We start from the raw sequence: 72,089 nt of genomic DNA on the forward strand, positions 1-72,089 counted from the left end.
CTTTGTTGATCCACTGAAGGCAAACAAAATCCTGATGCAGATGTCAACTGCCCCACTGTAAAGGGGGTTTCCAGGAATAATTAACTATAAACTGAAAACCCCTAGCCTGCACTGCAATTCATACTTACCTGTTCCCCACCACTCTGGTCCTGCGTGCTGGCTCTCATTCCAAGGCATGGTGTTTTACAGCCAGGGCATGGACATGGCCACCTGCACTTCTGGAGCCAATGACTGGCTTCAGCAATGACGTGTCACCAATCGATTTACTAGAAGATTAAACTGTATGGACCGTTCCAATCAGACTCTTCCCAGGGAAAAGGACACAAAAGTCTATGAAATTTACTGACGATTAGACAGACTCATCAGTTATATAGAGGGCAGTTCAGCTTCCCCAACTGTATACTTAAAATTGGTGGTCTGGGGTGGAATATTTTAATTTAACAAGGGCTAGGACAGATTAAAAATAATAAAATAAGCATTACTCACCTGACAGGTCCTCACTGGTCTCTACTTCTTGGTCCAGTCTCAACACACAAAAAATGCCTGTAAATTCACACTTATCTGCAGCTAGTGCCCATGCAAGCTACTGTATCATGCCGAGCCATTTCCTATGTGTCTAGACAGGAAAGTGGAGAGCACCCGTGCAGCACAACTGCAGTCAGATTTAACCCATTCTGCCCAGTTCAGCCTGTTATCCTGCAAAGTTGATCCACCCTAATGAGGTAGAAGCCAATTTTCCTCACTTTAGGGGAAAAAAATTATTTCCCGACTACATTTAGAATAACTCCCTGGATCAACGACCCCTCTCTAGTAGCTATATCCTGTAATATTATTACACTCCAGAAATACATCCAGGCCCCTCTTGAACTCTTTTAGTGAGTTCACCATCACCACCTCCTTAGGCCTATTGTGCCGTGCTGTGGCCCGCAATACACCCACCGTGGGGCAGCCGCAGCGGATCGCGGACCCATTCACTTTAATGGGTCCGCGATCTGGCCGTTCCGCAAAAAGATAGGACATTCTATCGTTTTTGCGGAACGGAAGTAAGTGATGAAACCCCATGGAAGCACTCCGTAGTGCTTCCGTAGGGTTCTATTCCGCATCTCCAGATTTGTGGACCAATCAAAGTGAATGGGTCCGCATCCGTAATGCAGAATGCACACGGAACGGTGCCCGTGTATTGCGGATCCACAAATGCGGTCCGCAATACGGCCACAGAGCGCACACATTAGTGTGCAAGAGGCCTTAGTCAGAGAGTTCCATAGTCTCACTGCTCTTACCGTAAAGAATCCTCTTCTATGTTTGTGTACAAACCTTCTTTCCTCCAGACGCAGAGGATGTCCCCTTGTCACAGTCACAGTCCTGGGGATAAATAGATGATGGGAGAGATCTCTGTACTGACCCCTGATATAGTTATACATAGTTATTAGATCGCCCCTTAGTCGTCTGAATAACCCTAATTTTGATAATCTTTCAGGGTACTGTAGTCCACCTATTCCAGTTATTACTTTAGTTGCCCACCACTGGACCCTCTCCAGCTCTGCTATGTCTGCCTTGTTTACAGGAGCCCAGAACTGTACACAGTACTCCATGTGTGGTCTGACTATGATTTGTAAAGTGGTAGGACTATGTTCTCATCACAGGCATCTTTGCCCCTTTTGACGCAACCCATTATCTTGTTGGCCTTGGCAGCAGCTGCCTGACACTTGTTTCTTAGTTTGCTGTTCACTAAAATTCCTAGGTCCTTTTCTATGTCAGTGTTAGGCTACATGCACACGACCGTTGTGTGTTTTGCGGTCCGCAAATTGCGGATCCGCAAAACACTGATGGCGTCAGTGTGCATTTCGCAATTTGCAGACCGGCACGGACAGCCATTAATATAACTGCCTATTCTTGTCTGCAAAAAGGACAAGAATAGGACAGGTTATATTTATTTTGCGGACCACGGAACGGAGCAACGGATGCGGACAGCACAGGAAGTGCTGTCTGCATCGTTTGCGGCCCCTTTGAAGTAAATGGGTCCGCATCCGAGCCACAAAAACTGCAGCTCGGATGCGGACCAAAACAACGGTCGTGTGCATGTAGCCTAACCCAATGTTTTACCATTTAGTATGTACGGGTGACTTGCATTATTCCTTCCCATGTGCATAACCTTACACTTGTCAGTGTTAAACCTCATCTGACACTTCTCTGCCCAAGCCTCCAATCTATCCAGATCCATCTGCAGCCATATACTGTCCTCTTCTATGTTAATTACTTTACACAGTTTAGTGTCATCTGCAAAAATTTATATTTTGCTGTGCAAGCCTTCTACAAAATCATTAATAAATATATTTTTGAGAATAGGGCCCAATACTGACCCCTGTGCTAACCCACTGGTGATGGTGACCCAATTGAGTGTATACCGTTAATACCCACCCTCTGTTTTCTGTCACTGAACCAGACATTTTTCCCCTTTTATGTGGCACAGCATCAAATGCATTGGAGAAGTCAAGATATACACTACTCACAAAAAGTTTGGGATATTTGGCTTGTGGGTGAAATTTCAGGATGAACCTAAAATGCACTCTAACCTTTACAGGTGAACTTAATGTGACCTTCTCTAAACCTTTGAATGCACACGTCCAACTGGTCAATGTTTCAGTACTTTTTGCACAACTTGCTGTTCTCTAACAAGCAGCTTAACAGCAAAATTCACAACAGCGGTTTGATCCATTAATCGCCCAATTAATTTTCTGGTTCAGTTAGAATTGGTATTTAAACAGTCCTCCTCATCATGCTGTTCACATTTTGACATCATGAGACCAAGACAACACTAATAATTGATCAACAGTACCTTGCCATTGTGAGGCTTCAAGCAGGATGGTCTCAGACGGAAGTGGCCACTGAGCTTAGAGTGTCATCAGCAGGTTGCAACAGAGATACAGAGAGGCTGGAAGAGTCACAGAAAGGCATAGAAGTGGACGTCCTTTGGCCACATCCCACACTAATGACCGCTTCATTATGAACAATGCCCTGTGGAACCAGATGATGAATGCCACACAACTCCAGGCACATTTAAGTGTCATGTCAGACCATTTGAAACCGTTTACATCAGCGCAATCTGCGTGCTAGACGACCTGCACGCGTACCTGACCACACCACCAGGCACAGGCATAGTCTTGAATGGGCCAGGGAGCATCTATGCTGGACGAGGGACCAGTGGGCCTCAGTGCTGTTCACTGATGAAAGTAGATTCATGCTGAGCAGAAATGATGGCCACCAACTACGTTGGAGACGTCAAGGAGAGAGCTATGCATCAGTCACTGTTGTCACCAGATGAGCCTTTGGTGGTGGTAGTGTTATAGTGTGGGCAGGTGTGTCTAGTCAATACAGAAATGCCCTACACTTTGTGAATGGTACAGTGGCAAGCCCTTACTACTTAAATAACATCATTAATCCAGTCATTGGGCCTCTGCATGAACAACAAGGGCCTAATGTCATCTTCATGGACAACAATGCGCAAGCTCATCGAGGTCACATCATTAGGGAACGGCTGCTGGAGACTGGTACCTGAAATGGAGTGACCTACACATTCTCCAGAGCTGAATTCCATTGAAAACCTATGGGATTAGCTGAGTGGGATGCCATGCCTCAGCAGACAATAAGTCAAATTGTGAACAGCATGAGACGGTGTTGTCAAGCTGTAAGGCGGTTGACAAGTTATTGAGATGTTGACATTTTTGTGGGGGTATACCCACCACTGTTGTTGGATTTTGTTTCAATACATTGAGATGAGACTATAGCTGCTTCTACTTAAATGCCCTACTTTCATGATATAATATCACTGTAGCATGAACATTTTACATTTTCTATTCTACTTTCACACGCTTTTTGGCTTTGTTTGTGAGATCCGTTCAGGGCTCTCACAAGCGGTCCAAAACGGATCCGTTTGCATCCTAAATGGAAAAGGATCCGCTCAGTTTGCATCAGTTCAGTCTCCATTCCGCTTTGGAGATGGACATCAAAACGCTGTTTGCAGTCTGATGAAGCTGAGCCAAACAGATCTGTCCTGACACACAATGTAAGTCAATGGGGACGGATCCGTTTTCACTGACAATAGAAAACGGATCCGTCCTCTATTGACTTTCAATGGTGTTCAAGACGGATCCGTCTTGGCTATGTTACAGATAATACAAACGGATCCATTCTGAACGGATGCAGACGGTTGTATTACCTGAACGGATCCCCACAAAACGAGAGTGTGAAAGTGGCCTAAATTTCACCCGAAAACCAAATATCCATAACTTTTTTTTTTGAGTAGTGTATGACATCCATTGACTTGCCCTGGTCAAGTCTGGAGCTTTCCCCCTCATAGAAAGTGTTTTTTTGTTTTTCTAAATGACTGAACATTTCTTTCCCCTATGTCAAAATGGCATAAAAAACCTAAAGGCTTCAGGGTGTTTTTTTTTTTGGGGTGGATCCATAGTATTGAATGTGTCCGTGTGCAATCAATCACAAATGCTGCCAAAATGAAGCCACGGACCAAAAATACTGTCCTGTGCCTGAGGACAAAATACCCTATGTCGTTGGCAAGGACAAGGTTCCATTTCCACATACACATTTTGATGTAATACTTGGCAACCAACCCGTCATTAAAGACAGCAAGGACATGAGGATGAAAATGACGAGTTCGGGAAATGTTTTTTTTACAGTATGAATCAATTTCTGAAGTTATGAGAAGTCCCGCGAGACTTCGCGAAGTAATAACTTTGGCTCAACGGAGCCAATACATTCTAATACTGTACGGAGCGCTCGCTCTGTCCAGTATTAAAACGAAGTTTTATGCAAATCGACTTCGGATGTTTCATCCGAAGTCAATTCGCTCATCCCTAATAACAATACATTAGTAAGTGCCTTGTATTAACTTTCTCTACATGATAAATGCAACTTACTAATTTAGCATGCCGTCAGGCTGACCCTGCTAGTTTACAGTTAGAGATGATTTCAGAGCCCATTTAATCACTAAACACGAACCTTCAAAGGCATTTTGGGAAGATTGAAATTAGGACACTTGCTATCATGCATTTCTGACACTACCAAACCATATATGCCCCTCCAGCAATAATAATGCTGTCTAATGAGGCATCTGTAAGGTAAATTCCTTTAGAGCTGCAGTACAATAGCTTGGCGTGGGCAACACCCTCCGAATACAATAGAAAGAGGTGGACTGGAATGGCTCAAGGGTGTTACCAACGAATACAAAGCCCTGTCCTCGGAAGAAACATGGGAAAAGTTAATTGTTACACACTGAGGTTACTGTCATTTCTGTCATCTTTCCAGCATCACTTGGAAGAAGAAACAGGAATAACCAATACTTTGCCGTTTGTTTTTCAGTTGGTCATAGAAACAAAGTGAGGCAGGACCAGCATACTGTGTTATTACATATAAATAGGCCACTTTAGTTTCAAGAATGAGCTGCGTGCAGTGCAGGAACAATGTGGCTCCATCATTGACAGCTCTGCAGACTATCCCTGTGAGGTATTAACATCTCTGCTTTAATAAAACAAACAAACATTCTAAAAAACACAAGGCAGGCTACTTTCACATTAGGGTTCTTTGCGGATCTGTCATGGATCTGCAAAAACGCTTCCATTACCATAATACAACCGCATGCATCCGTCATGAACGGATCCAGCTGAATTATGTCTTCTATAGCCATGACGGATCCGTCATGAACTCCATTGAAAGTCAACGGGGGACGGATCAGTTTTCTATTGTGTCGAGAGTAAACTGATCCGTCCCCATTGACTTACATTGTGTGCCAGGACGGATCAGTCTTGCTCTGCACCACATCGCAGACAGAAAAACGCTGCTTGCAGCTTATTCTGTCCGCGTTGGGAGTGCAACCAAACGGAACGGAATGCATTCTGGTGCACTCCATTCTGTTCAGTTTTGTCCCCAATGACATGAATGGGGACAAAACTGAAACGTTTTCATCAGCTATTGAGATCCCATGACTGATGTCAATAGCGGAATTGAAAATGCTTGTGTGAAAGTAGCCGAAAATGAATAGCTCAGATACATGCAGACACTACTTAACACTAATACTATAAGAGTATGAAGCCTGTCTGCATGTGGAACCATAAACTTCCTTCCAAATACAGTCCTGATCAAAAGTTTAAGACCACTTGAAAAATGACAAAAAATCATATTTAGCATGGCTGGATCTTAACAAGGTTCCAAGTAGAGCTTCAACATGCAACAAGAAGAAATGGGAGTGAGACAAAACATTTTTTGAGCATTTAATTTATTGAAAACAACGAATAAACCGAAACAGGCTGTTTTTCAGCTGATCAAAAGTTTAGGACCACACCTCCAAAAGAACCCTAAACCCCCCCAAAAACAGAAATCCAACTTCCAAACATGAACTCAGTAATGAGTAGCTCCGCCGTTATTGTTTATCACTTAAAAAATTTGTTTCGGCATGCTTGATGCAAGCGTTTCCATGAGGTGAGTGGGAACATTTCTCCAAGTGGTGAAGACGGCCGCACGAAGGCCATCTACTGTCTGGAACTGTTGTCCATTTTTGTAAACTTCCCTTGCCATCCATCTCCAAAGGTTCTCAATTGGATTTAGATCAGGGGAACACGCAGGATGGGCCAAAAGAGTGATGTTATTCTCCTGGAAGAAGTCTCTTGTCCTGCGGGCATTGTGTACTGTAGTGTTGTCCTGTTGAAAAACCCAGTCGTTACCACACAGACGAGGGCCCTCAGTCATGAGGAATGCTCTCTGCAACATCTGGACATAGCCAGTGGCCGTTTGACGCCGCTGCACTTCCTGAAGCTCCATTGTTCCAGGAAAAAGAACCCCAGAGCATTATGGCGCCCCCTCCACTGTGGCGCGTAGAAAACATCTCAGGTGGGATCTGCTCAGTAACGTTGGGAACCATCAAGGTAAAAAAAAATTCTCATCAGAGAATAAAACTTTCTTCCACCTTTGAATGTCCTATGTTTGGTGCTCTCTTGCAAAGTCCAAACGAGCAGTTCTGTGGCGTTCAAGGAGACGAGGTCTTTGAAGACGTTTTTTGTTTTTGAAGCCCTTCAGTCTCAGATGCCGTCTGATGGTTATGGGGCTGCAGTCAGCACCAGTAAGGGCCTTAATTTGGGTCGAGGATCGTCCAGTGTCTTGACGGACAGCCAATTGGATTCTCCGGCTCCGTGCTGATGAAATTTTTTTGGGTCTTCCACTTGACTTTTTTGTTCCATAACCCTCAGGATCATTTAAGAAATTCCAAATGTCTTACTGCGTCCCACCTCAGCAGCGATGGCACGCTGTGAGAGACCCTGCTTATGCAGTTCAACAACCCGACCACGTTCAAAAAGGGAGAATTTTTTGGCCTTTGCCATCACGTGTGACTACCTGACAGAAAATGACAATAAATCCACATCTTTGCACAGATTTGGCCTTTTAAAGGCATGTGGTCCTAAAATTTAGATCAGCTGTTTCAGTTTAATCATTATTTTCTAATAATTGAATGCTCAAAATTTTTTTTGTCTCACTCTCATTTCTTCTTGTTGCATGTTGAAGCTCTACTTGGAACCTTGTTAAGATCCAACAATGTAAAATATGATTTTTTGCCATTTTTCAAGTGGTCTTAAACTTTTGATCAGGACTGTATCTTGCAGCTTAGGCTACTTTTACACTCGCGTTTTGGCTTTCCGTTTGTGAGATCCGTTCAGGGCTCTCACAAGCGGTCCAAAACGGATCAGTTTTGCCCTAATGCATTCTGAATGGAAAAGGATCTGCTCAGAATGCATCAGTTTGCCTCCGTTAAGTCTCCATTCTGCTTTGGAGGTGGACAGCAAAACACTGCTTGCAGCGTTTTGGTGTCCGTCTGACGAAACTGAGCCAAACGGATCCGTTTTGACACACAATATAAGTCAATGGAGACGGATCCGTTTTCTCTGGCATAATAGAAAACAGATCCGTCCTCCGTTGACTTTCAGTGGTGTTCAAGACGGATCCGTCTTGGCTATGTTAAAGGGATTCTGTCATCAGATTTTACCCCTATAACTTAAAGATATCCTCATGTCCGGACTAATAAGAAGAATCCTAAGCTGGCCTTATTAAACCTCACTGTAGCTTTATTTGTCCAAAAAACTGTTTTTTATAACCTGCCAATCACTTACTTAAGGTGCCCAAGGGGAGGTCCGTTAATACAGGGTGCCCGGCCGCACCCCTCGCTGTCCGGTGCCCAGCGCCGCCTTCTACAGCTCAGCGCCGCCTCTGCAATCCTCCCGTCCCTTTGCCAGATCCCGCGCCTGCGCACTAGGCTCGGCCTGATGCGCCCGTGCGGACTCCTGGCAGCGGCTTCATTGAGCGATGTGCGCATGCGCCGGCCTGATGCGCACTTCGCTCAACCCTAATATGACCTGCCGATTGGCTGAGCTTAGTGCGCAGGATCTGGCAGAGGGACGGGAGGATTGCGGAGGCGGTGCTGAGCTGTAGAAGGCAGCGCTGAAGACAGGGAAGGCGGCGCTGGGCACCGGACGGCGAGGGGTGCGGCCGGGCACCCTGTATTAACGGACCTTCCCTTGGGCACCTTAAGTAAGTGATTGGCAGGTTATAAAAACCTGTTTTTTGGACAAATAGAGCTACAGTGAGGTTTAATAAGGCCAGCTTAGGATTTTTCTTATTAGTCCGGACATGAGGATATCTTTAGGTTATAGGGGTAAAATCTGATGACAGAATCCCTTTAAAGATAATACAAACGGATCTGCACCAAACACGAGTATGAAAGTAGCCTTAAAGGGGTTTTCCAGTAATTCCTTTTACTCTAATGCCTGCTGCCTAAAACAGAAAATGTATACTTCTGCCGCTCCATCCACTCCCCACAGTAGTGCACTTCTCAGTGTTACTTTTTTTTCCATTGACCCGTGGTTAACAGACGTTAAAAATCAATGGGTACGTGTGATGTGAAAAACGGAAATGTGAACAAGGCCTTAGGCTACAACTATATGGCACGGCCAAGTAGACTACACCAGGATAATATAAACGGATTACAGTCAAACTGTTTATTTGGCATCAATTTCTGTGAGATTCTTCTCTCTGACACATTTGCAGTGGTACTGCATTTCAGATGTGGTGGGGGGGAACCTCATGCAGTTTTTTTCAACAACATTCCCACCTTAGTGCGGTATTGTCTTCCAGTAAAGGAAAGAGCAAGTCACAAACAGCAAAATAGTTACATTAATGTATTTTAGGTTTGCTGCGTTCTCTCTTGCTGGAAGGTATCAGCATAAACGGAGACGTGTGGCTTTTCGGCATCAGAAAATGACCTGGTATCTGCTCGGCCAATATGAATGGACACCAAACTATTTGATCCTAATCAGCTAATATGCTCCGGCTTGTAGGGCCATGTCTCAACCACGGCACCGGACCCTTTTACAACCTATAGCAGTGGCTATACCTTCTCAATAGCCCTCCCTTACACTGCTACAATTGAGGGGATGACGTGAGTATAACACATCATTGCTCCATAATATGAATGGGTTACTAGCAATGTTTGCTGGAGCTTGCTCCAGTAAACGTGCTTCTTCCACACTGAAGGTTCCTGCAGCATGTGGATGAGATTTATAGTGCCATCCACCCTGGTGTTTTCCTGCACACATTTGCAGCAGATCCACCACATCTGAATTTACTATAGGACTGCCATGGACCCTGGTACATAAAGCCACCCTCCAGCCAAAATATTTTCACACACTATGCTAGGGAGGCTTGACCCCCATCCCAAGATGTTTTGATCCGCACAATAGGGAGATGTAGCGGTGGCCATCCGGGGGGTAATTACAACCTATATTAGATGCCTCTAGATAGATCAGCATCTGATCAGAAGATCCCAGGACCCCTGCTGATCAGCTGATTGAGAAGGCAGCAGCAGCACCACTGCCTTCTCGCAGCTTCCTGCAAGCCAGTGGCATCACGACTATTTCACTGGCCTGGATAACTTCATTTCAATAGCCATGTGACATAGCTGTGGCTAGGAGGACAGGGTTTGGCACCGTAACCATTTTGAATGATTTAGGAGGAGCCAGCTCCACTGTGTACAGGAGCAGCAGGGCAGATACACAAGGGTGGCCAACCCCATCAAAGCACTTTTTTATTTTACATATATTACTAGCTTACCACCAGTACACCTAGCAGTGTAAATGTTACACCCTTACTGAATTGCATCCAGATTTTGAAACCTTTCCATATAGGAACATAATCATGTGACCAAGTCTGACTCCTTGCTTTAATGTGTAAATAGGAACTCTGGGGGAGATTTATCAAAACCACTGCAGAGTTTCCAAACCAATCAAATTCCATCTTTTATTTTGCAGAGCTCCTTTGGAAAATGAAAGGTTAAATCTCATTGGTTGCAATGGCCAACTAAGCCAGTTTTCATAAATATCCTGCAGTCTCTCCCATGTTGCTGACGTCATGTGAACTACAAGATGACATCACCAAACAAATCCCTCCGGGCAGATCTCGAACCCCTCCCCATCTTCCTCTGTATATCCCTGTATTCTGTTGACGATCTGTCTAATGGACCAGGAGCACAGATATATAGTAGGAGAGTGTATACAGTGATTAGCCGGTTCTAAGTGTAGATCTCTGAAATGTAGCTTCATACTGCTCCCCCTGCATATAAGGAGTTGACAAAGGTGAGATGACAGGACAGAGGTGGAGAACGTGGAGACCCTGCAGTACTTTGTCACCGTTCTGTCATGGCGGCCCTTATACAGTTCCGTGTGCTGAAACTCCACCCCCTCTGTCACTGCAAAGCCAGGCATGATGGCAAATGTAGCATCATTTGGAAAAACATCGGGGGGGGGGGGAGGAGAGAGAGGGAATCAAAATGGCAGATAAAACCGGTATACACAACAGCATCTATCTTATTCTTTAATAAAGGCCCATCCTACACTATATAGCAGGGATGGCCAACCTGAGGCTCTCCAGCGGTTGCAAAACTACAACAGCTGGAGAGCCACAGGTTGGCCATGCCTGCTATATAGCAAAGAAAAAAAAAAAAAAAACTGAGTGCTTGATTAACAGTCATTTTCAACCATTTAAAAAGAAAGGACTTTTTTTGCAACTTATATTGATGGCCTAACCTGATGATACATCAACATTGGAATGGTGGGGATGCCACACAGCTGTTCTGCACTGGAAACACTCACTGGAGTTACACAGCCCCATCCATCGGGTGGTGGCCAGAGTTGGTTACTGCAGCGCTGCTCCCACTAAAGAAACTGGGAGCAATGCTGTAGTAATCAGCCCTGACCACTACACAGTGGACAGAGCAGTGGTGTTCAGCTGCTTGTTTCCATCCCACCCCTCGATCTGATGACCCATCCTAACAGTAGTCCCATCAATACAAAAATCCTATCGAACCCTTTTAAAGGGGTTTAGTGGGATTTTACTATTGATGTGCTATCCTCAGAGCTGGTTCTCGTCATTGTTGTTGACTGCAAGCAGGTGTAATTACAAGCGTCCAATTCACTTCTATGGGATGGCTTCTTCCTATTCAACTGAAGTGAATGGGATGGCTTCTTGTAATTACACCTGCTCACCACTGCGATGTCGACAGAGCAGGTAAACAATGAAGAGAAGGCAGCACTCGCACCCCCGCCAATCAGCTAGTTGAAGAGGTGTCGGATCCCCACCGTTCTGATATTGATGACCTATCCTGAGGATAGGACACCACTATTAAAAGCTGGACAACCGCTTTAACATAAAGTGCGAGACAAGAAGCTTTAAATAAAGGTCTTCACTACTAGAAACGGGTCCATTTTTTTAGTTTTTAATGAACTTGTAAACAAACAAAAATGTTGGAAATAAAAACATATCCCAGATCAGGTTTACAGTGATTACATTTCCTAAGCCACTCATAAGCTTTTAGTCAAAAGATGTTAACTAAGATTGTGACAGAAATGCTGCAGTTTGCTTTGTTATTTCCCATTCTCTATAGACTAGAACTGCCAAGTCGTGTTTTTAGGTCTGCACAGTCCTTTTTCTTAAAAACACAGAAAAGCTCAGTTAGATTATCTGCTTAAAATTGTAATCTTTGGTTACGTCAGGGACATTTATTGGTTTCAGATTATCAAGAAATGGCAGACTGCTGTGCATGTACATTAAGGAAGAGAAGCTGCTATGCCAGTCGATCCTAATAACCTGGAGCCACGCGGTCACCAGAATAACCATACAAAGGTGACAGACGAGATCAAAAGAAAGTTCTAGTTGCTCATTCACTGTAGGAACGCCTGCCTGGACAGCAAATAGGCCTTACAATGCAACAGTTAAGAATGTTTTAAGTGTACAACTTAAAAAACAGAGGTGAAGAAAAAGAAAAATCCGAAGAAACAATGGAGTATTCTCTTTAGACTTGGGTCGTCACAACTGTCTCTGGGGAACCAATTCGTGTTGGTCTTTTGAAGTAGAAGTCGTGAGCAGTGTAAGGTTCAAGAGGTTAACCATAGGAACAAAAATAAATTGGCATATGCACAATTTCTTCCACCACTCTGCTGAACGCCAGATAACTGAACCACCCAGTCCCACACTTTCTGGGGGAAGGGAATTGCAATCAAAGAACTGGACACCATGTTTCACTAATCTTAGTGATATTCACAATAATTAACAGCAGCTACAAGTCGGCACCTCGACGCCGCAGGTAGCCAGTTTAGACTGAAATTAAGTTCCTTTTACACCAAGTAAATGGTCTCCCACAACAGCTGGCAAGTGTACATATGAACTAAAAATCTCTAGGCTTTAAGGGAGTGACGGTCCAGCTCGTGCCAGGAACTGCAATGTCTGCTCCTTGCGTATTCAAAATCCTGAGGGAGAGAGGGAAAGAGACAAGATTTACCAACTCATACGGAGTGAAATGCAAAATGACATCGTTGATGACCACAAGCAAGACCAGAAATGACAGTAAGATAAAAAGAGGGAGGAAGTAGACCAATCATTGTACTTGACCACACCGGAAACAAGATGGTGGCTAAAAGGAACCCATTAGAGCCTTTTTTGTTCCTCCCTGAAACAGTTACCACTTGCTGACCATTTTACCAATGTAGTGTCCTTCAGTGACCAGGCAAATATAAGAATGAAATGCCTCTTGTGAGACCAACATGGGCTGCCTGCTCACTGAAGGATAAGATTACATCATGCTATTGAAAGTGGATTAGTCACGTCTCACATGCTACCCAACCTGCGGATGTTCACATGTCTTCAGAGACCTCTGCCGATTATAGGAAGCTGCAGTCTAATGACAGCACTGTGCTCACTAAATGGATGCAGCAGTCCTTTCACAGTCATGTCTTTCAGGCCTCTGGAGACATAAAAAAGCAAGCATGTCTGTACTGAGAGATGGGAGCTACAGAAAACAAGACTGTGGACCCCAGGTTGTGCACCCCATGCTGCAGAAAACAGGGCTACTTTTTTCGCACTATATTACAATCAGCAGTGTGTGGCAGGACTCAGTATCTTCATGCAAAAAGCGGTTTAAAGACTTGCATCACTGTATATGTCCCTTTCATCTTAAACTACTCAGAGATGCATAGGAGACATGACAGCTCTGCTAGGTTATCTATGCTACTCGAGGTGAAAGCACAGTATGATAGGCCCTGGGAAAGTTGAGCTTAGGAATAATGTGGAGTACAAAGCTGAAGAAATCATGAGCAATCTACCAGTTCTCTCCCTCACACAAGGGAAGCAGACAGTCTGGGGTGGGAAGAATACAGCCATGAAAAGGATTCACCAGTTTTTAATGGATCGTCAGCTGTCGTTGTGGCCGTAACAGCTGACACTATTGCTCTAGCTAAAATGCTTTGTGACCCACAGGCGTTAATATGATTTTCAGCAATCTAGAAGGCCTCAAGTGCAGAACCATGCACTGCTAGAAGTTCATAGTGCTGCATTATTACAAGGATACTAGAAGCAAGCGTCTTGTCCCATCAATAATACAAGGGAGGCATTGTGTGCACCCATGGACACAAGTGCCAATAAAACACTGTAGCTAGGAAACCCTGACCAGCAATGGAAGACCAACTCCATATGGTGCAACCAAAGGTGGAATTAAGGCAAACATCTTGGAAGGCTTCAAGTCTGCTTTTTCCTATGATGAAATGTTACTTCAGACACCAGTCACAACAAAACAGCTTCCTAGGAACAGCAGACATTACTGCTGTTATCACTACCACCAACAGGTCTGGTCAGCGTTACACGTAACCACAAACACACGCTGTTTGCATTGTTCTGTTGCCGAGTAGACCGATATACAGATTTATAGGAAACTATTCATTTTGAGCTCAGTAGAGACTAAAATAGAAAATTCTCTTTTCCTATAAAACTATATATCAGTCTGCTCAGCTCCTCCTGCTCTAGAACGTGTGATAAGTGCCCTTAACATTAATGCAAATGATAAAAATGTACGTTGTGGAAGCAATGACAGGCTACAAGCCAGTATCGTTTTTTAAACTTTCTGAATGTAACTAGAAATGGCTGGAAAAAAAACGAAGAGGTAACAGCTTAAAGCAAACCTTTCACCTGGATTTCACTTAGAGGATAACTGTCACATTTAGACCCTAATTTCAATTTTCATATATGTAGTTACTAATAACATGATATTCCAGAATCAGTTACTATTAGACTGACTTACCCCATATTTAATAAGATGCAGCCCTTAGCAACAAGTCTACATAAAACTGCAATTTCACTATTCAGTTAAGATGGCCGCCACTGCCCTCACCCTGAGGCTAATCCCGCCTGCCCTCACTAGCCAGTAACAATAGCCCCCAAAAGTGTCAGTAACCTCCCCCCTAAAGGGTTCATCTCCTGCAGCACAGAGGGGTCCTCTTACCACATGTTGCTTTCATTTATACACTGAGCTGATGGCAGATCTCCCTTCCCTGTTGTGCGCTGCTTCAACTCTGCATTCTCCAGCTCTGCTGAGTGAGGGAGCGTCTGCCAAGCGCAGGGACAGGGAGAAGTGCACACAGCCCAGGCACTGTTATCAGCTGCTGGGGAGGACCTGGCTTTAATCATTTACTTACAGGCCCTGGCTGTCAGTAATGTGACCTTGCACGCAGCCTGCTTCTGCCTCCTTCAACACAGAGGACGGACCTGCATAGCAACCTGATTTTAAGCACACGTAAAAGTAGGCAGTAGAGGGAACTAAACTGTTGAATTAAGGGGTAATTAAATACACAGTGAAAAGTTTAAATAGGGCAACCAAGGAGATATTAATCACCACAATCCAATACTCCAAAAAAAAAAAAAAAAAAAAAAAGAAAGACAGTTATCCTTTAATAAACTATCAAAAGTACCTAATAGATCATCCTCATTGTGTTAGCACACGGTCTTGTCACGCTTTTCTGGCATGTATATGCATGGGGAAAAAAAAAATAAAAAAAATAAAAAAAAAAGAATCGCCTTATAAAGTACTCTTCTCCAGCGCCACAAGTCACGGTAGAAGTCAAGGGGGTAGCCCTTCCCTCACTCCAGGCTGTAACTCCCCTGCCCTAACCCCGCCTCTAAGCAGTGTAATTGACACCCGGCTCAGTCGCCGGGAACGCGCTTGTACAGGCGGCACATGCGCCGTCAGACTCTAGCGCGATCCTGTAACTGAATCGCGCATGCGCCGTCCGATGCCTGTCTTCTCTTCCTCACGCGCGATTCAGTTACAAGATCACGCTCGAGTCCAACGGCGCATGCGCCGCCTGTACAAGCGTGGTCCCGGCGACTGAGCCGGGTGTCAATTACACTGCTTAGAGGCGGGCAGGCTCGGACTGGCTCACCGGGAAGCCGGTGAAATGCCCGGTGGGCCCCTTGCCTGTCTGCTTATACTGCAGCCAGAGCCACCAGCAGGGGCAGGGCAGTTGCTATACTTTCAGTTTCAGGCGCCTGGCTGTTATCAGGTGCTGGACTGCAGCACTGGCACACATATCATTTTACTTTGGTGAAAGGGACAGCACAATACCCTGCAGCGCTTGTCCCTTTCTCCAAAGTAAACTTCACCGACCCGACATGAGCAGACAGCTCCCCCCCTCCTCTCTGCAGTGTGATATTCCATCATGTGTGAGGAGGGGGCGGAGCCAGAGGAGCCGACAGCCGAGGCAGCAGGAGATAATGGAGACACTGCTGCTCTCTCTGAGTCACTGTGCCTCCCTCCAGTATAAAGTTCTCTTCTCTCACTGGTCCCACTACTCCACACAGCAGCACTGGGGTAAGTTACTGTGGGAGGGAAGTGGGAAGAGAGTCCTGAAGCTGCTGCCCCTGCACATCTTGTGTCCCTGTCCCAGCCCCTCACAGACCTTTCCCACCAACTATCTCACCTATACTTTATACAGGGCAAGAAGTTATGTCTCCCAGTGTCCCCCTCTTCCCTCTCATCAGTGGCATTTCACACTTTCCCAGCCCCTCACCCCCACATAATATGTAATGTCTCTGGAGCAGTGGCGTGCACACAATCCATGGGGCCCCGGTGCAAAACTGAACCATGGGGCCCCCCTTCCCGTCACCGCCCCCCCCCCCCCCCCCCCCCCCAACCTCCCTCCACCAGCAGCAGAGTTAGGCTCCATTCACACGTCCGCAAAATGGGTCCGCATCCTTTCCGCAATTTTGCGGAATGGGTGCGGACCCATTCATTCTCTAAGGGGACGGAATGGATGCGGACAGCACACAGTGTGCTGTCTGCAGCCGCAATTGCGGAGTGCGGCCCTGATTTTGGGTCCGCAGCTCCGCAAGAAGATAGAGCATGTCCTATTCTTGTCCGCAGCTTGCGGACAAGAATAGGCATTTCTATGGGGGCGCCGGGCTGGTGTGTTGCGGACCCGCAATTTGCGGGTCCGCAACACACCACAGACGTGTGAATGCAGCCTTAGGCTACTTTCACACCTGCGTTAGGTGCGGATCCGTCTTGTATCTGCACAGACGGATCAGCACCGATAATGCAAACGCTTGTATCCGTTCAGAACGGATCCGTTTGCATTACCACGAAAAAAAAAAAAAGATAATGCAAACATTACACTGAAAGTCAATGGGGACGGATCCGTTTTCAATTGCACCATATTGTGTCAGTGAAAACGGATCCGTCCTCATTGACTTACATTGTAAGACAGGACGGATCCGTTTGGCTCCGCATTGTCAGGCGGACACCAAAACGAATCTGCACAGACGGATCCGCACCTATAATGCAAACGCTGGTATCCGTTCAGAACAGATCCGTTTGGCTGCAAGCAGCGTTTTGGTGTCCGCCTCCAGAGCGGAATGGAGGCTGAACGGAGGCAAACTGATGCATTCAGAGCGGATCCTTATCCATTCAGAATGCATTGGGGCTGAACTGATCCGTTTTGGGGCCGCTTGTGAGAGCCCTGAAAAAGATCTCACAGGCGGACCCAGAAACACCGGTGTGAAAGTAGCCTAACTCTGCTATATTTCTGTAGCCTGCAACCTCTGACTGCCCAGTTGGGCTGAAACTACTACACCCAGCATGTTCTGGCAGTAATAGTAAATGGATATTGGTGCAATTCTGAGCTACTAGTCTATATAATACATAATATTATATTGTATTATATAGACTAGTAGCTCAGAATTGCACCAATATCCATTTACTATTACTGCCAGAACATGCTGGGTGTAGTAGTTTCAGCCCAACTGGGCAGTCAGAGGCTACAGAAATATAGCAGAGCTAGTTATAAAGCCAGACCCCATCAGACCCTACTCTGAGTCTACTCTGAACTCACTGACCATAAATGTGGTGAGCAATTATAAGGACCTTTTTTTTTTTTTTTACAAATCTTCACTTCCGAACCGGCACCAGCTTCTTCACGCTCTCCGGTGCCTTCTTCCTGCTGCGTCTCGGTGTTGTTGTGCGCCTGCGCAGCCTAGGGAAACGTTGTGTCCGGTGCTGCCGCCCAACAGGAAATGACTAGGCACGCTACACCCGCACGGGGAGGAGAATCGGGGGGGGGGAAACTCTCACTCAAGGAGGGTAGGGCTGGCCTGGCCTGGCACTACAGCGCAGAAACGCAACACTGGGTGGCGGGCCCCGGGTCGGCCGCCCGGATTAAGGCTGTTTCACACGTGCGAGTCCATTGCGGGAATCGCGCTCCGTGTGTGAGTGTGATCCTCCGCTCTAGACTTGCAGGAGCGCACGGCATTATCATGATTTATAATGCTATGTGCCTCTGCTTGGCCTTTTTTCCACAGAATCATACTGACCGCTTTATGTCACTATGTCCAGAGCGGAGGTTCACACTCACACACGGAGCGTGATTCCCGCAATCGACTCGCTCGTGTGAAACAGCCCTTATACAGGCAGGCACAGCACTACTGCAGGGCGGGGCCAGGGGTCCACAGGCGGCCGGGCCCCCTGGAGTGCCGGGCCCAGCCGCGACCCCTGTATGTACGCCCCTGCTCTGGAGGTTATATCAGTACTGGAGCGATATAAGAGGAGCGGCTGATATCAGTCACATAGGATGTAATGTCTCTGGAGGTTATATCAGAGCTGGAGCGTTATAAGAGGAGCGGCTGATATCAGTCACATATGATGTAATGTCTCTGGAGGTTACCGTATTTTTCGCCCTATAAAACGCACTTTTTTCCCCAAAAAAATGGGAAAATGCCCCTGCGTCTTATGGGGTGAATGCTGACATTTTTACAGGCTGCGATGTATACGAGAGCGGGGAGGGACTGGGTGCGGTCACTGTACTCCGGCCCCGCCGCTCCGGTGCTGCAATATTCAAATATAAAATGTCTCATTCAATTAAAAGTGATTAAACATGCCCCCCCCACACACACTTTTAATATTACCATACACCCTAACAGCCGGGCGGGCGGCAGCATAACTCCCTGATGTCACGTGCCTGCGCCGCCTACTTTATGAATCAAGCAGGCGGCGCAGGCAGTGACGTCAGTGAGTGACGCGCTGGCCGCCCGGCCTGCCTGCGTTGTACAGAAGCTGTTAGGGTGTACAGTAATATTAGGAGTGAGGGGGCATGTGTAATAACTTTTAATTGAATCAGACATTTTATATTTGCATACTGGAGCGGTGGGGGGGGGGATCTGTGGATGACAGTTTTATGGGGGACATCTGTGGATGGCACTGTTAAGGGGTGGGGGGGGTCTGTGGATGGCACTGTTATGGGGTGGGGGGTCTGTGATGGCACATATATAACAGTGCCACCCACAGGTCCCCCTCCATAACAGTGCCACCCGCAGGTCCCCCTCCATAACAGTGCCACCCGCAGATCCCCCTCCATAACAGTGCCACCCGCAGATCCCCCTCCATAACAGTGCCACCCGCAGATCCCCCTCCATAACAGTGCCACCCGCAGATCCCCCTCCATAACAGTGCCACCCGCAGATCCCCCTCCATAACAGTGCCACCCGCAGATCCCCCTCCATAACAGTGCCACCCGCAGATCCCCCTCCATAACAGTGCCACCCGCAGGTCCCCCTCCATAACAGTGCCACCCGCAGATCCCCCTCCATAACAGTGCCACCCGCAGATCCCCCTCCATAACAGTGCCACCCGCAGATCCCCCTCCATAACAGTGCCACCTGCAGATCCCCCTCCATAACAGTGCCACCCGCAGATCCCCCATCATAACAGTGCCACCCGCAGATCCCCCTCCATAACAGTGCCACCCGCAGATCCCCCTCCATAACAGTGCCATCCACAGATACCCCCCAATAACAGTGTCCGTCACAGATACCCCCATAACAGTGCGTCATCCACAGATCCCCCCCATAACAGTGCGTCATCCACAGATCCCCCTCCATAACAGTGCGTCATCCACAGATCCCCCCCATAACAGTGCATCATCCACAGATCCCCCATAAGGCCTCATGCACACGACCGTTGTTGTGTTCCGTTCCGCAAAATGGGGTTCTATTGTTCCGTGATCCGTTTCCGTTTTTGTTTCCGTGTGTCTTCATTTATTTTTGGTGGATCACCAGACATGAAGGAAAGTAAAAAAAAAAAAAATCAAGTTTGCCATGCAAATGATAGGGAAAAAACAGACGCGGACGCGGATGACAATCTTGTGTGCCTCCGCGTTTTTTCACGGTCCCATTGACTTGAATGGATCCGCAAACCGTTTTCCGTGGAAAAAATAGGACAGGTTATATTTTTTTGACGGACTGGAACCAGGGATCACGGACGCGGATGACAAACGGTGCATTAGCCGAGTTTTCAACAAACCCATTGAAAGTCAATGGGTCCGCAGAAAATCACGAAAGCGGAACAACGGACACAGAATAAAACAACGGTCGTGTGCATGAGGCCTAACAGTGCGTCATCCACAGATCCCCCATAACAGTGCGCCATCCCCAGATCCCCCCCCATAACAGTGCCATCCCCAGATCCCCCCCATAACAGTGTCCTTCACAGATCCCCCCCCATAACAGTGTCCTTCACAGATCCCCAGTAATAGTGCCATCCACAGACCACCATTAGTTCCAAACCCACCAAAAGCACACCTTTTGGTTAAAAATTTTTTTTTCTTATTTTCCTCCCCAAAAACCTAGGTGCGTCTTATGGGCCGGTGCATCTTATAGGGCGAAAAATACGGTATATCAGTACTAGAGTGTTATAAGAGGAGCGGCTGATATCAGTCACATGTGATGTAATGTCTCTGGAGGTTATATCAGTGCTGGAGCGTTATAAGAGGAGCGGCTGATATCAGTCACATATGACTGTGGATAGGTCATCAGTATCTGATTGGTGGGGGTCTGATACCCGGGACTAGGGATCGACCGATATTGATTTTTTTAGAGCTGATAACCTGTGAACTTTCAGGCCGATAGCCGATAATTTATACCAATATTTTGTGCATTTTCATTTTTGAAAAAAAATAAAAAAATTCCTACACAAATCTGTTGTTAAACGAAGAGATGCCATTATATATCTAAGATTAAATATTTATACTTAATATTTTGGTGTTTTTTTTAATTTAATAACTATTTCCCCCTTAGGGGCTAGAACCTAGATCCCTTGTCCTATTCACCCTAATAGAGCTCTATCAGGGTGAATAGGATGTCACACTCTCCCTGCTGCCCTGTGCATAGTACACATGGCAGCAGGGAGCTGACTATGGCAGCCAGGGCGTCAGTAGCATCCTGGCTGCCATGGTAACCGATCAGAGCCCCGCAATTACACTGCTTGGGCTCTGATCAGAAGCTGCCACTGCCACCAATGAAGATAACTTGCCCATTAATTCAAATATAGCGACACCTGACCTCTATGAGGGGTAGCTGCGATCCGCAACAGTTAACCCCTCAGGTGCAGCTATATGATTCACCCGCCTCCTATATTTGAATTAATAACTGAGTTAACATCATTGGTGGCGCAATGGCCACAGCCCCTCCCCTCCTCCTCCCCTCTTGCCTCTCACTGGTGTGCTGCTGAGGGAACATTGATCGCGTTGATAGCAGTGCGATCCATGTTCGCGATTCGTTATCGGCATATCAGCAAGGTTAGATGCTGATACCGATAACTTTGAAAATCCTGAATATCGGCCGATAATATCGGTAAATCCGATAATCGGTCGATCCCTACCTGGGACCACTGCCGATCAGCTGTTTGACAAGGCACCGGGGCTCCTGTGAGCCCTGTGTCCTTCTCTGTGATTTTTCTGGGCCATGTGACATCACGTTCATTGATCAAGTGGCCTAGGAGCAGCTCAGCCCCATAGAAGTGAAAGGGGTTGAGCGCGATACCAAGCACAGCCGCTATACAATGTACGGCGCTGAGCTTGGTGAGCTGTGAGGAGGCCGGGGCACTACTGCCAGCACTTCAATAAACTTATCCTTTTGAATATGCAGGAAACATTTCCTTCACTTTGGATATTGTTTAGGCTGGGGGACTGGGTGGTTCATCTAGGTCATGGAATGTCCACGTGTGACCGCTGTCCAAACTACTGTAAATAACAGATACAGTTATCAACTAAATGAGTTGCTTAAAGGGAGTCTGTCATCACAGTTTCACCTTTTTAACCCTTCCCATAGCTTTTGAGCAGCATTACAGTTGATAAAAACGTTACCTTTATAAGCAATCGTGGACTTATAAAACTGGCAAAAATCATCTTAGTAGGATATGCAAATGAGGGCTCGCAAGTGCCCAGGGGCGGCGTCAACCTCGTAGGTGCCCAGGCAGCTCTGCCTTATCGTCGCTTCCCCCCGCCCATCCTTTCCCTCTGCCTTATCGTCGCTTCCCCCTGCCCATCTTCTTACTTCTTCTTTCGCCGAGATCCCGCGCCTGCGCACTGAGTCCATCGGCCGGCGCATTCCATTCCTGGTATGGCATCACAGTAATTAATGCGCATGCGCCGGCTAACGGACTCAGTGCGCAGGATCTCGGCGAAAGAAGAAGTAAGAAGATGGGCTGGCAGAGGGAAAGACTGGGCGGGGGGAAGCGACGATAAGGCAGAGCTGCCTGGGCAACTACGAGGTTGACGCTGCCCCTGGGCACTTGCGAGCCCTCATTTGCACATCCTACTAAGATGATTTTTGCCAGTTTTATAAGTCCACGATTGCTTATAAAGGTAACGTTTTTATCAACTGTAATGCTGCTAGAAAGCTATGGGAAGGGTTAAAAAGGTGAAACTGTGATGACAGACTCCCTTTAAAGAGAAACTATTTGATATAGTGCAGTGCACAATACTGTTCTGTTTAGCATACTGTTACTGTATTGTGTGCTAAAATGCATACATTCATGTGTGCGAGACTGAAAAATGAACAAGTTATATCTCCAGCTCTAGGGTGGGCCCCCAAAATCAATTCCACTGGTGGGCCCTAGGCACCCCAGTCCAACACTGGAGGCGGGGTTACGGCAGGGGAGTTACAGCCTGGAGTGAGGGAAGGGCTACCCCCTTGACTTCTACCGTGACTTGTAGAGCTGGATAAGAGTACTTTATAAAGCGATTTTTCCATGCATATACATGCCAGAAAAGCGGGACAAGACCGTGTGCTAACACAATGAGGATGATCTATAAGGTACTTTTGATAATTTATTAAGTGAAATCCAGGTGAAAGGTTCGCTTTAAGGCTCCATTCACACATCCGTAATAATGGCTCCACATCCGTTCTGCAAATAGCGTAACGGGTGCGGACCCATTCATTCTCTATGGGGATGGAATGGATGCAGAGAGCACACTATGTGCTCTCCGCATCCGCGTTTCCAGAGCGCGCCGATCTTCCGGTCCCGAAAAAAATAGAACATGTTCTATTCTTGTCCGCAATTGCGGACAAGGTTAGGCATTTTCCATTAAAATGCCGGCGATGTGTGGTCCACAAAATGTGGAACGCACATTGCCAGTTTCCGTGTTTTGCGGATCCGCAAAACACATACGGATGTATGAATAGACCCTAAAAGGGGTATTCAGATTTTTATTTTATTTTTTATTTGTTCATACAATAGGAAATTATAGAATAGAAGTTCTACTTGCATACCATTCTTATAACAGGTATGGTATAGTGAGTCCTGTGTAATGCATCCATGGCATCAGTCATGTGACACCGTGCTGAGACTTGGTAGCAAGCGTTACATGACATACATGTGCTGGGTTAGCACACTGAACACTTCCTTGGGATAACTACATAGGACTAATTGTAGAAACCACTGTGGCTATTACAACAAACTACTTCACTGTGTGTTTACATGGCGGCCTGTTTCAGGTGATGTGTAAAATGGCCGGCTGTCTATGTGAAGTGATGTCGTTCATAAAGTTAAAACAAAAAAAAGAAAACAAAAAAAAAAAAAAAAAACCTTGATAAATTTTTTTTTGCCTTGCATCGCCATTTTGTGACAGCCAGAACTTTTTAAATTTGGGTCCATAGAGCTGTGTGAGGGCTTGTTTTTTACGGGACGAACTCTAGTTGTTATTGGTATCATTTTGTGGTACGTACGACTTTTTAATCACTGTTAAATTTTTTTGGGTGGTAAAATGACAAGAAAAAAAAAAGGGAATCATGTGGTTATCATTTTTCCCGGTTACGATGTTCAAACAGGATTTTTATATATAAAATTAATAGTTGACATTTTTTGGACATGTGATACCTGATGTTTATTTTTTTATTAATATATTTTTATGTAAAACTGGAAAAGGAGCGATTTAACTTTAACTCCCTTAGGGGGTTAGGACCTAGGATCTTTTGATCCCTTGTCCCATTCACCCTAACAGAGATCTATTAGGGTGTATGGCATTATACCGCACTCCCTGCTGAGCTGTAACTTGTGCACAGTTCAGCAGGGGCCTTACCATGGGAGTCCTGGAAAGCTTCAGAAGCAACTGGAACCCTGCGATTTAACTGCATGTATATTACAAAATTGTACACCTGCCGATTGTCTAAACAAATAAATGTGATCATTAAAACCAGAATACCTCTTTAAATGAGAATGTAATGCATGTCTTTCTAAAAGAAGCTAATTATCTGAGCTTAAAGAATACCTGTCACCACTCCTGAGATGCCTGTTTTAATAGCTTCATGCAATTCCCATGTAATAATTCTGGGGCATTATTATATTGTGCCATTTTTTTTTATTATTTCTACTAGAAGTTATGAATGAATTGCAAGCAGTCTGCAGTAATGGTACAGAGGGGAGGTAACCAGTTGGAGGTGTGTTCCTGCACACTGACTCTATCCAGTTAGTGCTGCCATTGTCAGTAGTCGTCTGATAACATGTGGAGAATGGTGGCAATTTGACAACTGCACAAACAAGCCTTTATAGGGTTTGGCATATCTGTTTCCAGGTCACTTAAATGATCTCCGCTCTGAATCCTTAGTGACTGGTTTTGCTCAGTCTCCTTCTGAACACTTATTTTGCATTATCCCAAGCCCTGGTCAGATTTCCACATTCTCACTTTTCGCAGAAAACGTCACCGAAGTTCACTGGCAGTGCAGCAGACCTGTGGACAGCAACATGTTTAATACGTGCTACAGGCACAAATGACCGCTGACCTGAGAACAGTTAAGAGTGAAGAAACAAAAACAGACAAAAAAAAAAGAAAAAAAAAAAAAAAAGGCAGATACTGGTCTTGCTCAAAACACATTATAAAAATGCATAAAATGTCAATGTGCACATTTAAGCAAAAACAAACGAATGGCTGACAAACAAGTTGAAGAGCTTGCGTGGGAAATTGTGACTTGTAGTATTAAACCAAGGATAAAAACATCCATAAATCCTACCAAGTGACATAATAACCTATGAAGTTACTGCATCTTTCTAACTTCTACTTGTCCGTTGAGCTCTAGTGGTGGCTTATCTCCCTTGTGCACAAAGGGCTAGAACTGTTGAAATTCAAAAGGCCTTATCTTTCAGGGGAGAACCCCGAAAACCCTCATGCACATAAGATAGCCAGACCAAGTGAGAGCTTTTTACAATGAAGGATAGGGGGATAAGGTGTACGCTAGATCTCCTAAAAGGAATGGAAGTATTTACTACGTCCCACCAACAGGTCTCAGTCAGGTCTGACACTCCAGTATACAAACACCATGGTGTTACATTCTGGCGTAGAAAAGATGCAATTTAAGGGCAGTCTTAAATTTTTAACTTTCGGACACCCTTGCCACCATTCCAAAAAGTGGGAGGAGGCAGCAGGTTTTGGGCAAGAGCAGATTATACCAGAAATTTACTCCAGCTCTTGGCTACGGTAGATTTCAGTTCTGGTTTACGGTCAGTAGAAGATGTAATACATTTATCAAGAGGCGTGCTGGGTTTTCACTACAACCAGTGCGTAAAACGCTGGTCTGAGTAAATGACCCCCTTGATTTTTTTTTTTTTTTACACTTAAAGTCCAAATAACTTAACATGTTTAATATAGTCACGATTTCCCAGCAATTTTCATAACAGAATTGAGTCCACCACCATATATTTTACAAACCAGATACCAAAAGGAACCTGAAGCATGGCACAAGACCCCTTTTGCAACAGAAAGGCCGAAAGGAAAAAAAATTAAAAATAGATTACAGCGAAAAGGAAAAAATCTGAGCTCCCGATAGTCCTTAAAGTGTTAGGTCCAGGAATGTGAACTAAAAGAAGGCTCCACATTCACACCACCAAAACTGGTCCCCACATTTGGAAAAGGGAGTTAATGCATGAAAGAGATGCAGTTAAGATGACCCCAAATCCCAGAAGATGAGAGATTTTTATATTGATACACAAATAAGTAAATTTGAATTTAAAGTTAGTAGTCAAATCTTCCAAGGACGTCTTTTTGGATATGCTTTTTCTCTTCATTTTTAAGGCCGAATTGGTTTTAAACCACCTCCTCGATCTAACACTCTGATTTGTGAAAATCCAAATTGAGCTTTTTTTCTTCACTAATAATAATTTGAGTTCCCTGAAACGTCTCTTGGTTCTTGGCTACTAACCTTTCATGTTACTCTTGGATTTGTCAGTTTGCTTGCCTGTGGGGGTTTGGGCTTGCTGGCCCTGCCCACTGGAGGAGGCCGCTTGCTGAGCTGCCTTCTGCTTCAACATTGTCCAGTCAAACGTGTAGTCATATTGGTGATTCAAAGTTCTGGAAAAGAACAAAACATGGAATCAGAAACATATATGCCTAACAACAGTCACATAAAATGTTCTACTGTCACAGTGTAGCAACAAAAAGTGGTACATGATGGATCCCTACAGCACCCGTCAGGGTCCCTTGGATTTCAGACAATGCAGTAGTACTTGATCTGCCTTTTTTTGCCAGAATCTGCAATGGAGGCTCTGAACAGAACCTCCACCACGGATGTGAACCTAGCCCAAATGTGAATAAAGAGACTACTATATATTCTGGAGGCGCATTGGTGGCATAAAAGGCAAGGCGGGGAGAGGGAAGGGAGAAACTCCAACCATGCTTAGAAATATGGACATATTTTAAACTGTGTCCATTAAATAGCATTTAGTGTCATAAAAGGAGACCCTACTGTCTTATTAATTATACATTTTGCAGTGGCTCAGTTAAATGTATGCTGCACATTCCAAACCTGAACAGAATTCGGAAGAGCTGCCTCAGATACATGTAGTCCGGTGCCTCTTCGAAACGCAATCCACGACAATAATTGAGATACATTGCAAATTCTGCAGGAAATCCCTGTAAGAAAATGTGAATTTAAAAAAAAAAAAAACCTTACTTGTGGCTTAAAAAAAATTGTTTTAGGTCAGTGTGTGCATATGTGAGTCCTACTGTAAAACAGATGTTCTTAAAATCGTATGGCGTCAACATACTTAAAGTATGTAGACACTATATAATCAAAAACTTCAATTAAATAAAGATAATAAACCCCTTTAAAGGGAGTCTGTAAGCAGTTTTGATTATGCTATACTGTTGACAAAGCTAGGTAGCACACTATAAAAATGACTCTTGGAGCTTCTCATCAGGAGTGGTGAGAATATCAAGTGTAATTCAGACAAGGGTGGGCTTCACCATAAAATGCTCTCAGCCCCACCATCCAACCAGGAGATCACTACAGCAGTGGGGCGAAGCAGCTCGTTGCAGAGAGCACTTCAGTGTGAAGACCAGAAACTGAAAATAAAACTTCACTCACCCTAGTTTTGGTGAGAAGACACCAGAAGTAAGTGTGTTCAGCCCTCTCTGGCCTCTATTAGTGCAGTTAACAGTTTAGCATAGTCAAAAGCACTGAAACTCCCTTTAAGGAGTTGCCATGTTCTATGTAAATGAACCTTAACCTATAATGGAGTTATGCAACTTTCTACCATATACATGTTGTGTTCCCATTTATGCTGTCCTGCTCTATGAAAGAAAGCAAACCACCAAAAGGACGGCAGTGCCAAATCTGTCACGTGAGACACTGGCAGTGCCCAACAGACCCCACTGAATGTTTTTGTCATATGCTGCTCTATCATGTCCAGGATTTTTGATGGAAGCTCCTACAGATGTGTATAAATCTGAAGACTAAAGCAGAACAGGAGAGACTGGCCATTCTGTTGTACAACACGTAGCAGATGCCCCTGCGCTTACGCATGCCAAGCATGTTGGGTCAGTCTTCTTAGCCATTCCCATTATATACTATAGATGCTCTCCTGGAGCTCCAGTAATCATTTTAGATACTTACCTTACACAAAACCTCAACAGGAGTAGACATCTTCTTTTCACTGATCTTTTCGTATTTTTGTTTCTTCGTTGCAGCCTGTGGAACATGTGGTTCACAATATAAAAACGTTGTGCATTACAATACTAGACAGGATGGACACAAGCATACGTAAACATAAGAGAACAGAAAACTAGGAGGGTGGAGGACAGGGTACATACATGACGCATCTATCTCATGAACAGAACATGGCCTACCTTCAGTCCCTGCCAAGGAAGGCTGGTTCTGTTGAAGTACATTAGTACATATCCTAGAGACTCCATGTCATCACGGCGACTATGGGGAAAGAAAGGAATAAAAAGTCAACATGGACATCTAGAAGAAAAGTACCTGGTCAGACATGGCTATTCAAACCATATGGCAGGAAAATGCTGCAGCAGCTCTATGGAACACTATACAAATGGGAGAAGAGTTATCTAACTGGTGTGAAGGATCAGTGGCCTTTACCAACCAGATTTCACCTTTATTTTGCAAAGGAGCTATGAAAAATGAAAGGTGGAATCTGACTGGTTGCTATGGGCAACTAACTCCGTTTTCCTTTACACCAGTTTTGATAAATCTCCCCCATAGTGCATGAATGCAACACAAATTAGCAAACAAAGTAGAAATGCAGTCATTTCATCTGTGACCACCATAGGTTTCCAGAAATATAGGCAAACTAGAAGCCGCTGCATGGCACCACACAAAGCGCAGTTTCATCTGTCTGAAGTATTGTTACCTCTGTTCAATTCCTAAGTGGGCATTGATGCTGGCGTAGCGGGCTGTGCCAGTCAAGTTTTTGTCTTCTCTGTAAGGTATGTGCTGCCTTGTTCTGTTGTCTCTGTACTTTTTGGCCAGACCAAAGTCTATAAGAAATAACTTGTGGGGGGGAAAAGAAAAAAAGGTATTAATATAAAGAGCTTTCTGAGACGCTTAAGAGCAAGTCTAGTAAAACATGCTTTTAATACCAATACCAGAGATACTAGTTTTCTGACAACTGAAAGGCAATATATGTCGAGCTTCTGGGCAGGGAAAAAGGCTCAAGTGGGCGCAGTGCTAGACAAGGCTGCCCATTCTGAGGATTCCTTATTCTAGGCTTCTGGGATGGGAATGGACAAGAACATCGCACCAACCAGTCAACTATTAGAGGACAACCCATGACAAGTATTTATCGCCCAGCCACAGGTTAGGTGATAAACATTGGATTGTCAGGGGCCAGACGATTCAGAGAACGACTGGTCCCCTCTCTGAATGGAGTGGTTGTGCAACCCACCATCTCTATGAAGTAATGGTGACAGTGCTCTATAACATGACATTCAAGATCAATTTCTCTATTCACACAAATCAAAAATGCAACCATAAGTGAGCAAGTTTTTAGCAGCAAATGTCAATTATTTATGGCTATGTTCACATAACAGATTTTTCACGTGGTATATGATAGATTTATATACAGAGTGGGGTCATCCACCACGGCCTCCTCTTCAATTAGTCATCATAAGAACAGAATGGGTTCCCACTGAGATCAATGGGTCAGTATACATGCCAAAAGCCGTGTGAAAGTTCTGTGGTGTGAACATAACCCACAGTTACCACTGCTCACATAACTGGGCCAGAACTGTACATTTATGCTCCTAGTGCAGCAGTGCATTCCCTAACAACGTTTCATGCCATGCCAACTTCACACAGGGGGCATGCACAGTAGTACTGGTGTCAGACATTTCCAATAAACTCCTGCTACTCCACTGCTGATGCTCTGGTCACCCTTACCGGTACTCGAACATTTTCTGGCACAACAAAGCGACCACAGCGTCAATTCACTTGCCTCCATGGACACATGTCACATGCTAGGGGAAAAATGGGGTACCGCATCAGCAAATGACTGCTGCAACTGAAGACTGGTGGGGGCCACCGGAGCATCAGCGCTGGATTAGAAGGCAAGTTAACGTTTGAGTAATTTTATTTTTAATTCTATCATTTCAATTCCAACACTTTCAGCATCTAGATTAAAGGGTTTATGTGGCACTTAAATACTGATGCCCTATATTCTTAGTATAGGTAATAAATATCAAATTGGTGAGAATCTGGCCCACGGCACCCCCGCTGCAGCCTGTGAAGTCCCAGTCAAGTAAAAGGGAAATAAGCTGCACTACCAGGTGCTGCCACCATACTACTTGCCAGTTGATCGGTGGGTGTGCCAGGAGTTAGATGCTTCTATCCTGAGAATTGGTTATCGATATATAAGTCCCTGAATTCAATGACAACCCCTTTCAAAGAGGACCTGTCACCACAAAAGACAGGGCATTCTGCAGGCAACAGGTTATAGAGCGGGAGGAGCTGAGCAGATTGAAATATAGCTTTACGGGGAAGAGACTCAGGAAGACTAGTATATACTAGTTTATACATTTAAATTGCTGCCGTTTGAGTTTGGTTGCACACAGGGATGTGTTAGGCTTGTTCCACGTGTACTTTGCTGGTACAGCCTGCTGATCTGCTTAACGCAGATGTGAAACAGGCATTATCAGTGATTAATAACATTCCCTGTGTAAGTGTGTGTGTATACAGATAGCCATCAGACGCTCATATTTGTACACAGGGGAGGTGTTATCAGTAATTGATAGCATTCTCTGTGTAAGTATGTATACAGACAAAGCTGTCACACACTGATAAGGCCTCATGCACATGGTAAATTGCGGTCCCCAATGCACGGGCACTATCCGTGCGGCTGCCACGATGGATCTAGACCCATTCAACTTGAATGGGTCTGTGATCCGTGTGCACCTTAAAAAAATAAAAAAAAATAGAACAAGTTCTATTTTTTTTCCAGAGAGGAACACCATGGAAGCACTTCGTAGTGCTTCCGTGCCTCCACTCCTTCCGCACCATTGCAAGTGGGTCCGCATCTGATGCGGTGCGCACACGGCTGGTGCCCGCATATTGCCGATCCGCAATATGGGCCACAACCAGCGACAGCCGTGTGCATGAGGCCTAAGTGTGCATACAGAGATAGATGCCAGCCACTGATAGTTGTACACTGGTTTAGTGTCAGAGCATTCTCTGTGCAAGTGTGTATACATACATAGCTGTCAGTCACCGATAGCTATTAATGGGGGCAAACGCAAGTTCATAAAGTATATTCCGATATATAAAATACCCGTTTTACTCAGCTCCTCCTGCTCTACAACATGCTGCCTGCAGAGTGCACAGAATTTTGTAGCAACAGGTTCTCTTTAAAGGGGTTCTGCACTTTGTTTAAACTGATGATCTATCCTCTGGATAGATCAGCTTCTGATCGGTGGGGGTCCGACACCCGGGACCCCCACCGATCAGCTGTTTAAGAAGGCAGCGGCGCTCCAGCAGCGCCGCGGCCTTCTCACTGTTTACCGCTGTCCGAGTGACGTCACGACTTTTATCAACTGGCCTGGGCGGGGCTAAGCTCCATTCAAGGGAACGGAGCTTAGCCCCCGCCCAGGCCAGTGATACTAGTCGTGACGTCACTAGGCCTGCGGTAAACAGTGAGAAGGCCGCGGCGCTGCTGGAGCACCGATGCCTTCTCAAACAGCTGATCGGTGGGGGTCCAGGGTGTAGGACCCCCGCCGATCAGATGCTGATGATCTATCTAGAGGATAGATCAGTTTAAACAAAGTGCAGAACCCCTTTAACAAGACAGGCTCTATCAAGTACTACTGATCATCTAACACTTGAGTGTTTTGTTTTTTTTTATCCACAGGGCTGAACACAACTATGGTCACTTTAACCATTTCCTATTTCAGTGGCAGTTCAGATCTACCCCAATCCATGAGAAGTGGATGGGCCTGCACCAACACCAAATGGAAATCATGTAAATGGCAAGAGATATACAAAGTCGAATGCAAATGGAACAACCACAAGAGTCACACTGAATGATGTGGTTCCTTGGGAGGCAGTCTTCATTATATTAAACATTAGAACGTGCAACAATGCCAATGGATCGTTTTGGCACAAGTCCAAGGCATGCAGTGGTTCGCTTCCTAATAGGGTCGGAAACTGGCTCACACGTTTCTTCTCTGAAGCAAGCTCTTATGCAGGTTGCACAAAACGTGGAAGAAAAAACATTCAGCAATAAAGCGTATACATTCTTAGTAATGTTGCATGTTTGCCAAGTATGTCTGAATAATGCCAACATAAGAGGTGCTTGTGCAAGGCCCGGATTGTTTGGTTAAAATAAGTAGAAGGGAAAACCAAGGATAAAAAGCACATGAATTTGGGGTGGAAGGTGGAAAAGGAGACAGTTTTCAGACCTGGTTTAATCCTGAGAAAGATGGGTCCTGAGAAGTACTAACAGTCATGCTTCTTTTCCTCTTCCCCACTGGAGATTCGAAACACTGAACAGACAATAGAGGGTGGCAGTGCATCAAACAGTATCGCTAACATTGCAACAATGGCCGGCGCAGACAGGCAACACCGAGGCGGTCACAGGGGAGTCAAATGCCATCCTCCTTCCACTAAGTAGCTAGCTAAGGATAACTTGATTTTTTTTTTACCCCTTCCAAATTCAATTTCTACCACCCCCCATTTCAGAAAAGGCCATTTAAGGTTATGATACTGTCCATTTGGCAACCGCCAATTTTCTCAATAATAGGAAACAATTCATGGATCCCTTCCATAGCACAGGAGCAAAGAGCACCTCTGTTAAGGGAGGAGGCCACAAAGCAGCTTCATTTCCCTAAATGCCCTTCCTCAAACACCCATTCACAGAATGTTACAAATCGGCATAAAATCTTCAGTAAGGAAGAGGTGTGAGGCATTTTGTCACCTGAATTATAGTGATAAGCATGCAGGCCTGGTTACTACAGAAGCACAATACTGGGCAGGTAAAGATGACGCCAGGACGCCCTGCCTCTATGGCACAAAACACTGGCTGGCCTGACCCATAATAAACCATGCAAGTCTGTGGAGTCACTTTTTGGAGTTCTGCAATCTGGACTATGGATCTTAGAAGTAACTGCACACAGGATGCATGCTTGGGGTGTACATGATATCTGCAGGAAAGGCCAGAAAAGGGGTGGAAGGGTTTAATAATAAGGAACATAGGCATTCCTGGGTGACAGGGGCAAATAAAAAGGCTCCCCCCAAAATAAAAATCACATTGGGTTTGCAAAACCAGTATAGATGGCAATTAAGTACCGGCAAATCACACACTTCTGATCCTCTAAGCAACTTCTATGGAGGGCCTGCTTATAGGTAAGGTGAGGCCACTAATACAACATGTCTGGCCTATTTCAGGAAACTAACAGAGGGGCTGTCTCATTACAATCTGAGGGTCCTTTTACACGTACAGATCTGCAGATTTATCAGGTGATCAAGTTGTTCTGCCAGCATAAAATATGATTATTCCTGTGCAGCAGATCAAGGTTTACAGCACAATGATACTCTATGGGGACAAGCGATCACTATATTGACTGCTTGTGTCCATACAGCAGAGGTGATTCCTACATCGCCGCTGATGACTGCCAGATCTATATGTGTAAAATGACCCCAAAGTTATAAGACCAGGATCATGACAGCAGTTAGTAAGATTGGGAATGAGAGCACTCACTGGACCTGTAACAGCTTTACTTCCAGTTTTATGGCAGCTAACAGATTAAAAACAAGACTAAAGCCTGGATTTGACAGGCCGATTTTTAGGCAGATCAACGCTAACGTGCATTCGCATGAAAGCTTACTAGCGATCATTTTGCAGTGTAATACTGCCGCCGATTGCCCGATGAACGTGCAAACACTCGATCGGGCAATCCAAATCTTCTGACACGTCAAAAAAATTAATTGCGTTTGCAGGCAGCAGATTATGGTGTCTAAGGGTAGATTCACACTAGCGTTAGAAGAATCCGTCATCCGGAAGCAAACGGATACTATTTGTTTCCGGATCCGTTTGACAAATGCATTGAAATACCAGATCAGTCTCTCTGATGTCATCTGGAAAAACGGATACAGTATTTTTTTCACATTTTTAAAGGTCTGCGCACTTGGTACCGGATATGCTGGATCCAGCAAGTGGTATTTTCTCCGGCCAAACATCGTAAAAGTGACTGAACTGAAGACATCTTGAATGGAATGCTTTCCATTCAGAATGCATTAGGACAAAACAGAAGCGTTTTTTTCCCAGTATTGAGCCCCTAGGATGAAACCGAATACTGGAAAACTTTAACGCTAGTGTGAAAGTACCCTAATCACGATCTGCTGTTGACAAACTATACAGCATGGGGACGAGCAATGGCATAATGATCACTCCTCCCCATGCTGCGGAGGAATGGCAGGAGATTGCTTGGAGGGAACGCTTACCCTCCAACAATCGCCTGCAGAATGGGCTGATGTAACAGTCTAACTATCACGGCTCTAGCTCTACTGTAACCCAATAGAGGGCCCAGAAGTGCCCCATCCCCTCCTCCGCAGCCACACAACCCAAATACTGTTCGAGAAAAATCATATTTCCTTTCCTGCCTGAAAGAACTGTGTTTGGGCTAAAAACTTGGGGGTTAAAGAGGTTTTCTGGGAGTATGATGAGCAGTTGAAGAGCAGAGCACTGACACTACAGAGCTTGGGCTCCTCAATCTTTGGCAGCTGCTACTGAACAGAGATCACTGCACATGGCCACAATGTTCAATGATCTCCCAACGGGAGCACAGAAACCTCTTGTAAGCAACACAAATTAAAGAAAACTGCATTGGTAAACCTATTGACATACGCCTGGAAACGGTCCAAGCACATATGTCAAGCTTACCCATCATGCTCCATTCATTCAATGGCCTCCACTTGGGTGGTATGCATTGGCACTTTTTGCCAATCGTTTAGGAAACTACAGCAGAAGAGATAAAGGACGGATAGCCTAGTGTAAGTTATATCTACTATCCATGTTCCCCATTGCTAGGATTTCACAGGATTAGCAACACTTAGTGGAAGCCCCTTAGGTCCCCTGTTCAGTTTAGAAAACCAGAAGTGTGTTTCATTTAAACCGGAGTATATAGTCATCTCAAATGGTCAAAAAGGGAATAATGACCCTAAGTGGAAAGCTCTCTCACCTACTTGCCCCAAAGTAATGGCAACCATCATGAAAAATAAACCCGGTCACGTGGCATGGTGTTAAAAAGGTCCAGTCATAGACAATGATGAAACAATAAAGCAGCCATGTTATCAGCTTCAATATCCCAGGACTGGAAGAGTAACCAGACTACGGCGCCCAGTATACGGGTGCATGCATCTTATTTTGTGCTGTGCGTGTGCCACAACCGTGCTACACATCACCAATACCTACAGTCGCTGGGAAGTGGCTACTGAATACACTAATAGAGGGCGTGAATGGCAGCAAGGCAAATGTAAAGCAAAAAAATGAGCACAGTACAAAAGATCACAGCACCATTGGCATTTTTATACTTGTCAGATAATTGAAGCTGATAAAATGCCTTGGAAAAAAATTTCAGTTTATTTTAGTCACGAAAGTTGCCCATCTTAGCCATGTCCTTTCCATAAAAAAATAAATAAATAAAAAAGGAGGAATAAAAAAAATAAAAACACAGGTAGGTGGTCAGGGAGGCTACAGCACCTCTGTTGGAACCCAGTTCACTTTGCATGTTCTGGCCTCGAGTTGGCATTCATACAGGCAAACAAAGGTAAACATTATCCACAACCAGATAACAGAGAGAACAATTGGCAAGTTTGCTTGGTGTTCACATTTATAGTAAGGCACTGCCCCCAGTTGAATGTTATGCACAGCATGCTTATTGATTTGCCAATTGCTGCCTGTCTGCCCGCTCTTAACATACTGGTAACTTCAATGAAGCACGTTATGTTAGCTCAGGAAAATACTAGAGATTAAATATATATATATAGACTTAAGAACCATGCAAAAAAATAAGTGGTAAAGAAATTCATGACCTAGAGCAGTAATCAATGGGGGAGCTGCAATTAAAATGAGGTATGCAGTGTCAGTGTGTACACATGGCAGAATCAGAGGCATGTACTGGCAGACTGTTCACAAGGATTTCAGAGCCGATTAGGTGGGCGCACACGTTCAATAGCTGCCGGCTGAACGATTGTTCGTCTAACAGCTCCACCATTGTACATGTTCGACTATGTGTATTCTATGGGAAGTCGCTGCCAGACAGTTCTGGAGGTGGCGGTGTATCTCCCAGTAGAACAAAACGATAGGGCGAAAATATTCATTTTGCCTGATCCTTCTCTCCTCTGACAGCAGTCAGGGGCTGCCCACACATAGTGGCAGGTTCAGCTAATGTGTATGGGGGCCTTTAGTCTTACGGTTGCATGGATTCTGCAGCATTTGAATCGATGCATTGATTTCCCACTTAAATCAATGGGAGGCAGTTTATGGGCCGATTTCATCACCAAATGTGTGGTGAACACTCCTTATATTAGGAAATAAAAATTTAACCTAGTCTTGAAAGAATCATGTCGAATGCCGGTTCAAAAGAGCAGAACACATGTGCTGCACCACAAGGCTAGTCAACTAAAAGCTTTGTGGTCAACCTGCCATGTGATCCCCTTACCAAGGCTATATATTATACATGTGTATGCATAACTCCTTTTAATCACAACTCATGCGATAAATTGGGTTTAGTAGTAATGTACCATATGGCAACACATGAATATCGATTAAGGTGATAACTCATTCCTAGAAGTGCAGATTAAGACAGAGAATGTGACGATGTAGGATTATACACAGAGCAGATCTGATGGAAAGACAGAGCAACGGAAGGCTGTCACTGCAACGCAGACTGCCGAGCACACAATACTAACCTTATTACAATGACGGCCGATGCCCATTAGGAAGTTGTCTGGCTTGATGTCTCTGTGTATAAAATTCTTTGTGTGTACATATTCAATTCTACTGATCATCTAAGAACAGAAAATATAAAACAGGTCCGGTCTGTACAATGAGCAGAATACTGAAAAACTCAACAAGAGGGCAAAGCACAATAAAAAGAATACTGTAAGAAAAACCATCAGTACTTTATAAATCTACTGGGCTATGTTCACTGGAGAAAATATTAGCGGCTGTGCATATACTTCCTGTCATGTGACCTCCATGAGGGGGTGTCACATGACTGGAACCACATGCTAATAAGACAGCTACAGAGCAAGCCCAATGTTTGCTTGAATGAGGAAGTCCGCAGAGGGATAAAAACGAATTGTATATCAGAAAGTTATTATTTTTACTATATTAAAGGGTTATTCCTATGTCAGCCTTTCATAGAGAGTAAGCCACGGGCGAGTGTAAGTGGAGGTATGCGCACCGCTGTTTTCGTAAGCAGTGAATGGGAGCCAAGCAAACCGCTAATCACTGTTAGGACTCATTCAGACGGCCGTATGCTGTCCGCAAAAGTGCGGATCCGTTTTTTTTTTTGCGGACAGTTCAGCATGTCCGCAAAATAACGATTTGCATTCAATTTTTTTGCTGATCCATAGACTTCAATAGGGCAATGTCCTGATTTTCACAGACAAGTATAGGACATGTTTAATTTTTTTTTGCCGAGACGTGCAATGGAAGAAAAGTGCCCCATAGAAGTGAATGGGACAGCATCTAATCCGCAAAAAAACGGATCCGCATTTTTGCAGACAGCATACAGCCGTCTGAATGAGCCCTAGATTGAAGCAGCATAGCTCGCTCTGCTACACCACTTTCAAGGCTCCAGTTACAGAAACAGCAGAGTGCAGCCGGCCACCACTAACTCAGGTTATCCCCATCTTGGCCATGAAAGGCTGAGATGGTGAATACCCTTTAAAGCTACATTTGCCTTTCAACCAGAGGTTAGAGATGAATGGATTACCTGGTCTGCTAACATAAGCACAGTTTTCATAGTGAACCTGCGGGAACAAAAATTGAAGAGATCCTCGAGACTGGGCCCCAACAAATCCATGACTAGAACATTGTAGTCCTTTTCTTGTCCATACCACCTAAAAGATGAAGGGAGAACTCCATTTGTGATAATGCAGAACACTGCAACTGAACAATAATGAATATGTAATCGCAACCAGCAAAGAACTGATAACTAAGCATTCAGCAGGAGGTGTGCCAAATCCACCCCCAGGAATTACCCAACATATGTGCAGAGCCCTGCATGTCATGGACTATGCAGCGGTAAATCTGATGCGACTTCCTTTACCTGCCCTGCTTGCACGATCATTGTAGTAATGTGGCCACTGGATGAGTTTTATTCTGCTAACCAGCCAGAAAACAAATCCTTGTAGCAGGCTTCACACCAGTGCTTACATCATCCGGCATAGCCGGGAACTCCCAGAGCACCGCCAGATGACTATAAATGGGACCCAGCCTGTTTCCAGCATGAGGGCTGAGATTTGGTCTGAGAAATACCACCAATGCCGGAAACAGGCCAGATACCCACCAAGTCCCATTATAGTCAACGGGCTCAGGCACAGAAAGGTACTACCAAACTATTTCAGGCAGGCTGTTCCTCTGCTAGACACTGTAAGCACTGGTGTGAAGCTAGCCCAAGACACTATTGAAGAGAATATTGACTCCATATTGGAAAACAATACCCATTCAGGTGAATGGGACTTCAATACTCATGGTGGCCTGCAACCAGATGTAACCACTGAAGAGAAGGTAGCCTCTTCAAGGAGCTGATCTGCAGGGGCTCAAAATGACACACTAACAATCTAATATTGACAGCCTATCCCAGGGATAAGCAATCAAATTTACAAAGCTTTGCTCATTCAAACGGAAGAACCCCCCCCATTTTTGGTATCAGACGGACGGAAATATTCTTCAGAAACATAACAGCCCTTATTTGATAAAAGGTTTGTCAGAGCACTAAAGTTAAAGTTAGAGTTGCACTTTTTAAAAAAGGTAGGTCAACACATGACAGGATTAGTTAGACACCTCTAATCTACCATGTATCTATAACTGATGCAGTTTTTTGTCCTCAATTAAAAGGAAAGACCAGAAGTTAAGGAGGAGAGCCTTGTGCAGCCTCTAGCAGTGCGACCGTGAAATTCAAGCCACAACTCTTCCCTGCTTGTTGACTAAAGCCCCTTTTTCGCTGTCTGGAACCGACTTGACTGTACATGACAACCCCATTTTCCACAGTGCCAAAACTGCAGATACCACCTGATACTTCAAGTTACCAAGCCTTATGTGTTCCAAGCAAGTAAAAACCAGTAAGGTCACATGACCCAGATGATAACTAGTGATTGGTCGTAGAATCTTCACACTACCAGCTACAATGAGGGGGTACCGTATCCACAGTGGAAAAACAAACTACCTGCCACCAAAACAGTAGAGGAAAACTAGATTAAATTGGCATTCACATCTGGGATATTGATGGCATGGTGGGACTTGCACCAATCTCCAGAACAGCCCCCTAAAGTGAGGGGAGAGCGGGGCTGTTCGAGATAGGAGCATGTTGCAGAGGTGAAATGTGCACCTATGAGACACTAATGCCATATCCTAGCGATATGCCATCAATTGCCCAAAAGGGATATCCTTTAATAAAAGTGAAGGGGAAATGGCAGATGGCCCATGTCTATTACGCAGTGACAGCGTTATTCCTACGGTTCCAATTCAGTGCCATCAGCACTGTGTCCTACCAGTCTGCATGCTGGCATACACAACCACACACTAGTAACCAATTTCTCCCTGATCTAGCACCATGGCCCCTTGGTTCTTTCCTGGCTAGAGATCTAAAAACACTAATGACCTCAGTAAACTATTAAGACAAACCACCACTATGCACAGTAGTCACAATATATCACCATCCTGGTGCTTCACGTTTCCTCTACACCTAAAACATGTCCTCATGGGACATTATAAGTACCAGGGCGTCAGTAAACAGACAGCTGCCCAGTATTAGACACGGCAGACATCTACAGCATATCAAGTTCCAGGAAACAACTCCACACAATTCATTCATACTCTTGTCCAGGCCATCTTTCTATGGTAAAGACCGTTTACTGTTCCTTCAGGTAAACCACCAAATGTCACTTGTTACATGTGCGATGACCACTGCATAGGCACATACAATTATATAGTCAGAGAATCTGCCCATTCTGCTGACAAAATGCTCTTGAAGGGCAAGTCGATAGAACATATCCTGCAACATGGGAGGATTATTTTCTTCATACCATATCCCTAATGTATTAGGGCTTCATCTTTGTCCAGCCTTGATAACCTGGAGTACTCGGCAGAGCCTTCACATTCCTCTGAGGGAAAAGCTCATTTACTTGTACTACACCGCCTTAGTGGATGCTCTGACCACGGCATTTCTGCCCCTCTGCTTTAGGAGGCTGATCATTGAGTATACAGGCCTGTGCAACCTTGGTTGAGCCTGCGCCTCTAGATAAGACAAGCAGGACAAACTATATACAGTAAGATGTTGGGGAACAGAACGTGGCACACTCCACTGGAATGCCACCCACTGAGGAGTAAAGGAAAGGTTAGAAGGCTTACCGAATGTGTGGTATTCCAACACCACCTTGCAAGATCTTGTATAACTTGCTTTCGTACAACAGCTGAGGATGGCGAGCTTTCTGTGACTCCAACTTTACAGCAACCTCCTGAAAGATAAAAATACAAAGGTCAGGGACTGCCCCAAGTCTACACACGTCCTTGAAAGCTCTTATGGAGACCTACTTCTTGGAGATCTTTATTCACATGTCAGCACCACCAAGAGTACCACAATAACTAAACATGAAGGGGGTAGGAGTAAAAGTGCTCATACACGAGGGATATGTTGGAAGATGTGGTCAACGTTGGTTAGATCTTTAGGGCCCACCAAACACATACGGGGAGTCATTTACTAAGCCCCGAGTTTCACACCTCATTATTCGTGAACTCCCTGGAGGATGATCCAACCAGCTTTAGAGGCATACACCTTCATAAATGTCAGATCTGCTGCTCTGTGCGCCAGAAACTGATCTACTACAGGAGCCGGAAAAGACTTCAATTAGAAATGTACACCAGATTTCCGGCGTAAGGCTACTATCACACTAGCGTTTTAGTTTTCCAGTATTGAGATCCGTCATAGCTTCCATTTTGTCCCCATTCATTGTCATTGGGGACAAAACTGAACAGAACAGAATGCTCCAAAATTCATTCCATTCCGTTCTCATACCGGAGAGAAAACCGCTGCATGCTGCAGTTTGCTTTCCATCCTGAGATGCGGAGCAAGATGGATCCGTCATGACCCACAATGCAAGTCCATGGGGACGGATCCGTTTTCTCTGACACAATAGAAAACGGATCCATCCTCCATTAACTAACAATGGAGCTCATGACGGATCCGTCTTGGCTATGTTAAACATAATACAACCGGATCAGTTCAAAAGGATGCAGACGGTTGTATTATCAGTAAATGTCTACTGTAATGTACACAACAATTAAATACCATCTGAACCAATTTATATTCAAGTTTTCCACAGAATTCCTTAAAGGAGCTCTCCGCCAGCAAGCTGTCCAAGAATGTGAGCAGGACTGGTTGCCACCACTTGCACAGCTGCCTAGGTGGGGGAGGGGACATGGCCTGTGATCCTGCCTACGATATGCCATTTTGGCTGAGCAGCCCGACAGGAAAACTCACAAATACATAGTATATGCAAGTGCCAGAGAGTAGTGTAAAGTGAGGCCCTGCCCCCTCACACCTCCAGGTTGCTCTACAAGTGGAGGCAACAAATCATGCTCATAACACTTCAGGTTGTTGCAGCCATTTTAAGTCATTCCTGGAGAAAAGACTAGATATCTTGCCCTGTCAATCAAAAGGGAGGGGGGGAGTGTACAGGGCACCAGGGTAAAGCTGTAGTGGTGCTCCTGGCACTACAGCCAATCCCTCAGTGCTCCAATCAATTTGCATAAATATTAAAGTAATTATATTTCTGCAGCAGTAGAAGCTACAAAGAAAAGATAATCGTTTTAATCAGCATGACCAACCATACCAGGTTGTAAAGGGTTGACTATGCTGAAGCTCCCAACTGCCCCAACAGATGTCAGGGGGAGAAAAGGATAGGGGTAAAGTGAATATTTTAAGATACACAGACCTTCACCACAACTGAACATGTGTGTTAAGGGGAGCTGGGAGAGACAACTGTTGAGATTTAATAACCCAAAGATCGGACCCCAACAACACTTATCAAGTAGTCGGAATTTCAGCAAGGCCTATATTCACTTGTACTGTATGGAAAGCTTGGAGATGATATCAGGAGCAGCACTAATTATTCACCACCAACATCAGTGACCATCTTTGTGTCAGCCAAGAAACAATGTCAACTTACAGGTGTAGAAAGATTAAAGAGGTAGGTACCCTGGACTGTAGCATCTCACATATCTGCTTAATAGGTGAGAAATGCTAGGCTGCTAAGGATCTGACTACATGGACACCACCAATCACCATCTCAGGGGGACCCAGCCCTGTTTCTCCCAACCAAAAGACCAGAACTGGGCAATTAAACTGAGTGGTGGTCGAGCATTGGCGCTGCCAGGAACAGCCGATTACAGCACTCAACCACCACTTTACTCAAACTCTTTTAGCTGTGGTCTTTGTGGCGATTGGCAAGGACCGTGACCATAAATGTTTCTGACAGGCATACCCTTTACAATGTTCACATTGCAAAAGTTGTACCCCTTCAGCATTTGAAAAAGGGCCCATCACTGGTCTTACAGCTTCTCTCAAAGGCTGCACAGAGGATAACTACGTACCGACATCATTTTATGTAGGCCGACATCAAAGGAGATGTATACAGCAGGCCACCCACCTCACCGGGACCAAATCCAACCAAGTTGTGGCCAAGAAAGGCTCAGATGTATAAGGGAGGAGGGGTCTCACTTTCTCAGACTTCAATTACAGTAGGTGAGCATGAAAGGTCAGGCTCTTCTCATGGACTTATTTACTATGGGCTACGGCACATTAAGAGATTTTTTTTTCACTATGAAATGTATTATAAACGGCATAGAAAATGAAAGCTGTACACAACTACAAGTAATGTTTGCAGTGTGGGCGACTAAAGCTTGTGCACATCTTCCTCATCACTGTCTCAACAGCCTAACCCAAGAAGAGAAAAGGAAATGACTCACTAAGACCTTGCTAGGTGGCACTGTGTGAACCTGGTATGTGGTAGGACGGGGCACCTACCACCAGGCAAGTTGCTGTAGGTATAGTGGCTAATTACCCATAGCAATTCACCTGACAGATTACAAGCACTACGACAAGCCACCTCCCAACAAAAGAAACAAACTGATCAGGAAGTGTGAGCAGAGAACGCGTTTGTGGCTTCTACTTTTACTTGGCAAAAAATAAGACACCATTGAACCCTGTATATCTGCTGGGGCTTGTTCAAGTCTGTTAGAGAATAAGTCTGGAGCTTCCGCTGAGGTTTTATCAAAGATATACAATAGACATCTGGCACACGGGACTGTTTGTCAGGACTCCCTAACTGAACCCCGAGTGATGCAGTTGGAAAGTTATGTGCCACAGGCAGTAGTTCCGTAATATTTGTTCTTTCGCCTCAATGGAGCAGGGATTGGAAATACTGGCTGTGGTACAAATAAAGTCTTGTTCATCCTTGTGCTAGTCCTTTGCACTAACATGGCAGCTCTAGCAGGTCCAGTCATGCTCACTGAGCCATATACAGATGCCATCACAAGCTCCTCGGCACATCACAATCTAAAGGCCCGCGTATACAGTTGGTAGAACGCACCGAGAACAGTGGGTTCGGCTGACAATAGTGTGCGGTGAGCTCGACTCCCCTGAGACAAATGACGTGGAGAGAAGGATCTGGTAAAGTGAATATTTTCGCCTTTTCCTTGTCCTCCCAGGAGATAAGCCACCACCAGAAGTGTCTGGGAGCGGCTTTCTCCGGTTTCCCCACAGAATACACATAGGGCCGAGTAGAACATGTATGTGAAACCTGGGAGGGAATCGGGAGAGTTACCTGTTGGCCAAACGATCTTCTGGCCAACAGCTATTGATTGTTTACAGCAACCATCTTCTCCAGGAGGGACAATTTCATAGGAAGGTGACAGTGACCAGTTTGTGGCAAGGAAACTTTCCAAACTATGCAAATGTCCTTGGTGGAACCATAGATCTACATTGGACCATGGAAGTCCACAAAGGCAGTGGCCTGGGGTGTTAACATGAAAACTTACAATTCTTAAAGGGGTCAATGGGAGCCATTCTGGATTTTTATTTACCTGACAGAAGACGACCAACTCCTGTCCTGCCCTTCTAAATACACGGACTACTACAATAAGTAGTATAATAGTTTAATAAAAAGGTTCCTGAGCATATCAGCCAGATCACATACTAGAATAAAGCCACCTACACTGGACGTCCACTAATCCTCCATTCACTTCAGTGGGGTGGTATATACCACAAGTGTGCAACAGATCCATCAGGCCACAGTTGGTCCAATCATGGACATAGGACTACTCGAACATTGGTAGAAAAAAAGTCCAAAACAAAACACCAGGCATTTCAGTCTATCTGCACTCTACAGTCTGCCAATGAACGAAGTCGAATTCTCTCCATAATCCTACCCCATCTCCAAGACTTTTCTTGTGCTGCACCAGTAGTCTAGAAAGTGCTACCTGGACATTTAGATTCATTCCCAACATCCCAAGACATAAATCGAGCCTTAAAACATGTTTTTAGCAGGCCCATTTTATGTCATACTTTGAACCTGGTCCTTTTATCACCATTATTGGTCAGAACCTTGTCCCTTCTTAAAATGACCCCCTTCCCAACACTACTTAGACCCCAATACACATTGTACGAAGCTAGATGGGTCCTAGCTTGTTTAGTAGTGACCAACCCTTGGACAAAACAAGCCCTTCTGGCTATTGTGATCACCCAGTACATCAGACCGTAAGCTCTTCTGAGCAGAACCATCATCTGTTACATATACTTTGTTGTTGAGTGCGGATTACTCTTTTTTGGGTGTTATCTACTGACGTTCATCTGGATTGACCACTTCAAGTAAAAAATTAAAAAAAACACCCCCCTAGTAGCCAAATCCAGGCATGGACCTCCTCAATTAGTGAGGTGACCCCATTTTATTGTGTCGCCAGGTAACATTCATACCCTACAACCTTGTAGGTTACATAAAGGAGGACAAGGCAAGGTAAAAGCTTCCAGTCATGCTCTGATGTACATGATAAATGCATATCACAAGTTTAATATGACACCTGATAAAGTTAGAATATCTGAGGCTCCACCATATAGAACCCTGTCCACACCCAGCAGCGGTAAGCCAGCGTTATGGACTAGAAGTAGGTCAGGCAGGACAGCAGCAGCCAGCTAATGGCAGTCACCACATCCCACTCAGCACTCCCGATCAGGGCGCACAGAGCGGCCGCTAGAGGGCACTAGAAGACAAGCAGGCCTCCTCGTTACCTCGCCATTGGTGATGTTGATCGCCAGGTAGATATCCCCGAAGGAACCGGAGCCGATTTTCCGCACCAGCTTGTACTTCCCTCCGACGATAAACTCCGCTTTGGAGCCGCTGCTGCTAGCCATGATCCGGGGGCGGAAGGGTGACGAGAACTCCAAAGACAAGACGCACCAGTTCGTACTGGGATCACGAAGATCTCCGGGGGGTGATGCCTCAGGGTCCCGGAGGACTCAGGCTCCCGTTTCTTTCTTTGTTAGAAGATGGCGGGGCAGCCGAATATTCCCGCTCCCCTGACCTAACTGCCCCTTCTCCCGAGCAATAGGTGGCTCCTACCGAGCCTCCCGGACCCTTAAGCGCCGGGTTTCTGTGGTTTTCCCTCCACTACAGCCGCAGCCCTCCGTTCTCTCCTTAGGCCGCCATCTTGTGTTCTCTTCTTCCTGCTCCCCCCAGCTTTCTCCCTCACCACAAAATGCCCTCCTCCGCGCCGCAGTGCATGCCGGTTACTAGGGAGGGGCGCTAGATGTTATGGCAAGCTGCGTCCTCACAGACTGGCTCTAATGACCCCGCCTCAAGCTGACTGCGCGCGTGACGTCACGACACACCCAGAGAACCGGTCCGCCATGTTTCTTCTGGGCTCAGCGCGCCGAAAAGAAGTTATCAGCACACCCTTCCGCCAGCTTGTGTGTATAGTTCTGGCGATAAAAAGAGACATGGCCTCGGTTTCGTTGAGGACAACTCACTATCTGCTTTGCATCAAACGTTTATTGTAATGGAGCCTAAACCGCACGCGAGTCACGTATTTGTCAGTGTATTGCACCGGCTAAATGGCGGGGCTGCAGTGACCAGAAGACAAAATGGCGGCTCGCCTCAGCCGTCCCGCCAAGAGGCCCGCGGTGACCCGTGTAGGCAGAGAGAGCAGCTCCCCCAGTTGTGGGGCCTCTCCCTGTGGTAATGGCGCAGATAGCTGTGGGCAGGTGACGCCACACCTCAGTACATCGCAGGAATTCCTAAGGGCTCCAGAGGAAGCCATCATTCCTGTGACGTCATCCCTCGCACTGAAGAGCCAGCATTTGATAAAATACACGGTTCACTCACGGACCAGATCATTGTCACATAAAAAAAAATACACTTTTCTCATCTTGCAGTAAGAAAAATAAATAAAAAGTCTCTTGTATATACAGCACAATGGTAGAAGCTACGTGGCTTCCTCCTCACATAGCCTCATTCAGCACCCACCTTTTGATTGTGTGGTAAGGACTCCATGCTGTTTCATTTGGATGCAGATTTTTTTTTTTTTTGCTGCTGACGTTTCTGAATGCTTTTCGGTAGAAGAGTATTGAAAACTGCATCCAAATGGTGAAAACCGCATGTGTTTTTAAGAACGGTGTCTATACCATTATTATTGCATGGTCAAAAAAAAGTCCATATTTAAATACGCCCTAAGGGTTCAGTCACACGATTGTAAGGGCTCTGTGCCATGCTGCGAAATGCAAATAGCGAGTCCGCAATACACGGGCACCGACCATGTGAATCCCGTATTGCGATGCGGGCCCATTGACTTTAATGGGTCAGTGATCCGCAAAATACGGTAAAAGATAGGACATGCCCTATCTTTTGCGTTGTGGAAGCACGGACCCCGAAAGCCCACGGAAGCACTTCAGAGTGTTTTCATGGGCTTCCAATCTGTGACTCCGCTCTGCAAAAGATAGGACATGTTCTAGCTTTTGCCGTCTCTCGTGGATCACAGACCCATTCAAGTCAATGGGTCCACAACCGCAGCACGGAGTGCCCACGTCCAGTGCCCTGCCGTTTGCGGTCCACAATACAGACACAGAGTCCTTATGGTCGTGTGAATGAGGCCTAAGGCTCATGACATCAGTAACAAGATTGGTCAGTGTTTCCAGGAAGGATCTGTGTTTGGTCAACGTGTCCGTTTTTTTACTTCCATTTGTCATTTATATTCCATGGACAACCCTCAGCGGAAAATTAAAAGGGTTTGGATAGGTCATCAATATCTGATCGATGGGGGTCTGGTCAGCTGTTTGAGAAGGCACTGGCGCTCCTGTGAGCGCTACGGCCTTCTCCATGCCCACCAAGCATAGCGTCATACATTGTGCAGCGACTGTGCTTGGTATCGCGCTCAGCCCCATTCACTTTTATGGGGCTGAGCTGCTCCTAGGCCACGTGACCGATGAACCTGTTGGAATAGCAGTAGGAAGGCTGCTGAGCTACTGCGAGCGCTGGTGCCTTCTCGATCAGCTGACAGGCAGGGGTCCCGGGTGTTGGACCCCCATAATCAGATACTGATTACCTATCCAGAGGATATGTGATCAGTATTCAAAGGGGTGTTCCCATCTCAGACAATGGGGACATATTGCTATGATATGCCCCCATTGTCTGCTAGGTGCAGGTCCCAAAGGTGGAATCCACACCTATCTTGTAAACGGAGCCTTGAAAGTCACGGAGGGCGCACAGCGCTTGCGCGGTCACCGCTCCCATTCATTTCTATGGGGCCGACAGAAATATCCAAGCCAGTGCTCGGTTATTTTTGGCAGCCCCATAGAAATGATTGGAGGGCCGCCGCACATGTGCGGTGTGCCCTCCGTGACTTTCAAGGCTCCGTTTACAAGATACGTGCAGGTCCCAGAGGTGGAATCCACACCTATCAGACAATGGGGGCATATCATAGCAATATTGTCTGAGATGGGAATACCCCTTTACGTCTCGGAAAAGCCCTATAATTTCAAGAGCATTTCCTAGCAATGGTCCATGAAACACGGATGCCGTCCGTGTTGTGTCTGTTTTTTCACAGACCCATAGACTGTAAGGGAGTGAGGGATCAGTGAAAAATAGGCCACGCTTCTGTGAAGCAACCACGGCCCTACAGACAGTGGAAATTCACCGATGTGTAAATGCACATGTGCTGTTCGTGGAGAACACGTACAGCACACGTCTGTGATTGACTTACGTGTGAATAAGGCCTCAGGCTGCTTTCATATGGCCATGTGTGGTCCGTAAGCCAGCGCTGAGAGGAGGAAGGGACCCGGGTGGGACGCTATTGAGCATTTCAGTCCACCACTGAATTCAGGAGGAGGTGGCTCAGAATGTTGGCTACAGGAGAAACAGCAGGGGGTGCTATGACAACGAAAAATGGAGTGCACATAAAAAAAACTAACAATATTTTTATCACATGTATACTGAAGTAATACTTCAATTGCAATGCCGATTCCTTGCATAGTAGTAATACCGTCAGTGGGATAATTCGTTTCAGGATGGAAATAGTGTGGTGTGCTGCACTATTCTGTCCTAAAAGAACATGGACAAATGTAGTCACAAGTATGCACTTTGGGACTACGTTTTTCCAGCTATAGTCAATGTAAAGAATTTTTTTTCAATACATTTTACTGGATTCAAGGCCTCATGCACATGACCATATATATTTTTCAGCCCCCAAAAAACGGATACCATTTTTGGCTACTTTCACACACGCGTTTTGTGTGGATCCATCATGGACGGATCCGTTCAGATAATACAACCGTCTGCATCCGTCATGAACGGATCCGTTTGTATTATCTGTAACATAGCCAAGACGGATCCGTCTTGAACACCATTGAAATTCAATGGAGGACAGATCCGTTTTCTATCGTCCCCATTGACTTACATTGTGTGTCAGAACGGATCCGTTTGGCTCAGTTTCATCAGACGGACACCGAAACACTGCAAGCAGCGTTTTGGTGTCTGTCTCCAAAGCGGAATGGAACGGAGGCAAACTGATGCATTCTGAGTGGATCCTTTTCCATTCAAAATGCATTAGAATGCAAACTGTTCCGTTTTGGACCGCTTGTGAGAGCACTGAACGGATCTCACAAACGGAAACCAAAACGCCAGTGTGAAAGTAGACTAATATGTTCACCACCGCGGGTCCAGCCACGTTGAGAGGCCTGAAAATAAAGGACACCAAATGATATTTTGTATTCTCTTCACTTTACACTCCTTTATGGAAAGCACCCAGGAAGAAGATTTAGTTAGTCATGGTTACGGAAGCTGGGTGAAATTTATTAAAGGGAACCTGTCATCACTAGAGTTGAGCGAACACCTGGATGTTCGGGTTCGAGAAGTTCGGCCGAACTTCCCGGAAATGTTCTGGTTCGGGATCCGAACCCGACCCGAACTTCGTCCCGAACCCCATTGAAGTCAATGGGGACCCGAACTTTTCAGCACTAAAAAGGCTGTAAAACAGCCCAGGAAAGGACTAGAGGGCTGCAAAAGGCAGCAAAATGTAGTTAAATCCCCTGCAAACAAATATGGATAGGGAAATGAATAAAAATAAAATAAATAAAAATTAACCAATATCAATTGGAGAGAGGTCCCATAGCAGAGAATCAGGCTTCATGTCAGCAGAGAATCAGTCTTCATGTCATAGCAGAGAATCATGCTTCATGTCAGCAGAGAATCAGTCTTCATGTCATAGCAGAGAATCAGGCTTCACGTCAGCCAACACTGGAACAGTCCATTGTCAGATATTTAGGCCCCGGCACCCAGACAGAGGAGAGAGGTCCCATAGCAGAGAATCGGTCTTCATGTCATAGCAGAGAATCATGCTTTACGTCACCCAACACTGGAACAGTCCATTGTCAGATATTTAGGCCCCGGCACCCAGGCAGAGGAGAGAGTTCCCGTAACAGAGAATCTGGCTTCATGTCAGCAGAGAATCAGTCTTCATGTCATAGCAGAGAATCAGGCTTCACGTCAATCAAAACTGGAACAGTCCATTGTCAGATATTTAGGCCCTGGCACCCAGACAGAGGAGAGAGGTCCCATAGCAGAGATTCCGGCTTCATGTCAGCAGAGAATCAGGCTTCACGTCACCCACCACTGGAACAGGCCACTGTCACACATTTAGGCCCAGGCACCCAGGCAGAGGAGAGAGGTCCCGTAACAGAGAATCTGGCTTCATGTCAGCACAGAATCAGTCTTCATGTCATAGCAGAGAATCAGGCTTCACGTCACCCACCACTGGAACAGGCCACTGTCACATATTTACGCCCAGGCACCCAGGCAGAGGAGAGAGGTCCCGTAACAGAGAATCTGGCTTCATGTCAGCACAGAATCAGTCTTCATGTCATAGCAGAGAATCAGGCTTCACGTCACCCACCACTGGAACAGGCCACTGTCACATATTTAGGCCCCGGCACCCAGACAGAGGAGAGAGGCCCCGTAACAGAGAATCTGGCTTCATGTCAGCACAGAATCAGTCTTCATGTCATAGCAGAGAATCAGGCTTCACGTCACCCACCACTGGAACAGGCCACTGTCACATATTTAGGCCCAGGCACCCAGGCAGAGGAGAGAGGTCCCGTAACAGAGAATCTGGCTTCATGTCAGCACAGAATCAGTCTTCATGTCATAGCAGAGAATCAGGCTTCACGTCACCCACCACTGGAACAGGCCACTGTCAGATATTTTTAGGCCCCGGCACCCAGACAGAGGAGAGGTTCATTCAACTTTGGGTTGCCCCGCAATATAATGGTAAAATGAAAATAAAAATAGGATTGAATGAGGAAGTGCCCTGGAGTACAATAATATATGGTTAAGGGGAGGTAGTTAATGTCTAATCTGCACAAGGGATGGACAGGTCCTGTGGGATCCATGCCTGGTTCATTTTTATGAACGTCAGCTTGTCCACATTGGCTGTAGACAGGCGGCTGCGTTTGTCTGTAATGACGCCCCCTGCCGTGCTGAATACACGTTCAGACAAAATGCTGGCCGCCGGGCAGGCCAGCACCTCCAAGGCATAAAGGGCTAGCTCTGGCCACGTGGACAATTTGGAGACCCAGAAGTTGAAGGGGGCCGAACCATCAGTCAGTACGTGGAGGGGTGTGCACATGTACTGTTCCACCATGTTAGTGAAATGTTGCCTCCTGCTAACACGTTTCGTATCAGGTGGTGGTGCAGTTAGCTGTGGCGTGTTGACAAAACTTTTCCACATCTCTGCCATGCTAACCCTGCCCTCAGAGGAGCTGGCCGTGACACAGCTGCGTTGGCGACCTCTTGCTCCTCCTCTGCCTTCGCCTTCCACTTGTTCCCCTGTGACATTTGGGAATGCTCTCAGTAGCGCGTCTACCAACGTGCGCTTGTACTCGCGCATCTTCCTATCACGCTCCAGTGCAGGAAGTAAGGTGGGCACATTGTCTTTGTACCGGGGATCCAGCAGGGTGGCAACCCAGTAGTCCGCACACGTTAAAATGTGGGCAACTCTGCTGTCGTTGCGCAGGCACTGCAGCATGTAGTCGCTCATGTGTGCCAGGCTGCCCAGAGGTAAGGACAAGCTGTCCTCTGTGGGAGGCTTATCGTCATCGTCCTGCGTTTCCCCCCAGCCACGCACCAGTGATGGGCCCGAGCTGCTTTGGGTGCCACCCCGCTGTGAACATGCTTCATCCTCATCCACCTCATCCTCGTCCTCCAGTAGTGGGCCCTGTCTGGCTACATTTGTACCTGGCCTCTGCTGTTGCAAAAAACCTCCCTCTGAGTCACTTCGAAGAGACTGGCCTGAAAGTGCTAAAAATGACCCCTCTTCCTCCTCCTCCTCCTCCTCCTCCTGGGCCACCTCCTCTTCCATCATCGCCCTAAGTGTTTTCTCAAGGAGACATAAAAGTGGTATTGTAACGCTGATAACGGCGTCATCACCACTGGCCATGTTGGTGGAGTACTCGAAACAGCGCAACAGGGCACACAGGTCTCGCATGGAGGCCCAGTCATTGGTGGTGAAGTGGTGCTGTTCCGCAGTGCGACTGACCCGTGCGTGCTGCAGGTGAAACTCCATTATGGCCTGCTGCTGCTCGCACAGTCTGTCCAGCATGTGCAAGGTGGAGTTCCACCTGGTGGGCACGTCACATATGAGGCGGTGAGCGGGAAGGCCAAAGTTACGCTGTAGCGCAGACAGGCGAGCAGCGGCAGGATGTGAACGCCGGAAGCGCGCACAGACGGCCCGCACTTTATGCAGCAGCTCTGACATGTCGGGGTAGTTGTGAATGAACTTCTGCACCACCAAATTCAGCACATGCGCCAGGCAAGGGATGTGCGTCAAACCGGCTAGTCCCAGAGCTGCAACGAGATTTCGCCCATTATCGCACACCACCAGGCCGGGCAAGAGGCTCACCGGCAGCAACCACTCGTCGGTCTGTTGTTCTATACCCCGCCACAACTCCTGTGCGGTGTGGGGCCTGTCCCCCAAACATATGAGTTTCAGAATGGCCTGCTGACGTTTACCCCGGGCTGTGCTGAAGTTGGTGGTGAAGGTGTGTGGCTGACTGGATGAGCAGGTGGGAGAAGAGGAGGAGGAAGCCGAGTAGGAGGAGGAGGCAACAGGAGGCAAAGAATGTTGCCCTGCGATCCTTGGTGGCGGAAGGAAATGCGCCAAACAGCTCTCCGCCTGGGGCCCAGCCGCCACTACATTTACCCAGTGTGCAGTTAGGGAGATATAGCGTCCCTGGCCGTGCTTACTGGTCCACGTATCTGTGGTTAGGTGGACCTTGCCACAGATGGCGTTGCGCAGTGCACATTTGATTTTATCGGATACTTGGTTGTGCAGGGAAGGCACGGCTCTCTTGGAGAAGTAGTGGCGGCTGGGAACAACATACTGTGGGACAGCAAGCGACATGAGCTGTTTGAAGCTGTCTGTGTCCACCAGCCTGAATGACAGCATTTCATAGGCCAGTAGTTTAGAAATGCTGGCATTCAGGGCCAGGGATCGAGGGTGGCTAGGGGGGAATTTACGCTTTCTCTCAAATGTTTGTGAGATGGAGAGCTGAACGCTGCCGTGTGACATGGTTGAGATGCTTGGTGACGGAGGTGGTGGTGGTGTTGGTGGTACATCCTCTGTTTGCTGGGCGGCAGGTGCCAACGTTCCTCCAGAGGCGGAGGAAGAGGCCGAGGCGGCAGCAGCAGAAGAGGTAGCAGGGGGAGCCTGAGTGAGTTCCTTGTTTTTAAGGTGTTTACTCCACTGCAGTTCATGCTTTGCATGCAGGTGCCTGGTCATACAGGTTGTGCTAAGGTTCAGAACGTTAATGCCTCGCTTCAGGCTCTGATGGCACAGCGTGCAAACCACACGGGTCTTGTCGTCAGCACATTGTTTAAAGAACTTCCACGCCAGGGAACTCCTTGAAGCTGCCTTTGGGGTGCTGGGTCCCAGATGGCGGTGGCCAATAGCAGACGGACTCTCTTGGCTGCGGGTGTTCTGCTTTTGCCCACTGCTCCCTCTTTTGCTACGCTGTTGACTCGGTCTCACCACTGCCTCTTCCTCCGAATTCTGAAAGTCAGTGGCACGACCTTCATTCCATGTGGGGTCTAGGACCTTATCGTCCCCTGCATCGTCTTCCACCCAGTCTTCCTCCCTGACCTCCTGTTCAGTCTGCACACTGCAGAAAGACGCAGCAGTTGGCACCTGTGTTTCGTCATCATCAGAGACATGCTGAGGTGGTATTCCCATGTCCTCATCATTAGGAAACATAAGTGGTTGTGCGTTAGTGCATTCTATCTCTTCCACCCCTGGGGAAGGGCTAGGTGGATGCCCTTGGTAAACCCTGGCAGCAGAGTCTTCAAACAGCATAAGAGACTGCTGCATAACTTGAGGCTCAGACAGTTTCCCTGATATGCATGGGGGTGATGTGACAGACTGATGGGCTTGGTTTTCATGCGCCATCTGTGCGCTTTCTGCAGAAGACTGGGTGGGAGATAATGTGAACGTGCTGGATCCACTGTCGGCCACCCAATTGACTAATGCCTGTACCTGCTCAGGCCTTACCATCCTTAGAACGGCATTGGGCCCCACCAAATATCGCTGTAAATTCTGGCTGCTACTGGGACCTGAGGTAGTTGGTTCACTAGGACGTGTGGCTGTGGCAGAACGGCCACGTCCTCTCCCAGCACCAGAGGGTCCACTAACACCACCACGACCATATCCGCGTCCCTTACTAGATGTTTTCCTCATTGTTACCGTTCACCACAATAAGAAAAAAATTATTTGGCCCGATGTATTGAATTCAAATTCAGGCCTTTTTTTACAGGCACCTAACACTATCTGGCTATCTATTTAGGTACCGTATTACACTAATACAGGCACAACAGTAACAACAGATTTAGCTGAATATAAATTGTAGGCCTAGTATTTAGGCGCTGGATGACAGGTATCCCTTTTACGGACAGAATTAAACTTGGAAATGCACGGTAGCGTGTGAAGTTATTGAGGATGACCCTATCCGCACCTTCAATCTAATATACCCTTTTATGGATAGATTTAACCTTGGCCTGATAGTAATTCCCTAAATTTGTGGTTTCTGCTCTAAGTTGGGAATTGTATTTCAACCCAGAACAAAAACTGTGCTTTGGCAGACACTAAATAGATTGACCAGCCACAGCAGTATCAACAGATTTAGCTGAATATAAATTGTAGGCCTAGTATTTAGGCGCTGGATGACAGGTATCCCTTTTAAGGACAGAATTAAACTTGGAAATGCACGGTAGCGTGTGAAGTTATTGAGGATGACCCTATCCGCACCTTCAATCTAATATACCCTTTTATGGATAGATTTAACCTTGGCCTGATAGTAATTCCCTAAATTTGTGGTTTCTGCTCTAAGTTGGGAATTGTATTTCAACCCAGAACAAAAACTGTGCTTTGGCAGACACTAAATAGATTGACCAGCCACAGCAGTATCAACAGATTTAGCTAAATATAAATTGTAGGCCTAGTATTTAGGCGCTGGATGACCGGTATACGTTTTATGGATAGATTTAAAGTTGGCCTGATACAGCAGAAACTACTGATTTAGGGAATTGCTAAGTTGGGAATTGTATTCAACCCAGAACAAAAACTGTGCTTTGGCGGACACTAAATAAATTGACCAGCCTCAGCAATAAACACAGATTTAGCTGAATATAAATTTTAGGCCTATTATTTAGGCGCTGGGTGACAGGTATACGTTTACGGACAGAATTAAACTTGGAAATGCACGGTAGCGTGTGAAGGTATTGAGGATGACACTATCCGCACCTTAAATCTAATATACCCTTTTATGGATCAATTTAAACTTGGCCTGATACAGCAGAAAAAAAATATTTAGGGGATTGCTAAGTTGGGAATTGTATTCAACCCAGAACAAAAACTGTGCTCTGGCGGACACTAAATAAATTGACCAGCCTCAGCAATAAACACAGATTTAGCTGAATATAAATTTTAGGCCTATTATTTAGGCGCTGGGTGACAGGTATACGTTTACGGACAGAATTAAACTTGGAAATGCACGGTAGCGTGTGAAGTTATTGAGGATGACACTATCCGCACCTTAAATCTAATATACCCTTTTATGGATCAATTTAAACTTGGCCTGATACAGCAGAAGAAAAATTATTTAGGAGATTGCTAAGTTGGGAATTGTATTCAACCCAGAACAAAAACTGTGCTTCGGAGGACAGCAGACAGTATTACAATTGGCTAGCCACAGCTGAAACACCAGATTTAGGGTACTGCTATTTTGGCCAATTGTATTTTACCCCTCAATAAAATAGCAAACACAGCCAAGCCCCTGATGTAGGATATAGCAAAAAAATAACCACACTATTGATGGTTAAATGGACTTGGTGGCAGCTTGTGCTGGCGCACCACAAGACACAAAATGGCCGCCGATCACCCAAAAAAAAGTGACATAAAAACGCTCTGGGCAGCTTAAAAACAGTGAGCAATTAAATAGCAGCAGTTCAATGATCCACAGCTGTAGATCGATCACTGAATTAAGTGTTTTTGCAGAGTTAATCACTGTCTAATCTCGCCCTAACAGCAGCTGCAACCTCTCCCTACACTGATCATAGCAGAGTGACGTGCGGCGCTACGTGACTCCAGCTTAAATAGAGGCTGGGTCACATGCTGCACTGGCCAATCACAGCCATGCCAATAGAAGGCATGGCTGTGATGGCCTCTTGGGGCAAGTAGTATGACGCTTGTTGATTGGCTGCTTTGCAGCCTTTCAAAAAGCGCCAAGAAAGCGCCAAGAAAGCGCCGAACACCGAACCCGAACCCGGACTTTTACGAAAATGTACAGTTCGGGTTCGCTCATCCCTAGTCATCACCTTTATGCTGCCCATACTAACGGCAGAATAAAGTAGAGACAGGTGAGTTGATTTCAGCGCTCTGTCATTTATAAGTTAAAAGTAAGTGGTTGCCGAGAACCAACATCACAATCTTTGCACACTGGGCCTGGAAAAGAGTTGCGGCCACCTGAGAAGAATCATGGTTAGGCCTCATGCACACGACTGTTTTTGTGGTCCGCATCCGAGCCGCAGTTTTTGTGGCTCCGGTGCGGACCCATTCACTTCAATGGGGCCGCAAAAGATGCAGACAGCACTCTGTGTGCTGTCCGCATCCATTGCACAGTTCCGTGGCCCTGCAAAAAAAAATATAACATGTCCTATTCTTGTCCGTTTTGCGGACAAGAATAGGCATTTCTACAATGGGCCGCCCGTTCCGTTCTGCAAATTACGAAAGGCACACGGACGGCTTCCGTATTTTGCAGATCTGCGGTTTGTGGACCGCAAAAAACGGCACGGTCATGTGCATGAGGTCTAATTCATGAATTCTTGCTCTCCCTGCTCACCTGCTGATGACTGACAGTCTTCTACCTAGTTTTCTCCCTTTCTCCTCTAGGAGAGAACTGCTAATCATCAGCAGATGGGTGAGAGCAGGAGATTAGGAATAACCATGACTCTTCTCGGGTAGTTTTGACTCTTTTTCCAGGCCTGGGCTGCAATGATTATGATGCTGGTTCTCGGCAACCACTTACTTTTAGCTCATGAGTGACACATCGCTGAAATCAGCATTTCTGTCACTAATTTATGCTGCCCTCAGTGAGGTCACCATAAAGTTGATGACAAGTTTCCTTTAAGAATGGCACTACAAGCACCAGTCTTCGAGCACCAGCAACAGAGACACAGACCTCTTAATAAATTTGGTGCATTCTCTGGCAGAATTTGCAACTGAAAAGCAAGATCCTTCAGCTACGAGCTTTAGGCCTCTTTCACACAGGCTTCACGGATTTTGTCCGGATGCGTTGCGGGTGCATTGCGGCAAACCCACGCGAGTAGGCACGCAATGTCAGTTTTGTCTGCGATTGCGTTCCATTGTTCAGTTTTCTCCGCGCGAGTGCAATGCATTTTTTGCACGTGCGTGATAAAAACTGAATGTGGGTTAGGTTTTCTGTTGATTGTATTAAAATAATAGCATAAAATGTCCATTGAGGGGTTAAAAAATAAAAAAAAATGAACTCACATCCACTTGATCGCACAGCTGGTATCGTCTTCTTTCTTCCTCCTGCAGGACCTGCAAAAGGACCTTCGATGACATCATTGCGCTCACCACGTGGTGACGTCAGCGCAGGTCCTGCTGAATGAAGATAAAAGGATATTTGTCAGCGCAGGTTCTGCAGGAAGAAGAAAGAATACGATACCGGCAGCGCAGTCAAGTCATTTTAGAAGGGAAAATAATACAGTGAATTGACTTTAACGGGGTCCGGGGTTGCTCATCCCTATTTACTAACATCAAATCCTAGCAACCCTGCGTGAAAATCGCCCCGCATCCGTACTTCCTTGCGAATGCTGTGCGATTTTCACGCAGCCCCATTCTTTTTTTATGGGGCTTGCGTTGCATGAAAAAAGCAGAATATAGAACCTGCTGCGAAAACAACGCTCATGTACACAGCCCCATTGAAATGAATAGGTCAGGGTTCAGTGCGGGTGCAATGCGTTCACGTCACGCATTGCACCCATGCGGAATACTCGCCCGTGTGAAAGGGGCCTTAGTAGATTTGAGCTATGATTTATGGCAGTTACTGGCATAAATTAAAGTAAATCTGTTGGGACATGGGAGGCCATGCCCCTTTCTGGTAAGTGCGAAGTGCAGTGTAAAACTGAAAAAGTCAAATTTTTGCATAAAATGCCACTTATGCAAAAATATTTTACTTCTGTTTGCCAGAAAACTTGCATACAGCCTTTGATAAATTCTCCTATCTCATATGAGTAAGGGTTGGTTCACACCAGCGTTAGGGATTCCGTTATGGCTTTCCATTATAACATGGTTATAACGGAATCCATAAGACGGATCCGTTCTTCTGCCTATAGACTTGTATTATGACGGAATGCAAAACGGAATCCTTTAACCCCTTAAGGACCGGGCTCATTTTCACCTTAAGGACCAGGCCATTTTTTTGACCAGTGTCACTTTATGTGTGAATATCTTTAAAAAGCTTTTACTTATCCAGGCCATTCTGAGATTGTTTTTTTCGTCACATATTGTACTTCATGACACTAGTAAAATGGAGTAAAAAAAAAATCATTTTTATTTATAAAATAATACCAAATTTACCAAAAATTTAGAAAAATTGGCACATTTCTAAGTTTCAATTTTTCTACTTCTATAATACATAGTAATACCTCCAAAAATAGTTATTAAAGGGTTTCTGTCACCCCATTAAACCGTTTTTTTTTTTTCTTTACTAATAATCCCTATAGTGCGATCTCATGATACATAAGCAAATTAATCATTTTGGTTCAGTAGAATTTGCTAAAAATCGATTTTTAAAATATGCTAATTACCTTGCTACCAGCAAGTAGGGCGGCTACTTGCTGGTAGCAGCCGCATCCTCCGATGGTAATGACGCCCCCTCGGCATGCTGATTGACAGGGCCAGGGAAGGGAATCGTTCTCTGCTGGCGCTGTTTGAATTTGAAATCTCGCGCCTGCGCCGTACCTGTCTTCAATCGGCGCAGGCGCACTGAGAGGCGGCCGCTCTCTCGACCGCTCCATCCTCAATGCGCCTGCGTCGATGACGTCATCAAGTACACCCGGAAGAGTTATTATTAATAATCGTTGGTGGTATAGTGTTAATAACTGTCATTTTTATAAAATTATTTATTCCCATTTCGTTGGTGGTTTTTGTGGCAGCATGCCTATTATGTACATACTTACCTGATTCGAGCATCCAGTGACGTCAACAGACTCTCCGCCACCTTCCAGCGATGCCGGCGTCTTCTCTTCCGGGTGTACTTGATGACGTCATCGACGCAGGCGCATTGAGGATGGAGCGGTCGAGCGAGCGGCCGCCTCTCAGTGCGCCTGCGCCGATTGAAGACAGGTACGGCGCAGGCGCGAGATTTCAAATTCTAACAGCGCCATCAGAGAACGATTCCCTTCCCTGGCCCTGTCAATCAGCATGCCGAGGGGGCGTCATTACCATCGGAGGATGCGGCTGCTACCAGCAAGTAGCCGCCCTACTTGCTGGTAGCAAGGTAATTAGCATATTTAAAAAATCGATTTTTAGCAAATTCTACTAAACCAAAATGATTAATTTGCTTATGTATCATGAGATCGCACTATAGGGATTATTAGTAAAGAAAAAAAAAAAACGGTTTAATGGGGTGACAGAAACCCTTTAATTTACATTCCCCATATGTCTACTTCATGTTTGGATCATTTTGGGAATGCCATTTTTTGGGGTCTGAAGTCACTTTGTGAGGCTTACATAATAGAAACCACCCAAAAATGACCCCATTTTAGAAACTACACCCCTCAAGGTATTCAAAACTGATTTTACAAACTTTGTTAACCCTTTACGCTGGGTTCACACCAGAGCGTACTGAACGTATGCTCTGTATGCGCAATTGTACGGGGGTTTACAATCGCGCCGCGGAGACAAGCGAACGCCCATTGTCGCGCGTTCCCGGAAGTCTATGTACGGGAACGCGCGACACTACGCCCCAAAGAAGCTCCTGAACTTCTTGGGGCGTCGGGCGTTTTACAGCGCGATCGTACGCGCTGTAAAACGCCCAGGTGAGAACCATGCCGATAGGGAAGCATTGGTTTCTCCTTGTTGAGCGTTTTACAGCGTGTAGGAACGCGCTGTAAAACGCTCAGGTCTGAACCAGCTGTTAGGTGTTCCACAAGAGTTATTGGCAAATCGAGATGAAATTTCAGAATTTAAATTTTTGGGCAAATTTTGCATTTTAATCAATTTTTTCAATTAACAAAGCAAGGGTTAACAGCCAAACAAAACTCAATATTTACTGCCCTGATTCTGTAGTTTATAGAAACACCACATATGTGGTCGTTAACTACTGTACGGGCACACGGCGGGGCGCAGAACGAAAGGAACACCATATGGTTTTTGGAAGGCAGATTTTGCTGGACTGGTTTATTTACACCATGTCCCATTTGAAGCACCCCTGATGCACCCCTAGAGTAGAAACTCCATAAAAGTGACCCCATTTTGGAAACTACACCCCTCAAGGTATTCAAAACTGATTTTACAAACTTTGTTAACCCTTTAGGTGTTCCACAAGAGTTATTGGCAAATGGAGATGAAATTTCAGAATTAAAATTTTTGGGAAAATTTTCCATTTTAATCCATTTTTTCAATTAACAAAGCAAGGGTTAACAGCCAAACAAAACTCTATATTTATTGCCCTGATTCTGTAGTTTATAGAAACACCCCATATGTGGTCGTAAGCCGCTGTACGGGCACACGGCAGGGCGCAGAAGGAAAGGAATGCCATACGGTTTTTGGAAGGCAGGTTTTGCTGGACTGTTTTTTTTTACACCATGTCCCATTTGAAGCCCCCCTGATGCACCCCTAGAGTAGAAACTCCATAAAAGTGACCCAATCTAAGAAACTACACCCTTCAAGGTATTCAAAACTGATTTTACAAACTTTGTTAACCCTTTAGGTGTTCTTCAAGAGTTTATGGCAAATGGAGATGACATCTCATAATTTACATTTTTGGGCAAATTTTCCATTTTAATCCATTTTTTCCCAGTAACAAGGGTTAACAGACAAACAAAACTCAATATTTGTTGCCCTGATTCTGTAGTTTATAGAAACACCTCATATGTGGTCGTAAACGACTGTACGGGCACACGGCAGGGAGCAGAAAGAAAAGAATGCCATATGGTTTTTGGAAGGCAGATTTTGCTGGACTGGTTTATTTACACCATGTCCCATTTGAAGCCCCCCTGATGCACCCCTAGAGTAGAAATTCTAAAAAAGTGACCCCATTTTGGAAACTACGGGATAAGGTGGCAGTTTTGTTGGGGCTATTTTTAGAGTACATATGATTTTTGGTTGCTCTATATTACATTATTGTGAGGCAAGGTTACAAAATTCTGAAATTTCATCTCCATTTGCCATAAACTCTTAAAGGAACACCTAAAGGGTTAACAAAGTTTGTAAAATCTGTTTTGAATACCTTGAGGGGTGTAGTTTCTTAGATGGGGGTCACTTTTATGGAGTTTCTACTCTAGGGGTGCATCAGGGGTTCTTCAAATGGGACATGGTGTAAAAAAAAAAGCCATCAAAATCTGCCTTCCAGAAACTATATGGCATTCCTTTCCTTCTGTGCCCTGCCGTTTGGTCATACAGCAGTTTACGACCACGTATGGGGTGTTTCTATAAACTACAGAATCAGGGCAATAAATATTGAGTTTTGTTTGGCTGTTAACCCTTCCTTTGTTACTAGAAAAAATGTATTAGAATGGAAAATTTGCCAAAAAATAGCTGTTTTGGCACCGTTTATATATATTTTTTTGACTGTGTTCATTTGAGGGGTTAGGTCATGGGGTATTTTTATAGAGCAGATTGTTACGGACGCGGTAATACCTAATATGTCTACTTTTTAAAATCTGTTTAGGTTTTACACTATAATATCCTTTCTTAAATAAAAAAAAAAACATTTTAGTTTTTAGCCGATTGTCTTATGTAGTGGCCGATCTTTTGCGGGATGAGAGGACGGTTTTATTGGCACTATTTTGGGGGGCATATGCCTTTTTGATCGCTTGCTATTACACTTTTTGTGATGTAAGGTGACAAAAAAAATTGCTTTTTTTACACCGTTTTTATTTTTTTTACTGTGTTCATCTGAGAGGTTAGGTCATGGGGTATTTTTATAGAGCAGATTCTTACGGACGCGGCGATACCTAATATGTATACTTTTTATTTTATTTTAGTTTTACAAAATAACATAATTTCTGAAAACATTAACTTTAGTTTTAGTGTCTCAAGTCTAAGAACCCTATTTTTTTATTTTTATTTTTTCTGGGCAATTGTCAGTGGCTAAATAGAATTAAAATTGGGGAAGGGGATTATAAATTTAGTACTCTATGGAAGTGTGGTACTCCCTGAAGCAACCATCAATGCAGAGGCCCGGATGATCGGGGCACGTGTCACACTGAGTGGTGGTGTCCTTCCGTATCCCCCTCCTGTGACACACTCTGCACTTTGTTTGGGTCCGTCCCTTCTTTCCAGTATGGGGGACCACACCTGGAAAGTGTTGGCCAGGGACGATCCGGGCACCTACAGTTCCTGAGGTACTCCGGCCTGCTCTTTCCCGTTCAGAAAAGTTCAGGGCCTTGAGGACTGCCTCATAGAACTGGAGGAATTTCCCTGTGTTGCCAGCGCTCTGGGACAGCACAAAAGAATTGTATAAGGCAACCTGTACCAAGTAGACCGCAACTTTTTTGTACCATGCCCGGGTTTTGCGCATGGCGTTATATGGCTTGTGGACTTGATCAGAGAGATCAACTCCTCCCAGATACCGATTGTAGTCGACGATACAATTGGTCTTGAGGACCTTTGCCACGGTACCTCGCACAGGGACAGGAGTGATGCCGTTACCGTGAATTGTGGACAGTACAAGGACATCCCTCTTGTCCTTATATCTGACCAGCAACAGGTTTCCACTGGTAAGGGTACGGGTCTCACCCCTGGGGATAGCTACCTGGAGGGGGTAGGTAGGGAGGCCGCGTTGATTTTTCTGCACGGTCCCACAAGCGGCTGTGGATCTGGCGGATAGGGACTGGAACAAGGGGATACTAGTATAAAAGTTATCCACGTACAGGTGGTAACCCTTATCTAGCAGTGGGTGCATAAGGTCCCACACAAGTTTCCTGCTAACACCCAGAGTAGGGGGACATTCTGGGGATTGAATACGGGAATCTCACCCCTCGTACACACGAAACTTGTAAGTGTACCCTGAGGTACTCTCACAAAGTTTGTACAGCTTCCCGCCATACCTCGCCCGCTTAGAGGGAACATACTGGCGGAAAATGAGTCTCCTCTTGAAAGCAATGAGAGACTCATCAACAGCGACCTCCCTTCCAGGTACATAGGTCTCCAAAAATTTGGCCCCGAAGTGATCGATGACCGGACTGATTTTGTACAGGCGGTCATAGGCAGGATCACCTCTGGGGGGACATTTTGCGTTTTCTGCATAATGCAGGCATTTCTGGATGGCCTCAAAACGGGAACGTGTCATGGCCATACAGTAGAGTGGGGTCTGGTACAGGACGTCCCCACTCCAGTACTGCCTGACACTGTTTTTTTTGACTAGGCCCATGTGCAGCACGAGGCCCCAAAACATCCTCATCTCTGCTGCACTGACCGGAGTCCAGCCACCGGACCTAGCCAAAAAGGAGCCCAGGTGTTGAGCAATGAACTGTTGGGCGAACAAGTTCGTTTGCTCCACCATCAGATTCACAAAGTGGTCACTGAAAAAAAAACTAAACTAAAATAGTCATATTCAGTGAAGCCCACTTTGGGAATCTAGATTACTGGTTGGCCAACAAAGTCAGGAATCACGGGCTCAAAATCACCGATAGGGGGCTCAGGTGGACTTATCTGGTGGGCCAGAAAACTAGTATGAGCCCCAGGGCTGCTCATACTAGTGTGGGCCACAGGGTCCCTGGCATAGGGGGCTCCTGGCACCGCCTGGTGGTGTCTCCGCCGCTTTGGGGGCTCATCATCATCACTAGATGAGGAGGAGGACGCGGATGACAAAAGGAAAGTGCTCTCGGAGTTGGAGACAAGCTGGGCGTTGGCCTCCTCGAGAACATCCGGCGGGCCATAGGGGAGTGTGCGTGTGTGTGGGGGCATGGGTGTTCGCGTACTCACCCTAAACCTAACAGAAAAAAAAAAAAAAAAGAAAGCCTAAAAAAATGTGAAAAAATAAAAATTTAAGCTCGCTGATCAGCGGTCCGAAGCTGATCAGTGGTGGGGTGGGCGATGCGCTAACAGTGGCCGGACACAGTCAGCGCACGCACAAAAAAATTTGTGTGGAGGGGTAGGGGGGCAAGCTGCAGCATTCCTGGGGGGTGTAGGGTCACACAGCTGAGTGTGCTGTGGACCCCAGACACCCGATCAGGATAATACAAAAATAAAACTTTTTTCCCCCCTAAACTTTCCCTGCCTAATCTAAGCTCTCCCTAACCTGTCCCTAGGTACCTTTTTAGTGCCACTATGGTGGCTCAGTGGGGGTGCTGGGCTCAGGAGCTGGAGGACGGGCTGCTCTCTCTCTCACTCCAGGAAGCAGTGTGGAGGAGGAGAGCAGAGCTGGAGGAAGTTAACCCCCGCCCGCCTGTCCAGCCAATCAGAAGCGATCCTGAGAGGTGATGTGATTGGTGGATGGTGATTGGTGGTGTATTATCACACCACCGATGACCATCCTATTCCGGGTTATCGGGTCACCAGAGACCCGAATAACCCGGAAATGCAGCAAACCGCAGGTCTGAATTGACCTGCGGTTTGCTGCGATCGCTGATATGGGGGGGTCACAGGACCCCCCTCGGCATTGTCACAGAGTGCCTGCTCGGCGGTGATCGGAAATACACAGGACGTACCTGTACGCCCTGTGTGCTTAAGGACTCGGACATCAGGGCGTACCTGTACGCCCTGTGTTCTTAAGAGGTTAAAAGGCATTCCGTTTGCTTTCCGTCCTAATAGAAGTCTATGGGAAAGCATAACGGATCCGTCTGGTTTCCGTTATGTAGAACGGAGAAAAAAGTCCTGTCGACAGGACTTTGTTTTCCATCTTGCATAATGGGACCCAGACGGATCCATTTTGATTGCCATAGACTTCTATTAGGACGGAAAGCAAATGGAATGCCTTTTAAAGGCTTCCGTTTTGCATTCCGTCATAATACAAGTCTATGGTTAAAAGAACGGATCCATCCTTCCATCTTATGGATTCCGTTATTTTCCGTTATAACCATGTTATAACGGAAAGCCATAGCGGAGGCTCTAACGCTAGTGTGAACCCACCCTAAGCAGTCTGCAAAAAGCCTTTACGTGGATTGTTTGAGTTATTTAACCCCTTCAGGACACAGCCATTTTTCACCTTCAGGACGCAGCCTAATTTTGCAAAATCTCGTCACATATTGCACTTCAAGACAGTGGCAAAATTGAGTCAAAATATTTCATTATTTTTTTTTTTAAATACCAAATTTACCAAAAATTTGGAAATATTTGCAAATTTCTTTACTTTTATAATAGATAGTAATACCTCCAAAAATTTACTTTACATTCCCCATATGTCTACTTCATGTCTGGATCATTTTGAAAATTACATTTAAATTTTTTGGGACGCTAGAAGGCGTAGAAGTTTAGAAGCAAATCCTAACATTTTTAAGAAAATACGGACGCAGAGATACCTAATATGTATACTTTTTATTTATTTATTTAAGTTTTACACAATATCATTTTTAAAACAAAAAAAAATCATGTTTTCAGGTCTGCATATTTTGAGAGCCATAGTTTTTTTTTTTGTTTTTTTTTGGGCGCTTGTCCTAGGTAGGGTCTCATTTTTACTGTTTGATTGGTATGATTTTGTGGTGAGTATGACTTTTTGATCGCTTAGTATTATACTTTTTGTGTTGTAAGGTGACAAAAAATGACTTTTTTTACACTGTTTTTATAAAAAAAAATACGGTGTTAACCTGAGGGGTTAGGCCATATGAAATTTTTATAGAGCAGGTCGTTACAGACGTGGCAATACCTAGTATGTATACTTTTTATACTTTTTTTATTTATTTAAGTTTAACACAATAATATCATTTTTGAAACCAAAAAAAAACTAATATTCTGAGAGCCATAATTTTTTTATTTTTTAGGCAATTGTCCTAGGTAGGGGCTCATTTTTTGCGAGATGAGGTGATGGTTAGACTGGTACTATTCTGAAGGGCATACACCTTTTTGATCGCTTGGTGTTGCACTTTTAGTGATGTAAGGTGACAGAAAAAAGGTTTTTTTTAGCACAGTTTTCATTTTATTTAGTTGACCGTGTTCACCTGAGGGGTTAGGTCATGTGATATTTTTTATAGAGCAGGTCGTTACGGACGTGGCAATACCTAATATGTATACTTTTTTTTATTTATTTAAGTTTTACACAATAATGTCATTTTGGAAACAAAAAAAATCATGTTTTAGTGTCTCCATATTCTGAGAGCCATAGTTTTTTTTTCGGGCTATTGTATTAGGTAGGGGCTAATTTTTTGCGGGATGAGGTGACGTTAGATTGGTATTATTCTGGGGGTCATATGCCTTTTTGATCACTTGGTGTTGCTCTTTTAGTGATGTAAGGTCAAGTGATATTTTTAGAGAGTCGGTCCTTACGGACACAGCGATACCTAATATGTCTACTTTTTTAAATTTATTTAAGTTTTACACAATAATATTTTTTAAACAAAAAAAAAATCATGTTTTAGTGTCTCCATAGTCTGAGAGCCATAGTTTTTTTTAATCTTTTGGGCGATTGTCTTAGGTAGAGTATCATTTTTGTGGGATGAGATGACGGTTTGATTGGCACTATTTTGGGGGGCATATGGCTTTTTGATCGCTTGCTATTACACTTTTTGTGATGTACGGTGTCAAAAAAGGCTTTTTTGACACCGTTTTTATTTTATATTTTTTGCGGTGTTCACCTGAGGGGTTAGGTCATGTGGTATTTTTATAGAGAAGGTTGTTACGGACGCGGCGATACCTAATAAGTCTATTTTTTTTTTACATTAAACACAATAAAAGCATTTTTGAAACAAAAAAATCATGTTTTAGTGTCTCCATAGTGTTTTTATTTTTTGGCCGATTGTCTTAGGTTGGGGCTCATTTTTTGCGGGATGAGGTGACGGTTAGATTGGTACTATTTTGGTGGCATACACCTTTTTAAACGCTTGGTGTGGCACTTTTAGTGATGTAAGGTGACAAAAAATTATTTTTTTAGCACAGTTTTTATTTTATTTTTTTGACGGTGTTCACCAGAGGGGTTAGATCATGGGATATTTTTATAGAGCCGGTCAATACGGACGCGGCGATACCTAATATGTAAACTTTTCTTTTCCCTATTGTTTACAATTTTTTTAAACTATATTTTGGGAAAAGGACATATTTTTATTTTTTTTTACTTGAAATGGAATTTTTTTTATAATAAAAAAAATAACTTTTTTTCAACTTTTAAGGTTACTTTCACACTTGCGTTTGGTGCGGATCCGTCATGAATCTGCTCAAACGCTTCCGTTCAGATAATACAACCGCATGCAGCCGTTCAGAACAGATCGCTTTGTATTATCTGTAACATAGCCAAAACGGATCCGTCATGAACACCATTAAAAGTCAATGGAGGACGGATCTGTTTTCTATTGTGCCAGATTGTGTCAGTGAAAAACGAATTCGTCCCCATTGACTTACATTGTGTGTCAGAACGTTTGCATCCGCATCGTTTTGGTGTCTTCCTCCAGAGCAAAATGGAGGCGGAACGGAGGCAAACTGATGCATTCTGAACTGATCCTTATCCATTCAGAATGCATTAGGGCAAAACTGATCCGTTTTGGACCGCTTGTAAGAGCCCTGAAATGGATCTCACAAACGGAAACCAAAACGCCAGTGTGAAAGTAGCCTTATATTTGTCCCACTGTGGGACTTCACGTTTTCAGGGTTTGATCCCTGTTTCAATTCAGTACAATACATTATGTATTGTACTAAATTGAACTGTCAGCGTCTTACACTGTAAGAGGCCGACAGTTGCCTAGAAGACCCAGCCCTCAGGCTGGATCTCCTGGGCTTCAGTAGCTGGCAGGCTCCGATGCTTCGGTAGCTGGCAGGCTCTTATGCCATGGCAACCATCGGCCCCCTGCCATCGCAGCACGGGGGGCCGATGGAGTCAGAGGTAGCCCCTTCCCTCTGTAAAGTCTGCACATGCAGCGGTCAGCGATGACCGCGGCATGTGAAAGGGTTAATCCGCCGGCATCATCGCATACAGCAATGCGGGCAGATGCAACAGGGGCCCGGTTATCAGTAACAGGAGCTGCACCCGCCCGATCCCATCACATACTTGCACGTGGGAATGCGGTAAGGCACCACATTCCCCCACGTACATGTACGTGACAATGCCTGAAGGGGTTAAGAACCAACCCCAAGCCACTAAATGTAACATTAAAAATGAATCTATACTTACAAGCTTATTCCCTGCCTTTTCCAGCACTGCAACCCTGGTCCTCCCTGACCTTCTTTGTTTACATGGGTGCAGCGACGATGTGCCCATATACCTCTTGTGACTGCTGCAGCCGTATACAGAGGCCAATGATTGGCCAATTGAAAGGACTAGAGCTGCGGAGCTGGAAATTGCAAGGGATTAAGGCCATGTTCACATTTCCGTTATTTTCATCAGTTATTGTGAGCCAAAACCAAGTTTGGGTCAAAAACACAGAACAGGAGGAAATCTTTACATTATATATTGTACCTTATTTCTGAGTAGGCTTCACTACTGGTTTTGGTTCACAATAACTGATGGAATGGAGCGAACCACATGTGTATAACTTGTGGGGAGCCTTGATGTCATGGCAACCTACAAGTTATGGCATTCATTATATTATTCATACCTATTGACAAGAGTATGGATTGATCCCAGGCACCAGCTTATCTCGGGGTCTTCTGACTGCTGATTGGAGAATCTTTCAACGGTCTTTTTGAACCTATAAAAGAAGAAAACGTCGTCACTAGCGCATTCACGTAAGTTTATTTTTCAGAGAACCATCTGCTCCGTTACTATACATGGAGGATCTTCTCAAACAACTCATTTTGAAAGCCGAAGATAACGGAGGTGAAGAGTGGTTACGGCAATGTTTGCAGTTACCTTCCGGACAGGACGAAGTTATTCCTCCTACTCCTGCTTCTGATTTCGTCTGCCCAGGACGCTGCGCGAGCCCTAATGTAATCGATTTAACCTCCGTCACTGGCGCGCGCATGCGCAGTGATTCAGGTGTTACTTCGCCAGTCAAGAAAAGAAATCGTAAAGAAAAGAGGGCATATTCTCCATCTCAATATGCGCCTCCTTCTTTTTCTAAGAAAACGGTCCATCAGACACCTATTATTAAAGCGTCCAGCAAAAGTCATCGCAGACGCATCGCATCTTCAACTGCCACTTTTCAGTCGGTTGCTGCGGTTCCTTCCAACTGTCAACCAGATCGTCAATTAAGTGGTGAGTTATTGAATGACAATTTAAGTGACTGCAATTTGCAGGGCACTTTTTCCCAGGAAAATTCTTCTTCTTCTCCATTATTTAATCCTTCTTTTAAACTGCAATTATTTAATGAATTTATGCAATTCCTTAGTAAACAATCTGTTACATCTGGCAACGTTTGGTCTGAGCCTGTCTCTTTTGGCCAGTCCAATATTGTTACTAATGTAGCAGATGGCGATCAAAATTCTTCTAAAAAATCTTCTGAGATCTTTGTCCCGGAATTAGAAAATAGTTCCGGGATTAAAGCGACAGTGGTAAAAGAAGTCATGGCTTGCCAAGTTTCTCCATTAGGTTTTCATCTTCCGCAAGCCATTAAAGAAAAAAATCTGGAGAAAGGATTTTATAGATATATTTTCGTTATTACCGTCTACCAATGAAATAGTTAAAAATGAAACAACAAAAGATAAAAAATTTGAATCTGATGATAAAAAGAAACCGGTACAAAAAACATTTCTGAATTGGAGCCAGTCATTTTGTATTTATGCTGCTGTTTTAGGGGAAAAACACCCATCTCTTTGTGCCGGCCTTTTTTATCACATAGATTCCATACTAGAAGCATATAGGAACTTTGGCGGCATGGGATGGTGTTCTTATGACGAATCTTTTCGTCAAAAGATCGCAGTTTATCCAAATTTAAATTGGGGTAACAAAGACGTGGGGCTTTGGTTGAGTCTTATGCTCCCTAATAAAAATTATCTTTTTCGTCAACAATCAAGTCTCAGTAATCCCAAAAAAGGTATCTGTTTTGCCTTTAACGAGGCTGTTTGCAGATGGCAATCCAACTGCAGATACCGCCATGAATGTTCCTTTTGCTCAGGACCTCACCCAGTTAGCAAATGTTTCAAGAAGCAAGGAATTCATTTTCCAAATTCCTTCAAAGACTTTCATGCAAATAAGCCAGATGACACCTCTGAATTTACAAAGATTGCACCAATGGCTAATCTACTGTTTAATAGTTTTTCTAATGGTTTTTACATACCTGAATACTTAGGTCCGGGTTGTGTTATTGTTGAAAATGCTTATTCTGTTAAGAAAAATTTAGATATTGTTAAGGATAAAATTCTGTCTGAAATTTCTGCAGGCAGAATAGCGGGTCCATTTGAGTCTCCTCCCTTTATTAATTTTCGTGTTTCTCCTCTAGCTATTGTTCCTAAAAAAGAATGTAATTCTTATCGTCTTATTCATAATTTATCTTTTCCCAAATTTTCTTCCCTCAATGATGAAATTGACAAGAATAAAGCTAATGTTAAATATTCTTCTTTTGATCAAGCTTTGAATCTTCTTCGATATTAAATCTGCTTTCAGATTATTACCAATTAATCCTACAGGCTATAATTCACTTGGTTTTACATTTTTGGATAAATTCTTTTATGATATGGCCTTACCCATGGGTTTTACTCTATCTTGGTTCTATTTCGAAGCCTTTTCAACGTTTTTGCATTGGATAGTAGAAATCCATTCTGATGCTGGTTTTATTCTACATTACCTAGATGACTTTTTATTCATAGGTCAGAGGGATACTCCAGATTGTTTGAATCTTCTTTGTAAGTTCATAGGTATAGCCGATTATTTCAACATCCCTTTGGCCTTGGAAAAAACTGTCTTTCCTACTTCAACTTTAAAATTTTTAGGTATTTTCATCAACACGGATTCTATGGAATTTAGCATTCCTTCAGAAAAAATTGCTGAAGCTATTCTTCTATTATCTTCAATGGTAAGTAAGGAAAAAACCACTCTTAAATGATTACAATCGTTACTTGGTTCTTTAAATTTTATTTCTAGAGTAATTCCCATGGGTAGGGTCTTTTCTAAGAGACTCTACGCAGCAACAACAGGTAAGTCTTCTCCTTATTCCCACATTAGACTAACTAGGGAATTAAAAGATGATATTACCATTTGGTTACAATTTATGAAAGACTTCAATGGACACACAATTTGGCAGGAATAATTTATTGATTCTGACACATTTTTATACAGATGCTTCTGGTGCCATCGGTTATGGAGCATTTTTTAATAATAATTGGTCTGCTGAAAAATGACCTCAATCTTGGTTAGAAAATAAACATTATACCAAAAATTTAGTATTTTTAGAACTCTTCCCTGTTTTGGTTTCTTTAATTATTTGGTATGAAGAATTTCAAAACAGGAGAATTTTATTATGTTCCGACAACATGGGTGTGGTGTTTGCCATAAATTGTTTGTCATCTAAGTCTCCTT

The 72,089-nt window shown here is 45.0% G+C and overlaps 1 protein-coding gene and 1 long non-coding RNA gene across 6 annotated transcripts; one reads left to right on the top strand and one right to left on the bottom strand.

Moving 5' to 3' along the window:
• Positions 1 to 10,634: 10,634 nt before the first annotated feature.
• LOC120978341 lies at positions 10,635 to 13,289 on the top strand. Its single transcript, XR_005774091.1, has 3 exons — positions 10,635 to 10,645; positions 11,244 to 11,246; positions 13,126 to 13,289. It is a non-coding gene; the product is annotated as an uncharacterized LOC120978341 (long non-coding RNA).
• CSNK1A1 (casein kinase 1 alpha 1) lies at positions 11,806 to 45,963 on the bottom strand. 5 transcript variants are annotated; one of them, XM_040406541.1, is made up of 11 exons: positions 45,495 to 45,963; positions 40,562 to 40,668; positions 37,923 to 38,049; positions 36,892 to 36,990; positions 32,382 to 32,465; positions 28,844 to 28,983; positions 28,323 to 28,401; positions 28,090 to 28,164; positions 27,001 to 27,107; positions 26,398 to 26,546; positions 11,806 to 12,857 (listed from the first exon to the last, which is right to left on the bottom strand). In XM_040406541.1, the coding sequence occupies exons 1-11, from the start codon at positions 45,615 to 45,617 to the stop codon at positions 12,850 to 12,852; spliced, it is 1,098 nt and encodes a 365-aa protein (XP_040262475.1). In that variant the 5' UTR covers positions 45,618 to 45,963; the 3' UTR covers positions 11,806 to 12,849. The 5 variants fall into 5 exon arrangements, with proteins under 5 accessions (XP_040262475.1, XP_040262477.1, XP_040262478.1 ...); XM_040406543.1 differs by having other exon boundaries at positions 26,434 to 26,546; positions 45,495 to 45,962; XM_040406544.1 differs by lacking the exon at positions 32,382 to 32,465 and having other exon boundaries at positions 45,495 to 45,960.
• Between the last annotated feature and the right edge of the window lie 26,126 nt (positions 45,964 to 72,089).

The sequence above is a fragment of the Bufo bufo genome, chromosome 1 (genome assembly GCF_905171765.1).
Source record: "Bufo bufo chromosome 1, aBufBuf1.1, whole genome shotgun sequence".
Classification (NCBI taxonomy): Eukaryota; Metazoa; Chordata; class Amphibia; order Anura; family Bufonidae; genus Bufo; species Bufo bufo.

Excerpts from the sequence above, each read along its gene's own strand:
- CSNK1A1 (XM_040406541.1), bottom strand. The coding sequence starts at position 45,617 with ATGGCTAGCAGCAGCGGCTCCAAAGCGGAGTTTATCGTCGGAGGGAAG. Across the intron at positions 36,991-37,922 it reads TGCTTATGTTAGCAGACCAG|ATGATCAGTAGAATTGAATA; the intron begins GTAATCCATTCA and ends TTCTGTTCTTAG. Across the intron at positions 26,547-27,000 it reads CTCTTCCGAATTCTGTTCAG|AACTTTGAATCACCAATATG; the intron begins GTTTGGAATGTG and ends GTTCTTTTCCAG.